The sequence below is a fragment of the Pangasianodon hypophthalmus genome, chromosome 14 (genome assembly GCF_027358585.1).
Source record: "Pangasianodon hypophthalmus isolate fPanHyp1 chromosome 14, fPanHyp1.pri, whole genome shotgun sequence".
In the NCBI taxonomy this organism is placed as follows: domain Eukaryota; kingdom Metazoa; phylum Chordata; class Actinopteri; order Siluriformes; family Pangasiidae; genus Pangasianodon; species Pangasianodon hypophthalmus.
Window position 1 is genome coordinate 19,640,856 of NC_069723.1, and position 71,282 is coordinate 19,712,137.

Genomic DNA, 71,282 nt, shown 5'->3' on the forward strand with positions numbered 1-71,282 from the left:
GTCTTCAACCCTAGGGAGGGGGTAGCTGTCAAATTATGATACCTGGTTCAGCTTCTGGAACTCGTTAGACATCCGGATGCTCCCGTCGGGCTTGGGTACCGGGCTGGTAGACGCCTCAATGACTCCGTTAAGGAGCATCCGGCTGACTTCCTCCTCGATTGCCCAGTGGGAGTGTCAGACCGCTGTCAGACTACGACTCCCGGTGGAGTCTTGATGTCGTGGTGGACCAGATGCGTGAGGCTGGGGTTGGAGAAGAAGATGGCAGTAAACTGTCCACCAGCTCAGACAGTTCCTGGCTCTGGGCGAGCGTGTGCTCCTCTCCTCGGTGGACCAAGGTATGCTCTGACAGATCTGTGGACAGGCTCGCAAATGCAGACACAACAGGGGCAGGATCAGTCCACTTTTTCAGCAAGTTCACATGATAAACTAGGGAGTCTGCATGCTTATCTGGCTGTTGCAGGCGGTAGCTGACAGGGCTCACGTTCTCAAGGACTGTGAATGGGCCCTGCCATCGAGCCAGGAATTTGCAGGAGGCATCGGGAAAGAGGAAGAGGACCTGGTCACCAGGCTGAAACTCCCATGATTGAGCAGGACAGTTGTAGGCCCTCCTTTGCTCTTGCTGGGCAGCCTCCATATGTTCCTTTACGATGGGCATCACCTTGTCAATCCTCTCCTGCATCACTTGATGAGGGAGCTGTAGGGGGAGGGCTGCTCTTCCCATGCCTCCTGGGCCACGTCCAGCAGCCTCTGAGGTTTCCGTCCGAAGAGCAGCTTGAAGGGTGTGAAGCCAGTTGATGCCTCAGGTGTCTCCCGTACAGCAAAGAGGATGTAGGGGAAGAACAGGTCCCAGGAGCATCGTCTTCGGCATCTGGTTGAAGCAGTCTAACAGCCCATCGGTCAGAGGGTGGTAGACGGACATCCTCAGGTGTTTCACCTGCAACAACTGACACAGATCCGCCATTAGTTTTGACATGAAGGGCGTACCTTGGTTGGGTATGATGTCCTTGGGAACCACCAGCAACTGACAAGGTTGGCCCCGCCTTTCCGTCTTGTAGTACAGTAGGCTACCTCACACCAGGAAGTAGGCAGCAGGTAGACGCTGCTTGGGGTGTTGGTGGATCCCCTCAATGACCTGCACCTTGCCCCAGCAGTTCTTTAGCCTGTCATCTTCTTCCCAACCTAAGGATCATTCTGGTCCTGAGTCTCTGTGTGCATCATGGAGCCCTGGCCATCAGGGAGCCGCTGTTCTTGAAGGCCATGAGGAGGGAAGGACGGGCCAGGCTAATGGTGCTCCCGGAATCCAGTAGGGCTGAGACAGGCCTGCTGTTGACCTTAATGGGGATGATGGGTAGGCTGGGAGGGGTCATCTTATGTAGGGCACATCCCGCGAGCCAGAGCTTGTCCAAGCGTCAAGGGGCAGGAGGGTCAGGCTCGGTAGGCATGGACTCGTCCCTTGATGTCCCATAAGCGGAACGGCTATGACTTTGTCTCCCATCCCCTGGGGAGGTCACTAGAATTCACGCCGGTCTCCCCTGCTGAACTCCAGGGTAGCCACCGCTCACTCCAGAGCCTCCGGCATCTCTCGGGGGTTGCGGACCCTCCCCCCATGCCCACACCCTTTTTCTCCTCAAATAGCAGAGCCCTCAAGAATCGGTCCATGGCCACCCTCTTAACGACCTTGGTGGCAGTGAGACATTCTATCTGAAACCAACTCTTGGCGAGTCACAGTAGCCTGTCCATCTGGCCTCGAGGGATGGCTTTTGGGTCGTAGCTCCAGCGATGGAGCTCTGCCGCCGCACTGGTAGGGGAGAGGCCACAGCACAGGAGGATCTCGCTCTTCACGGTGTTGTACTAGGCCACTTCCTCTGGTGTGAGGGCATGGTAGGCCAGCTGGGCCTCTCCTGTGAGGAATGGAGTAAGGACATGTGCCCAGTCCTCCTTAGGCCAGCTCTCCCACTGGGCAATATGCTCAAAGGTGTGCAAGATGGCCTCCACGTCATCGTCGGCCGTCAGCTTGGTGGGGAAGTGCTGGGCCTCTCGGCAGGGGTTGGGGAGGGGGACTCCAGCGGCGTTGGGCCATTTCTGTGTTTCAGTAGCTCCTGGGTGGCGCCCTGAAGGCCACAGGCCAGCTCCTGAGTCACTGCCTGCTGCTGCAGACTTTCCTGAAAGAGCTTCTACAGTGCTGTGTCCATTATGGTGTTCATGCTGTTTATGCTTTGTTCATGCCTGTATCCTTCACCACTGTGATGAGTGAGATCACAAAGAGGGCTGAAAACAACCACCCAGAGGCAGCAGTGCAGGGAACATGCTCTTTATTTATAAAGTTGGTGCAGGGAATAGGTGGGAGTGAAGTTGTGGGTGGCTTTTGCAGTGGTGTGAGGTAGGTGTTGTCCCGGGGAACAGAGCAGCAAGCAGCAGTGCAACGGCGAGATGGAGGGAGCACAGCAGATGCTATCAGGCAGTGTGGAGGTTGGGGTGCAGAGGGTGGGGCTTGTCTTCCTCACTGACATCTCTGTCTAGCAAACACACAGAGAGAAAAATTCGTATGGTCATAAACCTCACCTACTTTGCCAGGAGAGCAGCTGCTGGCTCCTTTTATAGCCTTCCGTCTTCTCCAGGAGGGTAGATCGGCGCCGTGGTCCTCATTAGCTCGCAGACGTGCTGCATTAACTCGCTCCGCCTCACAGCCACGCGCACTCCGGCTGTCCAAAACAATGGGGGTGCTGAATCAAACCACAGCGTCCGCTGTCCGTTCAGTACCATGCCAGCAGTCATGTGAGGAGCGCTGAATTTCTTCCATGCGTGGGCTGCCAGCCCGCCATCACTGTGTATAGATACATAGATAGATAGATAGATAAGCGTGTTCTGGCTACCAAACCTTTATCAAAAACCAGTGCCTTAGCCAAGGCGCAAACCAGGGAGCTACACTAACTGGACCAACTGAGGGGATAGCAAGTGGGAGTGCAATGGTGCCTATGTGACTCAACGGGCACACTAAAGCTGCCAACTCAAACACACCAGGTCAGCGGTGAGGCGGGGAACAACCTTGAAATGCTTCTTTCTTGAAAGTCTCAAGGGGTGCCTCTACACTTCTGGCTCAGTAGTATTCCTTCTCTAATACATGAACCTCAATAAATCTTTTCTAATTTCTAAACCTCAATAAATCTTCTCTAAGACCTAAACCTCAATAAATCTTTTGTAATTCCTGAAGCTCAATGAATCTTCTATAATTATGGCTGCTCTGTACCTGAATTATGTCCTTACGTGGAGTGAAGCAACCGGAGGCCTTATGAAAGGGCGTGGCCAGGTGTGGCATGTTTCCGCTGCTTGCCTGCTCGGGAGCCTCTTGCTCTAAAAGCCTGTGCAGGTAGCCACGGATTTGGCTGAGAAGGCCTCTGTAACGTTACACTTTGTTTTACATGTTTCAAGAAATGAACCAAGTATTTTCTTTCTCTCCTGGAAATTTGATTTGTGGTCTTCTATTGATGCATGATGAAATGAATATCCTCTGTTTAAGGATATAGAATACTACAACTGTTGAGGCAATAAACACAAGTCCTGTACCCAAATTACTATGTCTTTAGCAAGCATATAACTAAACTTAACTAACCACCCTTTACACAAACTTTGTTACAGTAGCTAAAAGTCCAATGCTCATAAAGGTACTAAATGATTAATAGTAAACATTTATAAACATTTGCATATGATGAGTATCAATTTTAGATTGGGTACTGCAAAAACATGAACAAATAATTAATAAATCATTTGTAAAAATGTGTAAATAGTAGAAGTCTGCATACACACCACAACAAACAAAGAGCAAATGTGTGACCTGTACAGACCGTGGTTATGAGCTGATGAATAATTTGTCAACATGAATAGTGTGTGAAAAGTTCATTCTAGTACACAATATTTCCCAGAATAATGGAGGTTATTATAGTACGAAAGGGGGGACTATATCTGGAATGAGATTCAAAGACCTTTGTCTGTATGTTGTCAATGTATGTTTTCAAACAGAGGAACCAATAAATCACCAATCTTCAGTCTTATCCAAAAATGGTTGGTGTAAGTGCAGGGTGTCATTCCATTCCAATCTTACATACACATACCCCTGAATTCATTTGTGTTCAAGACATAAATGATGGGATATTCCACATAGGTGGAATGATTAATGATCATGAAGTATTTATTAACCTAGCATTAGGATGAAGAGAAAAAGTTACAGCAGCAAGGTACATACTCAATACAGGAAGGAAAAATACTCCTACTATCAACAGATGAGAGAAGTTTTGAGTGGTTTAAGACGACCCTCCCATGTTATCTTAGTCTTAGAAAAGGCCAACAAAATACCCAAGTATGATAAGACTATGGCAGTCAATGGTACATACAGGTATATTACAATAGAAAATTTTGCCATGAAGGAATTTATGCTGTTGTCATTACAAGCAATTGTATAAATTGGCCCATGTGACAAAAAAGCTTTTTATCTCATTGGTTTTACAGAATGAAAGTCGTGTAATCAAAATCACCAATGTGAAATGTCTTAGCAATGTTAGCAGTCATTCATGAATGGTTCATTCATGAAGATTACTGAAGACTGAAATCTGTTGTTGAGAATACTACACACTACACTGGTTTACATTTTGTATGTTTTGTGGGCCTATGAGCCTTTACTCACTCTTTATGTAAATGTGAAAAGAAGTCAAAACAGCATATTTATCCCCACATTATTCTTTGGTTGGTGCAACTTTAGACACAATTCGCAAGATTTTCTTTCTGATCTCTTTGGTTCTAAAAGAATATATGAAAGGATTTACTAAGGATGGACCAAGAATTGTGCCAATTCTGAACCCATGTCGCTCCTCTGTTGTCAGAACTATACCTGTCCTAGTTAAAATGGTTATAAGAAAAGTAGGGCCATAATAGCACACTACAACTATCAAATGACTAAAGCATGTGTTGAACACTTTTTTCTTGCTACCCTTTGAGGTCATTTTGACAACGACAGTAACTATCATTATGTAAGAGCCACAGATGAAACTGAATGTTCCAAACAGCAGAAAGAAAGTTAAAATTGCCATCAAATCAAAGTATGGGTTAGGATCTACACAAGTAGCTCTGACAACAGATCCATAGTCACAAAATATGAATTTAAGTGTAGTGTAACAAAATGGTAGCGGAAGAACAGTTCCAGGCACGACAGCTATTGTAGCAGAACCAAGAATCCACAGCGAGAAAGTGAGAATAACAGAACGTACATTTGTCAGAATAGAATGGTAGTGCAGAGGTTTGATTATGGCAAGTAATCTGTCAAAAGCCATGACAGAAATTGTAAACACCTCCATCACAAAACCTAAACCAAAAACGAACATCTGAATAATGCATGGTACATAAGAAATGGTTTTAAAACCAATTAAAAGGTTCCCTATCATAGTTGGACATGAACATGTACAGTACAGCATGTCTACGATTGCTAAATTGCAGATGAAGAGATACATTGGCTGGTGCAGACGTTTATCCATAACAATGAAGCATATATTTGCAAGGTTACCAAGCATTATTAGAATATATACAGTAAGTATGGCAATTCCAAGAATCATTGGTTTTTCAAAATGGTCAAATCCTGTAATAACAAATTCACTGATTGTTTTTCTGGAAACATTTTGAGCCATTTTCCTCTCTGCTTAGTAGTTTAAAGTTATTGTAAAATGTTATCTTCAATAAAGAATTATCACTCTGTTGTCCAGTAGTCTTTCAAGTTGTTATTTAAAGTGTCCAAAATCATTAAAGTGACATTATAATAGTACTTAAAGTGAGACTAGAACTGTACTTCCAGTGTTCCAATACTGTAGAGTTCTTCTGCAATAATGTTGTAATGCTGTATAAGGGATCCAGTACACTTCTTCTGCCAAAGGGGTAAAAACTGGTCTTGGGAAAAGTTTCATGGTGTTTATATAATTCAGTATGCTTGAGCTCATTGGTCCCTGGCAGGAGTGGTAGAGGGAGGCGGATGCAAGTGCTAATAATTATTGTATAAAGTACAAACAAAACAAAACAAGCAAAACTGTGAAAAGAAGAACCATAAAAATGAACTGTGGATAGGAATATAATAATAATAATAAACTTTATTTTATGTAGCGCTTTTAAATTAGCATCTCAAAGCGCTTTACATAAATTAAAATACACTGAAATACAAATTAAAATGATACAATAAAATAAAATACAAACAGAGATAAAATACAAAGATAGAAATAAGAATCATTCTTAACAGAGCCAGTATAAATAACAGCAAATTAATCACATGGAAAAGCTACCCCAAAAAAGTATGTTTTAAGAGAAGAGACACTAAGAGATGCTGCACTTCTAATCTCAGAGGGCAGGGAATTCCACAGTTTTGGAGCCAATGAAGAGAAAGCCCCATCACCCATAGTTCTAAGACGAGTTGATGGTACAGTTAAAAGACCAGCTTCGGAAGAGCGGAGAACACATGCTGGTATGTAGGGGGTTAACAGCTTAGACAAATATTGAGGAGCCAAACCATTCAGGGCCTTATAAGTAAGCATCCGAATTTTAAAATCAATACGAAACCTAACAGGAAGCCAGTGCCAGGCTTCCAGAATAGGTGTGATGTGATCCCTTGCACTGGTCCTAGTCAGGATTCTAGCAGCAGAGTTTTGTACCAACTGTAACTTACTTACAGTAGCTTTTGACACTCCAGCCAGCAAAGCATTACAATAGTCAATGCGGGTAAAAACAAAAGTATTGATTAACTTTTCAGCCACCGAGAATGTCAGCATAGGGCGTAATCTAGCAATGTTTCTGAGATGAAAAAAAGATGTTTTGACAGTGTTTCGAACATGAGGATCAAATGTTAAATTAGGATCAAATATCACCCCCAAGTTTTTTAATTTAGTTTGAAATTGTAAAACAGAGCCGTCCACACTTAAGGTTAGAGGCTCAGCTTTGCGTAAGTGGTGAGGTGAACCAATAAGCATCACTTCAGTCTTGTCACTGTTTAGACGAAGGAAATTTTCCGACATCCATTATTTAATCTCAGAGATACATTGAGAGAGAAAAGGCACAGCTGCATTAACATCAGGTTTTGAATGTATATAAATCTGATTGTCGTCTGCATAAAAGTGAAAGTTAAGACCAAGTGTTCTTAGAAGTTGACCAAATGGAAAAATGTATATGCTAAAAAGTAAAGGGCCCAAAACTGATCCCTGGGGGACACCAGACCGGACCACACCAACCTCAGACCTGCAACTACCCATAAAAACAAACTGCTTGCGATTTAAAAGATAGGACTTAAACCAGTTTAATGCACAATCAGAGACACCAAAAACAGTCTCTAAACGATTGATTAAAATAGAGTGATCTACAGTGTCAAAAGCAGCACTGAGATCAAGAAGAATTAGTATTGATAGACAACCAGAGTCAGAGGCAATTAACAAGTCATTAGTGACCTTAACTAAAGCAGTTTCAGTGCTGTGGAGTTTACGGAAACCAGATTGGAGAGGCTCAAAAAGGTCATTGTCAGTAAGATAGAAGTTGAGAAGCAGTTGACAGCAGTTGAGAAGCAACAATTTGTTCTAAAATTTTGGCAAAGAAGGGAAGATTGGAAATGGGACGGAAATTATTTAGGTTATCAAAATCTGCGTTGTTTGTTTTTGGTACAGGTGTGACAGCAGCAATTTTAAGTGCTGCTGGCACAACACCAGTGCACAGGGAGTCATTTATGATACTCAGAACAACAGAACATAAGGAATCAAAACATGATTGGAAAAGACAAGTTGGTAGAGGATCAACAATGGAAGTGGTAGCCTTCATTTTTGAAACCACATTACAGAGAGACTGGGAGTCCAGAGTTGAAAAATGTGAGAAAGCGGTACCAGAAAATTCAGAAAGGTTTAAGGGAGAAGCAGACGAAGTATGAGTAGTGATAATTGAGTTAAACAATTGTTTAGGGTTACCCTGATTGCTGACAATTAACTGTGAAAATAGACAGACCTAGCTGACACAATTTCAGCCTTATATTCAAGTAAGCTGTCTTTCCAGGCCTGGTGATGAACAGTTAAACCTGACATACGCCATCTACGTTCCATTTTACGACACACTGCCTTCATCACACGCAGATCCTCATTATACCAAGGAGCTGAGCGTACAAAAGACACAGATCGTGATTTACAGGGAGCGAGCATGTCCAGGCCAGATATGAGGATAGAATTCAGCATAGAAATTCTATCATCCAGTGCGTCAGATGGAGACACACAGCTTAAGGAAGAGGCAATAAAATCAGATAAATCTGTGGGTACAATAGATCTCCATTTACGATATGTAATAATGCGAGAAGAAGAAGAGATTTTGTCTGGAAGTTCCATATTAAAAAAAATAGCCCGGTGATAAGACAGCCCTAAATCAGTGGTTGACAGCTGAGACACAAATGAACCATTGAGAATCACAAGGTCTAAAGTGTGGCCTTTGTCATGTGTAGGACAGTCCACGAGTTGGTTTAACTCAAAGCACTCCAGTAAAGACAGAAAGTCTCTTGTTGTTGTTGAGTCTTTTATGTCCATGTGGATGTTAAAATCCCCCAAAATAAGGATTCTGTCAAATTTAAAGCACAGCAAAGACAACATATCTGCAAATTCTGATAGGAAATCTTTATTTGTCTTAGGAGGCCTGTAAACTGTCGCTATGGCAGTAGAGAGGGGCGCAGACACACTCAAAACCAGGCATTCAAATGAATTAAACTGAGGAACAGCCACGGGACTCATGTTGTATTGTTGATTATGCAACACACCTCTACCCGAGGATCTCGGGTAATCAAATAATCCATAGCCGTCGGGAGTCAGTTCATTAAAAAGAAGAGCATCAGAGTCTTTGTGCCATGTTTCTGTCAAGCACACAATATCCAGTTTTTGTTCTGTAATGATGTCCGATAAAATCACAGCTTTGTTGTTGACAGAGCGTGCATTAAACAGTGCCGATTTCAGCAGACGCGAGGGAGCAGGTGAATCTGGAACAACCTCCGCGCGCTTGAATGCTGACAAATTGTTAAAATTGATCCCCGCAGGTCTACACAGCAGTCTCTGAGGTTTTCGCAGAAATGTCGGATAAGCGACAGGAAGAAAAGAACATACAGGCTATAAGCAATACTGTGGCATACACGATAACAGACAACAACTACAACCATTACAGAAGCCACAAAAAATTGATGGTGAAACACTTAAAAACTAGAACTTAACTAGTGGTACTAACAAGGTATAACGAGACACAGGTGAGTGTGATTAGTGACATGTGATTAGCCCATTGGGGCTACCATTACAGAACCAACCCCTTCCCCTTAATGTGTGGCTCCCAAAGTGCAAAATATAGTCAAGAGGGGGTCCTGGATAGCCAGGCGAGGTGATAAGGGCCCTTAGGCCAACAAGGTTCACTGGGAGCGCTACCCTTAGCGTAGCCAGCAGGAAACGCAACATGCTTTACCAGGCAGTGAGATCTCTTCTGCATAGCTAAGGGTGACATCCAAGGCAGAGCACGGGGACAAAGTGACAGCAACTGCGCAGCCAGTGGCGGGAGCGAAGTCCAAGGTGTAGCCAGAGGGGGGAGCAACGATCCATGAGCCCAGAAGGGGAAGCAAATTCCTCCACAGAACCAGAGGAGGAGCAACGTTCTCCGCGAGGCCAGGGAGAGAGTGACGTTCTCTGCAAAGTAAGGGGGGGCAATGTCCTCTGCATAACAGTGGTGGGGGGGGGGCAACGTACACCATGAAGCAGAGGCGAGGAACGACGTCCTCAGCAGAGCAATGTCCTCGGTGGAGTAGGTAGACGGAGCGACATCCAAAGTGGAGCTGGCTGGTGTAGTGATATCCTGGCCCTGGTAATATTCTCTCTGTTGGTACTGACACCTAGTGGTCACTTTAAGAACTCTGTCAATTTTAGTAATTCATCAGCCATTCTGGATGTCAGACCTTATTGTGCAGAGTGCAGATGTGCATCCACACCCATCTTTCTTGTTTTGCTCTTGGAAAAGCACAATCTGAAAGTTTAAAAGGTTAATCTATGCAGTAACATATTATTATGTATATTTGGATAAGTTTTGTGTATGTTTGAGAACTATTTACATGTGACATGCTAAATGTAACTCGAGGCACATAATTGTGATGCTAGATTGTTTATTCATCTTAACACCGCTATGTTCTAAGTTATGTAAAGGTGATTTATAAGAATTTTACATATTGTTTTGAGCTATGTGACTGTAACTTTGTAAGAGATAGTATTTGTTTTCCATTGTTCATTTGTGTTACAGTTTCACAAATTGGTCTACAGTAAATAGAGTTTGACCCTGACTTCCGTCTACGACATTTACTGGGCCTTTGTTTAGCTTGCTGCCAAAGCAGAAATAAGAAAAACGCAAGCTGAGGTCAGAAGAAGTGATGTCTGAGGTGGAGCAAGAAGGCAGAGTATTTGTCTTTTATTTATTTATTTTTATTTTTTAGAACATTTGGCCCACCATGAACCTGACCCTGATAAAGAAGTTATTGAAGATGAATGAAAGAATGAGCTTTTGGCAATGTTGATATTTTTCTGCATTTCTCCTTTTCTACCACTCAATACATCAGCTCTTAATGTTATTCTTCAGTAGTTTGACATACAAGTTCATTAGTCAAGTCATGTCACTTTATTATCATATGTACCAAAGGACCATGAAAGTCTTACTTGCAAATTGTTTCTCAAGACTATACATAATAATACAAACATACTGATGTACCTATGTCATACTAGAGAAAGTATGAAATACTATTGCCACCTAATTGATTAGATCGCTCATGTAAGTAGTTTCAAAATGATTTATCATTTTTATGTTGACAGAAATAAAAAACTCTGTTCAGGTTCATGGGAATGTTCTTTGAAAATGGAGGAGTAAAAATCAGGACCACATGTGCACAGCTCATGACCATAAGTAATATACTTTCAATTTGGTGTATATTTTCTTGTTCTATATGGAGTTACAAACAAACCTTAAGCAAAACATGTGTTGCAAAGCTAATAAAAAGTGATCTTAGACACTATACACAAAAAAGTCCAAAACAAAAAGTTTTATTCAGTTGGTTCAACTTTTGACACAATTCTTAATATTTTATTTCTAATCTCTTTAGTTCTAAAACAATATATAAAGGGATTTACTAACGAAGGACCAAGAATCGTCCCAACTCTCAGACCATTTCTTTCCTCAAGTGATAAAACGTCTCCAGGTTACGTATGTAACCATGGTTCCCCGAAGGGAACGAGATGCTGCGTCGAAACGCTATGGGAACGCCTTCAACGTGACTGCACTCTGAATTACATGTCTAATCAGTCTAATTAATGGCGAGACGTCACGGGAGGGGTGACGGAACGACCCGGAAGTATAAAAGCCCGAGCGGCATGCGCCGCGCTAGCTTTCAAGAAATGAGGCAAGCGCGGCAGGGATGCTGGAAGTGTGGCACCGAGACGCAGTGTCTCGTTCCCTTCGGGGAACCATGGTTACATACGTAACCTGGAGACGTTCCCCTTCAGGAGCTTGAGCTGCGTCGAAACGCTATGGGAACGAGTATGCCCACGCCGCCAGACTTACAAATCCCTGCCTAGTGTGGGAAAGGCACAGCTAAGGCAAAAGGACAGAAGAGCCAGGAGTGGCTCGCATATCCAGGCCATAGAACCTGGTAAAAGTGAGGTGCGTGGACCAACCCGCCGCGTTGCAGATGTCCTGCATGGACACACCTGCATGGACACACCTAACCCTAGGCCGCCACACCTCGGGTCGAATGAGCCTTGACCCCCAGGGGCGAGGGGAGACCAGAGGACTCGTAGGCCAGGGACGTGGCTTCCATGATCCACCGGCTGAGGGTCTGCTAAGTAGCAGGACAACCCCTCTTAGGGGGACCAAAGCATACAAACAATTGGTCCGCCTTGCTCCACAGGGCAGTTCTGTGGACGTACGCGTCCAGTGCTCGCACTGGACACGTACAGTTGAGCTTCCGTTGGTCGGGCTCCCGAAAGGGAGGAGGGCAGAAGGCCTGCAGCACGACTGGCCGTGGCGCCGAGGAGGTGACTTTCGGTACGTACCCCGCTCGGGGGTACAAGAACGCTTTGGCCAAACCGGGCGCAAAGTCTAAATAGGAAGGGGCCACTGAGAGGGCCTGAAGATCCCCCACTCTCCTCAGAGAGGAAATAGCCAAAAGAAAGGCAGTTTTTAACGTCAAGAGACAGTCCGAAATCTCCTCTATGGGCTCGAAGGGGGGTATGCAAAGAGCCTCTAAAACCACGGCCAGGTCCCAAGGAGGGACCCAAGATCGCACTGGAGGCCTCAGCCTCAGCACACCGCGGAGGAAACATGTAACCAGGGGGTGCCTGCCCACTGACTGGCCACCAAGAGGGGCGTGGTAGGCCGCAATGGCCGCCACGTACACCTTCAGGGTGGAGTGGGTCAGCCCCACGGAGAGGCGGGCCTGCAAGAACTCCAGCAATGTACCAACCGGGCAGTGAACAGGATCGAGCCGGCGGTCTCTGCACCAGGAAGTGAAAAGTTTCCACTTCAAGGCATACAGTTTCCTCGTTGAGGGAGCTCTGGACTGGAGGATGGTCTCAACAACCTCGGCTGAGAGACTGGAAGCTCTGAGTTGTGCGCCCTCAGAGGCCACACCCAAAGCTTCCACAACTTCGGCAGAGGAGCTTTCCCTGGGACCACACAAGGATCTGGAGCGCCAGCCTGTAAAGGAGGCGCGAACGCAGACCTCCCTGGTGGTTGATGTAATAGGCCACTGCCGTGTTGTCGGTGCGCACCAACACGCGACGACCTCTTAGGTCCGGGAGAAAATGTTTTAGTGCTAGAAGCATGGCCAGCATCTCCAGGCAGTTGATGTGCCAAGTGAGACGGCGGCCACTCCACAGACCACAGGCCACTCATGACCGCTCCCCAACCGGTGAGGGACGCATCCGTCGCTAGCATTACGCGGCGACCTGGAGCTCCCTGCACCGGGCCCTGAGACAAGAAGCCAGGCTTCCTCCACATGTCTAGAGCCTGCAGGCACCGCCTCGTGACTCTGATCATCCGGAGTGGATTTCCCCTCAGGGAGAACCCCCTGGTCTTGAGCCACCACTGTAAGGGCCTGATATATAACAGGCCAAAGGGTATTACGATGGACGCTGCTGCCATCAACACCAGCAGTTTCTGGAACTGCTTGACAGTGAGTGACCGGCCTTCCCTCACTCTCGCGACTGCCGTGCGGATCGACTCTATCTAAGCGGGAGACAAACGCGCCTGCATCGTGGTCGAATCCCACACCACGCCCAGGTAAGTGGTTCTCTGAACCGGAGAAAGCACACTTTTCCCGGCATTTAGCCTTAACCCCAGTTTCTTCATGTGGGTGAGAACGACATCTCGATGCCGAACCGCCAACTGCTCTGATCGAGCTAATATCAAACAATCGTCGATATAGTTCAGTATGCGGATGCCCTGGAGTCGCATAGGAGCCAGAGCAGCATCCACACACTTCGTGAAGGTGCGGGGTGAGAGTGCTAGGCCGAAAGGAAGAACCCGATACTGGTAAGCTTTGCCCCCGAAAGCGAACCTCAGGAACTTCCTGTGTTGGGGAAGGATGGAGAAATATGCATCTTTTAGGTCGATCGTGACAAACCATCCTCGCACCTGATCTGAGGCACGACCTGAGTGACCGTGAGCATCCTGAACTTCAGTCGAGCGACTGAGAGGTTCAACTGCCGCAAGTTCAAGATAGGACGCAGCCCTCCATCCTTCTTGGGAACAATGAAGTAGCGGCTGTAAAAGCCGGACTCTCTGTCGTGAGGAGGGACCACCTCGATGGCCTCCTTCCTCAGGAGAGTGCACACTTCCTGTTCCATCACCAGAGCCTGCACGGGGCCCACTAAGGTGGGAAGAACCCCGGAGAAACGAGGCGGAGGAAAGCCGAACTGGATTTGGTAGCCTCTCTCTATGGTACGCAGGACCCACTGAGACACATTCGGCAGAAGTTTCCACGCTGCCAAAAAGCTCACTAAGGGGATCAGCCTCTCGAGACTGACCTCTGGCATGACAGAAGCGGCTAGCTTGGCACCCTGGAGCGGCGAACCGACAGGGAACGCCAGGGCTAGCTGCTCAGCAGGTCTCCAAGGAGGCAGCGAGCCTCCCAGACCCGCTACGTTGCCGGACGGGAGCTGGGAGAAGCGCTCGCCGGAGACCGCTGCGCCCTGGCAGGGTTGGCAGACCGGCCTCCCGAGGGCACCGAGGCATGACGGGCACCGTATGGTGAGGTGAACGCCGCCACGCCCCAGAGGGGCGCGCCCTCAGCAGCCCTGTTCCCAAACTGTCAGGACTTCTTCGCCGTGGCCCTCCTCGACAGAAGAATGGTCCTCAGATCCGTTTTAGTGTCGGAGGGACCGGGCCTGGTGCGCCGTTGAGACTCCCGGTCCCGCCTAGGGGGAGCACGGGAGGCGACGCTCTGTTTCTGCGCCTCCCTATGGGAGGCGACCGTACACGGAGGGGGCTGCACCCGCCCGGCAGCCCCACAAGAGCGACGAAGGAGAAACCGCTGAAAGGCTGCAGCCTGAGCGCGAGCCTGTTGGTACCTGTCGACGACAGAGTCTACGGCGTCGCCGAACAGGCCAGAAGGAGCCACTGGGGCGTCCATAAGAACGACCCTGTCCTTCTCCTTCATGTCGGACAGGGTCAGCCAAAGGTGCCTCTCCGCTGCCACCAGAACTGCTCCTCCAGGTGCTCAGACGGCATCTCCCCCTTATCCAGCTCTTTGAGCAGGTCGGCCTGGTACGCCTGTAAGACGCCCATAGTGTGCAGACACGCACCGGCCTGACCCGCTGCCGCGTACGCTTTGCCCACGAGTGCCGAGGTGGTACGCAACGGCTTAGTGGGCAGCACCGGAGCCTTCAGGGACGATGCCGACGTACTATAACCAGCCACGTCAAGCCCCGCCACGTTAGCATAATGAGAGGAGGCAGGAGTAAATAGATGGGTGGAAAAGGGCCTGTTCCACGACCTCGACACCTCGGTGTGGAGGTCAGGAAAGAACGGCAGGCTCCGGGGTGGAGGTGGCGGTCTGCTGCGCAAAAAGCGCTCATCGAGCTTCGACCTCACCGGCGAAACCCGAGAAACCACCTCCAGCAGCTCCTCATATTGGGGAGACTGCGGCTCAGGATCGGCGCCCTCCACGTCAAACCACTCGTGCTTTTATGCTTCCGGGTCGTTCCGTCACCCCGCCCGTGACGTCTCGCCATTAATTAGACTGATTAGACATGTAATTCAGAGCGCGGTCACGCTGAAGCCGTTCCCATAGCGTTTCGACGCAACTCGAGTTCCTGAAGGGGAACTACCCCAAGCCTGGTCAGGACTGCTAGAATGAATGTAGGTCCATAATAGCAGATTATCACTACTAAATGACTTAAACAAGTATCAAACACTTTTTTCTTGCTACCTATTGAGGTCATTTTGACAACAACAATAACTATTTTAAGATAAGATAAACAAATGAAACTGAATGTTCCAAACATCAGGAAAGAGGTGAAACTTGATATCAAATCAAAATATGGGTTTGGATCTACACAAGTGGCTCTGACAACAGCTGCATAATCACAAAAAACATACTTTATAGTTGAGGAGCATAATGGTAAAGGAACCACAGTACCAGGAACAATTGCTATTGCAGCAGAAACCAGGATCCACAGCAAGAAAGTGAGAATAACAGAATGTACATTTGTCAGAATTGAATGGTAGCGCAGTGGCTTGATTATGGCAATTAATCGGTCAAAAGCCATGACAGAAATTGTAAACACCTCCATCACAAAACCTAAACCAAAACCATACATCTGTAAGATGCATGGTACATAAGATATGGTTTTATAGCCAACTATAAGGATGCCTATCATAGTTGGACATGAACATGTACAGTACAGCATGTCTGCAATTGCTAAATTGCAGATGAAGACATACATTGGCTGATGTAGACGTTTATCAATGACTATAAAGCATATGTTTGCCAAGTTAGCAAGCATTGCAAGAATGTATACAGTAAGTATGACAATACCAACAGCCACTGGTTTTTCTATAGTGTCAAATCCTGTAAAAACAAATTCATTGATGTTTTTTCTGGAAACATTTTGAACCATGACCTACTGTGCTCTTTAGTAGTGAACACAATATAAAAGCTACTTTTAATATAGAAATATTTACCAAAAGTCTACAATTGTAATTGTTATTTCAAGCCACCCATCTTCTGGTTTTCCCTGCTTTCTCTTCAAGTCCTTGAAAGTATGAGTGTCAAGCAGTTCCTCAGTATCCAAGCAACAGAAACAGGCAAAGGACCACAGTACACATCAATCCAAAACAGACTGTGTAAGGCTCTTTATATAATTCAGTTGGAATTGACTCATTGGTTTATCAAAGATTACGTTTCTTTTTCCAATGCTGTGGGCCACTCTAAAATTAGTCACCAGGATTCCTCCAGGGCCACCTTAGCTGTAATTCATCATAATAATAATCAGTTATAATTCAGAGCCATAATGCCATCCAGGGGATTTTTTTGTGCATATTTATAAGTGGAAAGTCAAAAGACATTATGCTTGTAAATTTGAAGTAGCCATATGCAAGTATATTAAATGGTTTAAACAAGTGTCTGAATACTTATTCCCCTCACTATATCTAATCAACAGATTATGATACAGTGCATGCCTATAAATATCCAGACACCAGCCTGTCTAGTGTTTTTTCAGGTGTATTAATTATTGTTTTAGTGAATTAATAGGAAGATTGTACCTCCTGTGTTGCACTAACAGCCTCTACTCTTCTGGGAAGGATTTACACATGTGCCTTGCCACAATGTTGGAACAATAGATGTGAGGATTTAATTGCACTACAGTCAGGCAGAAGAGCATTATTTCTTTACACATGTGATTGTATGTAACTGTAAATGTAAAAGTTAATTTCCTGTATATACACAGGAAAATTAGATTCTTATTTATTGATAGATACAAATTTTTAGAAATATTAACTACATATGTACAGCTTTCAGTTTATGTGCTGTAAGTTTATATATGGTTTATAGCCATTGAGTTCACGACTTGCAGACATTTTAACAAGATTTATAACTCCTACATGATGCTATCCCAGTTAGAAGACACATTCGTAAATGTCTTATGTCCTTACCAATAACAACATCCTTTACTTGCAGGGATACCAGGGATATTTTGCCATTAATTCCTCTCCATTTGATAGTTTTTGCCAAGTCATTTGAAATTGTCTGCCTCATTGTTTGCCACACAGTGTCCTTTATATCACACCCTGAAACAAGGCCTAGGTAGTTAATCTAAGGGGGGAAACACATACACCTTGTATAAGTGACATAAGATTTCAATCAATCACATCTACTGATTACATACCAAAACATATCACCTGATCTTTATAAGTGATAAGTTCTTGTGTGGTAGGAAGACATTTGAAGTGCTAAAATACACACATCTGTTTTACCACTTTGTTAAAACAGTCTGATTGTGCATTTTCCTATCCTATTTTTATCTTGCTTGTCAAATATTATTTGAATCCTACCAACTCTTGCTTTTTGGAAAACACACTACAGCTCACCCATTTTTTTATATCACTTGCTTGCAATTTCTGCCCCATTCTCTGGAGGCCCTGTAGGTCTTTGATTGCCAAAAGACCTTCAAGTGACCTTGCTGGTCAAGTATCATCACCTGTTTTGTCAGCATCTCACAGATTAGTGCTAGAAGATATTTCAAGGACCATTTCAGCATAACATAGAGTGAATATCTGTAAAACCAAATTAGGAGGTCTACAGCATGGGCTGAACTTGTTGCCCTGTGAATGACTTTAAATAAGCTATAATAAGCTGCTCACATGCATAATGTTGACATATTAAAACAAACTTACAGACAATAGCTTCAGGTAGAGGGGGACCGATGAGTCCTTTGGTGTCCATGTAATGGCATCTGCTGTGGAGGGTTTTTATCTTAAGAACAGCAACATATTTTGTTAGCTATATTTTCTTTGAGATTACTACTTCAAAGGGTTAATATAAATCATTCACACATATATACAACACATAATCTTGGCCTACACCTGCTTACTTACAGGCACTGACTTTAGGTGGCTGCTGAGCTCTGTTTCCACAGGGTGGTGTCTCTTGGAGCCAAGGTCTTGCTTTCGTGAAGGTGAGAAGAGAAACAGATGCTTATTTCTAAAACAACTGTGAATCCTTTTGAAAAAGAAAAAAAAAGTTATGGGCATTTCTAACTATCATTTTCATTTATTTACAATTTGATGTTGGTCTGGCTACAGTTTCAACTTTTCTGGCTTTTATTAGTGAAAATTATTGTTTCAGGAACAAAATATGTCAAAAATTGTTTTAAAGTTACAGTTCCCGGCAGTGGAATATATTCCCCTTATTTCATGTACAACCATGTACACACTCACGTTCATATGTAAAATTCTCAGGTTGCCACACGCTGTGGTTACTGTTCAGCATGTCTGTATAAGTCTGCATACTCATCAAAGTCATTCCCTGTGTGGGTCGGTCATGAAGTCTGGGCTGTGCAGCTGTCATTGGTGGGCTGATTAATGTACCAAGGTTTAAAGTTCAAGGTTCTTTATTTGTCACATTCATATTACATGTGATATAATGTAGTCAAATGTTTTTCCTTAGTGCTTTGTCCCACAGTGCAACAATGATATAAAAGAAAAACATAATAAAATAAAATAGACTATATGTAAAAAAGTTTAGCAGCCTTTAGAGGAATGAAATGTAGAATATGAATATGCATAAATAGAACATGTTTTTAAAAAAAACAGATATACAGAGCTGTAGTGTACAAAAAAATTGTCTCATAGTGCAACTGTTTCTGTATAGAAATATACAGAGCTGTACAGTGTACGAGTTTTTTTTATGTAGTGTGCAAAAAAAAATTGTTTTTCCATAGTGCAAACTGTTTGTGTATGTGTGTCTGTGTGTGAGGTAGAAATATGCAGACTTCTCAAGTGTCCTCATTCAGTAGCCGGATTGCCTGAGAGTAGAAACTCCTCTTGAGTCTCTCTGTGTTGGTCCTCAGGATCTGGTAGCGCTTCCTTGATGGGAGCACTAAGAAGATACTGTGTCTGGGGTGGTGAAAGTCTTTTACAATTCTCCTGGCCTTGGTCTTGCATCGCTGGTTGTAGATGTATGTGATGCAGGCGGGAGAGGTCCTGATGGTCTTCTCTGCTGCCCTTTCCACTCTGGACATTCCAGTCCTTGGCCATGGTGCCTACGAACCAGGTAGTGATGCTTCTGGTGAAAAGACTCTCCACAGCCCCAGTGTAGAAAGCCTTCAGCACCCTGTGAGAGACCTTGAACCTGGCCAGACATTGTAGATGGTAGAAACACGGGTGCACCCTTGTCAACAAGCTGTTTGTGTGTGTAATCCATGAGAGGTCTTCTGTGAGATGGACCCCAAGGTATTTGAAGCTGCTCACCCTTTTGACTGTGGCCCCATTGATCAACAGGGGGCTGTAGTTCCACACCTGATTCTTCCTGTAGTCAGTAATCATCTCCTTAGTCTTGGTAACGTTCAGGAAGAGATTGTTATTCTGACACCCTGTGGAGAGGATATTCACTTCCTCTAAGTAGGCCTTCTCGTCGTTGTTGGTGATGAGACCTACCACCACTGTGTCGTCGGCGAATTTCACCAGCTTGTTGGAGCTGTGTGTGGCCGTGCAGTCACTGGTGTAGTAGGAGTACAGCAGGGGGCTGAGGACGCAGATCTGAGAGTGCTGAGGGTGAGCATGGAGGAGGTGGTTGATGGCATCATCTGTGGACCTGTTGGACTTGTATGCAAACTGTAATGGGTCTAGGCAGTTGGGGAGGAGGGAGCAGACATAGTTTCTAACCAGCTTTTCACTATAGAAGTGAGTGCTACAGGACCATAGTCATTCAGGGAGGCAGGACAGATGGTTTTCGTAACAAGAATAATGGTGGAGGACTTGAAACATGTGGGGACAACACTCTGGTTGAGGGAGAGGTTAAAAATGGTGGTAAGGACTGGTGCTAGTTGGTTAGCACAGACATTTAGCACACGCCCAGGGATGTTGTCTGGACTGCATGCTTTTCTGGAACTTTGTGTAGCACCGTCCTCACATCCATTTCTGAAATGACCAGTCTTTCCTCTTCCCCAGGTAGACCTGATGGTTCATACTCACAGTTTTCCTGGTGTGTGCTGGTAACCTCAAACCATGAATAGAACATGTTCAATTCATTGGCTAGGGAGACACTGCCATTATTAATGGTGGGGGGCTTGGGTTTGTAGTCTGTAACAGTTTGTATGCTCTGCCACAGATGCCTGGAATCTGCCTGCTCAAGCTGGGTCTCGATCTTGTCTCTGTATTTCCTTTTGGCTTTTCTCACCATTGTCCTCAGGTTGTAGTCAGCCGCTTTGTACTCACTCTGGAGTAGCTACCTGAAGTAAATATTTGAAAGCTAAGATCTTTGTGGGTGAAAAGGAAAATTAATCGTGGCCTAATGGATAGAGAGTCGGACTTGCAACCCGAAGGTGAACCTGAAGGTTGTGGGTTCGAGTCTCGGGTCCGGCAGGGATTGTAGGTGGGGGGGAGTGAATGACCAGCGCTCTCTCCCACCCTCAATACCACAACTGAGGTGAGAACCTTGAGCAAGGCACCGAACCCCAAACTGCTCCCCGGGCGCCGCAGCAAAAAAGGCTGCCCACTGCTCCGGGTGTGTGTTCACGGTGTGTGTGTTCACTACTGTGTGTGTGCACTTGGATGGGTTAAATGCAGAGCACAAATTCCGAATATGGGTCACCGTACTTGGCCACAAGTCACTTCACCTTATTTATTTATTTATTTATTTATTTAGAGTGAAATTTCAGAATGTCTTTGTTAAAATTCATACTACATATTTTAACAAAATAGTTTGATATATTTCATAATTTCATAAATGGGAATGGACTTCTGCAAAACTGTAAAGAATCTATCATTCAGACAATAAACAGGCAATTAAATGTTAAAAAATAGATGGGTGAAGGGATTATTTGATGAAAAGATGTTTCAACAGTGTTAACCCATTTTCATTCATTCGTTCATTGTCAGTACCTGCTTTATCCTGGTTAAGGTTGTGATAGAGACTATCCTGCACTTGTCTGTGCCCCATGCACACACATTCATACAGTCACACCTAGTAGACATTAAGAATAGCCAATTTTTTATTTTTCTTTTGACAAAAAAATATCTTGCATTTGATGTCAAGTAACTTCAACAATGTTCCATTGTCTACCCACCCTACATCAACTTTAAACTGTTTGTAGCCCTTGTGTTTCATACCTCTAATATTAATCAGGGTTGGGATTTTTGAAGAACAAAATACTCTGTGGAAAAAAAATTAAAGAACTATGAAAATCTCTGTAAACTATTTCTCCCCAAAAGCTAAGATACACTATAAACACAGTTTAACAATATAACATTGTAGTCTGATTTCCCAGAGCTAAATAAGGTATTGCCAATATTTCCCTCCCCCCCAATCCTGTGTACATCTGCAGATGGAGGAATCATTTCTTATTTCTTATTGTACTATTCAAAGGTTGGCGCAAATGGGCTGTTTATTTGTAAATGTATACAAAAGTAAAAATGGACTTGTGGCATACAGTTCATGTCAGATATAGCTGATATATCTGATGCAGATGAAAAAGCAAACTCAATCTGTAATTCCAAGGTGTTTAAATTTATTTTCTTCTTTCAGTTGTATCAAATTTTGAAAATATTTTAAATAATTTCTTTCGAATCTCCTCAGTTCTAAAGCAGTAGACAAAAGGATTTACTAAAGATGGGCCAATAATTGATCCCACCATCAGCCCGTTTCGTTCCTCCAGTGATAAAACTACACCAATCCTGGTCAGGACTACTCGTATGAAAGTGGGTGCATAGAAGCAGACTATGACTATAACATGACTAAGGCAAGTATGTATTGCCTTTTTCTTGTCACTTTTTATGGACATTTTCACAACAACAATAACTATCTTTATGTATGACAAACAGATAAAACCAAATGTTCCAATTATTATGCAAGTTGTTATAACAGATATATTATTAAAATATGGCTCTGGATCTACACAAGTTGTCCTTATAATAGCTGCATAATCACAAAACATGTACTTCAGAGTAGAGTAACAAACTGGTAGAGGTACAAGAGAAGCAGGCAAAATGGACAAAACTGAGGCTCCCACCAACCAGAGTAAAACAGTGATCAAAAAACATCGGAAATTTGTCATAACAGAAGGATACCATAAAGGACTGCCTATAGCAAAAAAACGGTCAAATGCCATAACAGCAATAGCAAACATCTCCATTGCAGCACCTAAATGGAAGACAAACATCTGAAGAATGCATGGTTTGTAGGATATGGTTTTAGAGCCAAAGAGAAGAATACCTATCATAGTTGGACATGAACTTGTACAGTAAACCATGTCTACAATTGCTAAGTGGCAGATAAAAATGTACATTGGTTGGTGCAGACGTTTATCCATGACAATAAAGCATATGTTTGCAGTGTTAGCAGTTATAGCAAGTGTGTACAATATCAGCATGACCACACCAACAGCCAGAGGTCTTTCCACAGTGTCAAATCCAACAAAAGCTAATTCAGTAATGGCTTTTCCAGAATCGTTTTGAACCAACATGATGACTTTAAATCAAAAGCACTGTAATCCATCAAAGGCACTTTAATCCATCAAAAATGAAGTGTGATTTCCACTTGCTATTCTTAAATTCTTCAGAAGTCAAAGCATGACAATAATATAGAAACATTTTTTTTTGGAAAATGGGAATTGACTGTAAACTATGTCCTCTGTAATTTGTTTGTCAGATGAGAGGCATTAACAACTGCTTTTATGATATTTAAAGAAATACCTTGCCTGGAAAAAAGGTGTACCTTTATTTATATGCATCACTATGTTTTCATGATGATGCTCATTGGGTAATCCAGTGTAAAACCCTATTCCCTGCCCCTCTTTGGCCTGGAAACATACAGGAATGATCCATGCCTAATTTTCTTACACTTTGGATTATACTCTTCTTGTTTGATGCCTGATCATGTTTTGACCCTTGCCTGTTTTATTACATAAACATTACATAAATCATTTATGAAGCAGTGTTAGACAATTTATGGACAGCTTATGTCAAATCTCATCAGGTGACATTATAGGTTTTATGCAGTGTTTATGCAAATATTTATGAATGTGTTATGAAGACTGTATGTAGGTACCCTTCAAATAAAGTATCACCAAATTTTCTCATATTCAGTAATTTTGGTCGAAGCTAAAATTACTATTACTTGCATCTGTACTTGTATATAACCATTCATTAACATTTTTTGGTTAAATTTCAAGAAATGAGTTAAAGATAAATACCCTAGAATTAGAAAAACAGAGATACAGATGTATGACTAGAGAAGAGATTAAAATCTCATTTAAAAATACATGTATTTTGCAAAATTCTTGCTTTTAAATGTATTTAAAAACATGTTAATATGAGGGACACCTGTTAACTTAAATGATGTAATTAAAATAACTAATATTTTTTTTATAAACACCTTCTAAAAGTTTTAAAATTATCGTAAAATAAAATGTGAAAATTATATCATATCATATTAGCCTGAGCTTGACCAGTATGTTTTCCTTTTAGATTTTTTTTTCTCTCCCTCTCTGCTAAAATGCTAATATAATTGTTACACTTGAAATTAAATAATCATAGTAATAAATTTTGGATAATTGAAACATCATGACACTTTGCTCATCCATGTTTACACTACATAAACATATGAGTGGTACATGAAATGACTTATTCAAATATATAAGCTTTGAGCCTTTAGTAAAAGTTTTCAGTATAAATGCAATTTCAGGAATCAGTGAAGCTGTACAGTATGAATAGTACACTATATATTAAGTATATTTTAATATGGAGTATGTTACTGCTACTGTTCATAGGCATGTTCATGACCTTAATATTCATAATGTTCTATATCTCATATCTCTGTTTTGAGATATGGGACATTAATGTATTGACATTCCAGCGAGCAAAACTCTAAAGTACTGAAATGTATATTTACCTCAACAACGCCTCACTTTAAGCTTAATTCTTAAGCTTACTTAAGTTGTGTGATCGAAATTCTGAAACATTTAGAAGGGTTTTTTTTTTTTTAACAGTGACCAAATGCAGAGAGAACCGTATGGATAGAACCTAGAACTTTATCCTGTAAAATCAAGGCAAATCTCATTATATAGCTAATAAATGGTATAACTAAATAAAGAAACATATTTTGATCCTATTAAGACCACATTGTGATGCAGAATAAATTTCAATGAGTTTTATTTTTCCAAAAGTATTCTCTAAGATCTACAATACAAGATATTTCAATTTTTAAAAAAATTTGAAGTTGTTCCCAAACAAGATATTTAACTTTGAAAAGCCATTGGAAAAGATTTAACAGTATTAAAATACACTCACCGTCCACTTTAATAGAAACACCTGTGCACCTGCACATTCATGCAGTTGTCTAATCAGTCTCTAAAGTTTACACAGAAAGGTGCAAATAACAAAAAAACATTCTGTATGTGGAGGGTGTACAGGCTGAAACACCTTGTTAATTAGAGAGATAAGAGAAGAATGACCAGACTGGTCTGAGCTGACAGGAAATCTATAGTAACTCAAATAAGCACTCTTTATAACCATGGTGAGCAGAAAAGTATCTCAGTATGCACCTTGAGGTGGATGGGCTAAGACGGCAGAAGACCACATCAGGTTCCACTGCTGTCAGCCAAGAACAAAAAGTTGACGTCTTTCATTTAAAGTTGACTCTTTTTATTTAAAGTGGTAACACTTTATAATAACTTTCATTAATAAATCATTAATAAATATTATATAATGCTTAATGGATGATTAGTTAATATATATTCAAATAGCTAGAAATATGAGATAATGTGCTTGTTAATGTTTACTAATGAATTTATTGAACATGACATAATGATTAATTGACCGTTAGTTAATGTAAATTAAAATGCTTACGAATGTTATTAAATTTTCAATTCATATACGGTCATGCACTTCTACAAATCTACAGATGTTTTTAACAGATGTTATACAGTGATTAACAGCTTATTTGTTAATGTACATTAGAATGCTTACAAATGTCTTTAAACTTTGATTCATATATTATCCAATGCACATTTTTTACATTTACATATGTTGAAAAAAATATTAGTAATTTTAAGCACTTTACAGACAATTCATGTTGACAAATTATTAACTCATAACCACAGTCTATATAGGTCACATATTTTTTCTATGTTTATTGTGCTGTGTATGCAGACTTCTACTATTTACACATCTTTACAAATCATTTATTAATTATTTGTTCATGTTTTTGCTGTACTCAATCTAAAATCTAAAACTATTCATCATTTGTAAATGTTTATTAAGGTTGACAATTAATCATTTAGTTCCTTTATGGGCACTGGACTTTCAGCTACTGTAACAATGTTTGTGTAAAGGGTGGTTAATTAAGTTTAGTTACATGCTTGCTACAGACATTAACAACAACACATTAAAACAACAAGAACAGCATATCTTAAGACAAAACCTTTGCATTTATTGCCTCAATTACAGATTTATGATATAGCACAATGGAATCATATTTTATCACAATTGCATATTGACAAACCAATCAATAAAGACTTTTTTTTTATCATATAGTGCTAGGTACAGTAAATCTAACCAAACTTCCTTACTGTATGCAACAATATTATTGTTGAAACAAAACAAAAATAGAACCATTTAAATGGTGCTCTCTATATTTACTTGTATTGTCTTGCGATATCATGAAGTAATCTTCCCAATGCTCAATTGTCATGCTTTTTAGCCAGCCATTCATTCCATTCAGTGACTGTGAGATGGTCTTTCAATAAACCTTCTGATCTGTTTGTAATCAGACTCCACATTTGCTCCTTATATGTGCGCCCTCTCAATGTGCTGAGTGTGCACTCCAGTGTGTGGGTCAATATAGCTTACACTGTGGTTTACAGTGAAATGTCTGTAGCCAAAATGGGACAAACACCTTTTATAGACACGCCACTTATCGCTTATTATAGCTGATCCAGTCCTCAAATGATCAACAATTGGTGGGACAAGGTCTCTTCTCCCTCTTCTTTCAACTAGTCTTAAAACTGATTTTCCTGCTTTTTCCTGATTCCTGGTACCTGACTCCCAATGTGCCAAATACCCACTTTCTTCTTTTCCATCCACCTGCAATCCTTCCTCTACCATACTGTAAGACATACAAACAAATTATGTAATTATAACTAAATCACATAGTACTATACATTTTATTTTAATTCTGTGATTATTACACAATACCTTATAATACCGTAGTTACCGTTTGTTAAAAATGGACATTTTCTATTTCCAAACAGCATCAATAAAAAGGATTGGGACTTAAGTTGAGCAAAATATAATGTATCTGAAAAGGTGAACTATAATGTATTTGAAGTTGATTCAGTGACAAATATTAGTCTTAATATTGTTTTGAAAGCCTTTCTTTTTTTCTTTTCTTTTTTCCTTCTCTTTTGAAATACCTTTCTTTTGTGTCTGAAATGACTTTGAGATATATATATATATATATATATATAGGATCATATTTTTATAGACTAGAATGAATAATTGTTCATCATTACATTAATATATATATATATATATATATATATATATATATATATATATATATATATATATATATATATATATATATATAGTGATAAGTGAGACCACAAAGAGGGCTGAACACAAGCACCCAGAGGCAGCAGTGTGGGGAACATGCTCTTTATTTATAAGTTGGTGCAGGGAATAGGTAGGAGTGAAGTTGTGGGTGGCTGGTGCAGTGGGGTGAGGTAGGTGTTGTCCCGGGAAGCAGTGCGGCGAGCAGGCAGTATCAACGCAACGGCGAGATGGAGGGAGCATGACGGATGCGCTCAGACAGTGTGGAGGTCAGTGTGCAGAGGATGAGGCTTATCTTCCTCGCTGACGTCTCTGTCTGGCAAACACACAGAGAGAACAGTTAGCGTGGTCAAAAACCTCGCTTACCTTGCCGTCAGAGAGGCCACTGGCTCCGTCTTCTCCAGGAGGGTAGATTGGCACTGCGGTCCTCATTGGCTGGCAGACGTGCTGCATTAACTCCTCCGCCTCGCAGCCAAGGGCACACCGGCTGTCCAAAACAATGAGGGTGCTGATGCATGCAATGGGCCCACAGAGAGTAGCACTGGGAGAGCCCATCTGCATTACTGTGCTGAGCCCCCGCTCTGTGTTGCATGGTGAAGTCGGACCCCCAGCCGATGTGGTACCCCAGGTACTGTGCCTCTCTGAGTCCCAGGTAGCATTTCTTGGGGTTGGCTGTCAGCCCAGACTTCCGGAGCTCCCCCAGGACCTCCCTAAGATGGTGCACATAGTCGGACCAGGTGGACAAATGAATGACGACGACGACGACGACGATGTAGGCCGCGGTGTACTGGAGATGGGGCCGCAGGATGATGTCCATGTCTTCCATATGCCGCATGTAAGCCAAGTGGGAGGACCCAGTACTACCATTGGCCTCTGGAGGTGGAGAAGGCTGTCTTGGTTTTGACCTCCAGGCTCAAGGTCACCTGCCAGTAGCCCTTGGTCAGGTCGAAAGTGGAAATAAACCAGGCCCTCCCCAGCCACTCTACCAGGTCTTCAACCCTAGGGAGGGGGTAGCTGTCAAATTATGATACCTGGTTCAGCTTCTGGAACTCGTTAGACATCCGGATGCTCCCGTCGGGCTTGGGTACCGGGCTGGTAGACGCCTCAATGACTCCGTTAAGGAGCATCCGGCTGACTTCCTCCTCGATTGCCCAGTGGGAGTGTCAGACCGCTGTCAGACTACGACTCCCGGTGGAGTCTTGATGTCGTGGTGGACCAGATGCGTGAGGCTGGGGTTGGAGAAGAAGATGGCAGTAAACTGTCCACCAGCTCAGACAGTTCCTGGCTCTGGGCGAGCGTGTGCTCCTCTCCTCGGTGGACCAAGGTATGCTCTGACAGATCTGTGGACAGGCTCGCAAATGCAGACACAACAGGGGCAGGATCAGTCCACTTTTTCAGCAAGTTCACATGATAAACTAGGGAGTCTGCATGCTTATCTGGCTGTTGCAGGCGGTAGCTGACAGGGCTCACGTTCTCAAGGACTGTGAATGGGCCCTGCCATCGAGCCAGGAATTTGCAGGAGGCATCGGGAAAGAGGAAGAGGACCTGGTCACCAGGCTGAAACTCCCATGATTGAGCAGGACAGTTGTAGGCCCTCCTTTGCTCTTGCTGGGCAGCCTCCATATGTTCCTTTACGATGGGCATCACCTTGTCAATCCTCTCCTGCATCACTTGATGAGGGAGCTGTAGGGGGAGGGCTGCTCTTCCCATGCCTCCTGGGCCACGTCCAGCAGCCTCTGAGGTTTCCGTCCGAAGAGCAGCTTGAAGGGTGTGAAGCCAGTTGATGCCTCAGGTGTCTCCCGTACAGCAAAGAGGATGTAGGGGAAGAACAGGTCCCAGGAGCATCGTCTTCGGCATCTGGTTGAAGCAGTCTAACAGCCCATCGGTCAGAGGGTGGTAGACGGACATCCTCAGGTGTTTCACCTGCAACAACTGACACAGATCCGCCATTAGTTTTGACATGAAGGGCGTACCTTGGTTGGGTATGATGTCCTTGGGAACCACCAGCAACTGACAAGGTTGGCCCCGCCTTTCCGTCTTGTAGTACAGTAGGCTACCTCACACCAGGAAGTAGGCAGCAGGTAGACGCTGCTTGGGGTGTTGGTGGATCCCCTCAATGACCTGCACCTTGCCCCAGCAGTTCTTTAGCCTGTCATCTTCTTCCCAACCTAAGGATCATTCTGGTCCTGAGTCTCTGTGTGCATCATGGAGCCCTGGCCATCAGGGAGCCGCTGTTCTTGAAGGCCATGAGGAGGGAAGGACGGGCCAGGCTAATGGTGCTCCCGGAATCCAGTAGGGCTGAGACAGGCCTGCTGTTGACCTTAATGGGGATGATGGGTAGGCTGGGAGGGGTCATCTTATGTAGGGCACATCCCGCGAGCCAGAGCTTGTCCAAGCGTCAAGGGGCAGGAGGGTCAGGCTCGGTAGGCATGGACTCGTCTCTTGATGTCCCATAAGCGGAACGGCTATGACTTTGTCTCCCATCCCCTGGGGAGGTCACTAGAATTCACGCCGGTCTCCCCTGCTGAACTCCAGGGTAGCCACCGCTCACTCCAGAGCCTCCGGCATCTCTCGGGGGTTGCGGACCCTCCCCCCATGCCCACACCCTTTTTCTCCTCAAATAGCAGAGCCCTCAAGAATCGGTCCATGGCCACCCTCTTAACGACCTTGGTGGCAGTGAGACATTCTATCTGAAACCAACTCTTGGCGAGTCACAGTAGCCTGTCCATCTGGCCTCGAGGGATGGCTTTTGGGTCGTAGCTCCAGCGATGGAGCTCTGCCGCCGCACTGGTAGGGGAGAGGCCACAGCACAGGAGGATCTCGCTCTTCACGGTGTTGTACTAGGCCACTTCCTCTGGTGTGAGGGCATGGTAGGCCAGCTGGGCCTCTCCTGTGAGGAATGGAGTAAGGACATGTGCCCAGTCCTCCTTAGGCCAGCTCTCCCACTGGGCAATATGCTCAAAGGTGTGCAAGATGGCCTCCACGTCATCGTCGGCCGTCAGCTTGGTGGGGAAGTGCTGGGCCTCTCGGCAGGGGTTGGGGAGGGGGACTCCAGCGGCGTTGGGCCATTTCTGTGTTTCAGTAGCTCCTGGGTGGCGCCCTGAAGGCCACAGGCCAGCTCCTGAGTCACTGCCTGCTGCTGCAGACTTTCCTGAAAGAGCTTCTACAGTGCTGTGTCCATTATGGTGTTCATGCTGTTTATGCTTTGTTCATGCCTGTATCCTTCACCACTGTGATGAGTGAGATCACAAAGAGGGCTGAAAACAACCACCCAGAGGCAGCAGTGCAGGGAACATGCTCTTTATTTATAAAGTTGGTGCAGGGAATAGGTGGGAGTGAAGTTGTGGGTGGCTTTTGCAGTGGTGTGAGGTAGGTGTTGTCCCGGGGAACAGAGCAGCAAGCAGCAGTGCAACGGCGAGATGGAGGGAGCACAGCAGATGCTATCAGGCAGTGTGGAGGTTGGGGTGCAGAGGGTGGGGCTTGTCTTCCTCACTGACATCTCCGTCTAGCAAACACACAGAGAGAAAAATTCGTATGGTCATAAACCTCACCTACTTTGCCAGGAGAGCAGCTGCTGGCTCCTTTTATAGCCTTCCGTCTTCTCCAGGAGGGTAGATCGGCGCCGTGGTCCTCATTAGCTCACAGACGTGCTGCATTAACTCGCTCCGCCTCACAGCCACGCGCACTCCGGCTGTCCAAAACAATGGGGGTGCTGAATCAAACCACAGCGTCCGCTGTCCGTTCAGTACCATGCCAGCAGTCATGTGAGGAGCGCTGAATTTCTTCCATGCGTGGGCTGCCAGCCCGCCATCACTGTGTATAGATACATAGATAGATAGATAGATAAGCGTGTTCTGGCTACCAAACCTTTATCAAAAACCAGTGCCTTAGCCAAGGCGCAAACGAGGGAGCTACACTAACTGGACCAACTGAGGGGATAGCAAGTGGGAGTGCAATGGTGCCTATGTGACTCAACGGGCACACTAAAGCTGCCAACTCAAACACACCAGGTCAGCGGTGAGGCGGGGAACAACCTTGAAATGCTTCTTTCTTGAAAGTCTCGAGGGGTGCCTCTACACTTCTGGCTCAGTAGTATTCCTTCTCTAATACATGAACCTCAATAAATCTTTTCTAATTTCTAAACCTCAATAAATCTTCTCTAAGACCTAAACCTCAATAAATCTTTTGTAATTCCTGAATCTCAATGAATCTTCTATAATTATGGCTGCTCTGTACCTGAATTATGTCCTTACGTGGAGTGAAGCAACCGGAGGCCTTATGAAAGGGCGTTGCCAGGTGTGGCATGTTTCCGCTGCTTGCCTGCTCGGGAGCCTCTTGCTCTAAAAGCCTGTGCAGGTAGCCACGGATTTGGCTGAGAAGGCCTCTGTAACGTTACACTTTGTTTTACATGTTTCAAGAAATGAACCAAGTATTTTCTTTCTCTCCTGGAAATTTGATTTGTGGTCTTCTATTGATGCATGATGAAATGAATATCCTCTGTTTAAGGATATAGAATACTACAACTGTTGAGGCAATAAACACAAGTCCTGCACCCAAATCACTATGTCTTTAGCAAGCATATAACTAAACTTAACTAACCACCCTTTACACAAACTTTGTTACAGTAGCTAAAAGTCCAATGCTCATAAAGGTACTAAATGATTAATAGTAAACATTTATAAACATTTACATATGATGAGTATCAATTTTAGATTGGGTACTGCAAAAACATGAACAAATAATTAATAAATCATTTGCAAAAATGTGTAAATAGTAGAAGTCTGCATACACACCACAACAAACAAAGAGCAAATGTGTGACCTATACAGACCGTGGTTATGAGCTGATGAATAATTTGTCAACATGAATAGTGTGTGAAAAGTTCATTCTAGTACACAATATTTCCCAGAATAATGGAGGTTATTATAGTACGAAAGGGGGGACTATATCTGGAATGAGATTCAAAGACCTTTGTCTGTATGTTGTCAATGTATGTTTTCAAACAGAGGAACCAATAAATCACCAATCTTCAGTCTTATCCAAAAATGGTTGGTGTAAGTGCAGGGTGTCATTCCATTCCAATCTTACATACACATACCCCTGAATTCATTTGTGTTCAAGACATAAATGATGGGATTTAACATAGGTGGAATGATTAATGATCATGAAGTATTTATTAACCTAGCATTAGGATGAAGAGAAAAAGTTACAGCAGCAAGGTACATACTCAATACAGGAAGGAAAAATACTCCTACTATCAACAGATGAGTTTTGAGTGGTTTAAGTTTTGAGTGGTTTAAGACGACCCTCCCATGTTATCTTAGTCTTAGAAAAGGCCAACAAAATACCCAAGTATGATAAGACTATGGCAGTCAATGGTACATACAGGTATATTACAATAGAAAATTTTGCCATGAAGGAATTTATGCTGTTGTCATTACAAGCAATTGTATAAATTGGCCCATGGTGACAAAAAAGCTTTTTATCTCATTGGTTTTACAGAATGAAAGTCATGTAATCAAAATCACCAATGTGAAATGTCTTAGCAATGTTAGCAGTCATTCATGAATGGTTCATTCATGAAGATTACTGAAGACTGAAATCTGTTGTTGAGAATACTACACACTACACTGGTTTACATTTTGTATGTTTTGTGGGCCTATGAGCCTTTACTCAGTTTTTACGTAAATGTGAAAAGAAAGTCAAAACAGCATATTTATCCCCACATTATTCTTTGCTTGGTCCAACTTTAGACACAATTCTCAAGATTTTGTTTCTGATCTCTTTGGTTCTAAAAGAATATATGAAAGGATTTACCAAGGATGGACCAAGAATTGTGCCAATTCTGAACCCATGTCGCTCCTCTATTGTGAGAACTATACCTGTCCTAGTTAAAATGGTTATAAGAAAAGTAGGGCCATAATAGCACACTACAACTATCAAATGACTAAAGCATGTGTTGAACACTTTTTTCTTGCTACCCTTTGAGGGCATTTTGACAATGACTATAACTATCATTATGTAAGAGCCACAGATGAAACTGAATGTTCCAAACAGCAGAAAGAAAGTTAAAATTGCCATCAAATCAAAATATGGGTTAGGATCTACACAAGTGGCTCTGACAACAGATCCATAGTCACAAAATATGAATTTAAGTGTAGTGTAACAGAAAGGTTGCGGAAGAACAGTTCCAGGCATGACAGCTACTGTAGCAGAACCAAGAATCCACAGCGAGAAAGTGAGAATAACAGAACGTACATTTGTCAGAATAGTATGGTAGTGCAGAGGTTTGATTATGGCAAGTAATCTGTCAAAAGCCATGACAGAAATTGTAAACACCTCCATCACAAAACCTAAACCAAACACAAACATCTGAATAATGCATGGTACATAAGAGATGGTTTTAACACCAATTAAAAGGTTCCCTATCATAGTTGGACATGAACATGTACAGTACAGCATGTCTACGATTGCTAAATTGCAGATGAAGAGATACATTGGCTGGTGCAGACATTTGTCCATAACAATGAGGCATATATTTGCAAGGTTACCAAGCATTATTAGAATATATACAGTAAGTACGACAATTCCAAGAATCATTGGTTTTTCAAAATGGTCAAATCCTGTAATAACAAATTCACTGATTGTTTTTCTGGAAACATTTTGAGCCATTTTCCTCTCTGCTTAGTAGTTTAAAGTTGTTTTAAAATGTTATCTTCAATAAAGAATTATCACTCTGTTGTCCAGTAGTCTTTCAAGTTGTTATTTAAAGTGTCCAAAATCATTAAAGTGACATTATAATCGTACTTAAAGTGAGACTAGAACTGTACTTCCAGTGTTCCAATACTGTAGAGTTCTTCTGCAATAATGCTGTAATGCTGTATAAGGGATCCAGTACACTTCTTCTGCCAAAAGGGTAAAAACGGGTCTGGGGAAAAGTTTCATGGTATTTATATAATTCAGTATGCTTGAGCTCATTGGTCCCTGGCAGGAGTGGTAGAGGGAGGTAGATGCAAGTGTGAATAATTATTGTATAAAGTACAAACAAAACAAAACAAGCAAAACTGTGAAAAGATGAACCATAAACATGAACTGTGGACAGGAAGAAAAGAATATACAGGCTATAAGCAATACTGTGGCATACACGACAACAGACAACAACTACAACCATTAAAACAGCCACAAAAAAATTGATGGTGAAACACTTAAAAACTAGAACTTAACTGGTGGTACTAACAAGGTATAAAGAGACACAGGTGCCTGTGATTAGTGACATGTGATTAGCCCATTGGAGCTACCATTACAGAACCAACCCCTCCCCCTTAATGTGTGTCCCGAAGTGCAAAATATAGTAAAGAAGGGGTCCTGGATAGCCAGGCGAGATGTTTCTTAGTTGATAAGGGCCCTTAGGCCAACAAGGTTCACTGGGAGCGCTACCCTTAGCGTAGCCAGCAGGAAACGCAACATGTTCTACCAGGCAGTAAGATGGAGTCATCTCTTCTGCATAGCTAAGGGTGACATCCAAGGCAGAGCACGGGAACAAAGCGACAGCGACTGCGCAGCCAGTGGGGGGAGCGAAGTCCAAGGTGTAGCCAGAAGGGGGAGCAACGATCCATGAGCCCAGAAGGGGAAGCAAATTCCTCCACAGAACCAGAGGAGAAGCAATGTTCTCCACGAGGCCAGAGAGGAAGTGACGTTCTCTGCAAAGTAAGGGGGGCAATATCCTCTGCATAACAGTGGTGGGGGGGGGGCAACGTACACCATGAAGCAGATGCGAGGACCGACGTCCTCAGCCGAGCAAGGAGGCAGTCAATGTCATCGGTGGAGTCGGTAGGCGGAGCGACACCCAAAGTGGAGCTGGCTGGTGTAGTGATATCCTGGCCCTGGTAATATTCTAGTTAACTCTGTTGGTACTGACACCTAGTGGTCACTTTAAGAACTCTGTCAATTTTAGTAATTCATCAGCCATTCTGGATGTCAGACCTTATCGTGCAGAGTGCAAATGTGCATCCACACCTATCTTTCTTGTTTCGCTCTTGGAAAAGCACAATCTGTAAGTTTAAAAGGTTAATCTATGCAGTAACATATTATTATGTATATTTGGATAAGTTTTGTGTATGTTTGAGAACTATTTACATGTGACATGCTAAATGTAACTCGAGGCACATAATTGTGATGCTAGATTGTTTGTTTATCTTAACACTGCTATGTTCTAAGTTATGTAAAGGTGATTTATAAGCATTTTACATATTGTTTTGAGCTATGTGACTGTAGCTTTGTAAGAGATAGTATTTTTTTCCATTGTTCATTTGTGTTACAGTTTCACAAATTGGTCTACAGTAAATAGAGTTTGACCCTGACTTCCGTCTACGACATTTACTGGGCCTTTGTTTAGCTTGCTGCCAAAGCAGAAATAAGAAAAACGCAAGCTGAGGTCAGAAGAAGTGATGTCTGAGGTGGAGCAAAAAGATGGAGTATTTGTCTGTTATCTATTTATTTTTTTTTTTTTTTTAGAACATTTGGCCCACCATGAACCTGACCCTGATAAAGAAGTTATTGAAGATGAATGAAAGAATGAGCTTTTGGCAATGTTGATATTTTTCTGCATTTCTCCTTTTCTACCACTCAATATATCAGCTCTTAATGTTATTCTTCAGTAGTTTGACATACAAGTTCATTAGTCAAGTCATGTCACTTTATTATCGTATGTACCAAAGGACCTTGAAAGTCTTACTTGCATATTGTTTCTCAAAACTACACATAATAAAACAAACATACTGATGTACCTATGTCATACTAGAGAAAGTATGAAATACTATTGCCACCTAATTGACTAGATCGCTCATGTAAGTAGTTTCAAAATGATTTATCATTTTTATGTTGACAGAAATAAAAAACTCTGTTCAGGTTCATGGGAATGTTCTTTGAAAATGGAGGGGTAAATACTATGTTTTCTAAAATATGTGCACGACCAGCTCAGGACCCTTGTTGTATATAGAGTTACAAACAAACCTTAAGCAAAACATGTGTTGCAAAGCTAATAAAAAGTGATCTCACAGACACTATACACAAAAAAGTCCAAAAAAAAGTTTTATTCAGTTGGTTCAACTTTTGACACAATTCTTAATATTTTATTTTTAATCTCTTTAGTTCTAAAACAATATATAAAGGGATTTACTAATGAAGGACCAAGAATTGTCCCAGCTCTCAGACCATTTCTTTCCTCAAGTGATAAAACTACCCCAAGTCTGGTCAGGACTGCTAGAATGAATGTAGGTCCATAATAGCAGATTATCACTACTAAATGACTTAAACAAGTATGAAACACTTTTTTCTTGCTACCTTTTGAGGTCATTTTGACAACAACAATAACTATTTTAAGATAAGATAAACAAATGAAACTGAATGTTCCAAACATCAGGAAAGAGGTGAAACTTGATATCAAATCAAAATATGGGTTTGGATCTACACAAGTGGCTCTGACAACAGCTGCATAATCACAAAAAACATACTTTATAGTTGAGGAGCATAATGGTAAAGGAACCACAGTACCAGGAACAATTGCTATTGCAGCAGAACCCAGGATCCACAGCAAGAAAGTGAGAATAACAGAATGTACATTTGTCAGAATTGAATGGTAGCGCAGTGGCTTGATTATGGCAATTAATCGGTCAAAAGCCATGACAGAAATTGTAAACACCTCCATCACAAAACCTAAACCAAAACCATACATCTGTAAGATGCATGGTACATAAGATATGGTTTTATAGCCAACTATAAGGATGCCTATCATAGTTGGACATGAACATGTACAGTACAGCATGTCTACAATTGCTAAATTGCAGATGAAGACATACATTGGCTGATGTAGACGTTTATCAATGACTATAAAGCATATGTTTGCCAAGTTAGCAAGCATTACAAGAATGTATACAGTAAGTATGACAATACCAACAGCCACTGGTTTTTCTATAGTGTCAAATCCTGTAAAAACAAATTCATTGATGTTTTTTCTGGAAACATTTTGAACCATGACCTACTGTGCTCTTTAGTAGTGAACACAATATAAAAGCTACTTTTAATATAGAAATATTTACCAAAAGTCTACAATTGTAAGTTATTTCAAGCCACCCATCTTCTGGTTTTCCCTGCTTTCTCTTCAAGTCCTTGAAAGTATGAGTGTCAAGCAGTTCCTCAGTATCCGAGCAACAGAAACAGGCAAAGGACCACAGTACACATCAATCCAAAACAGACTGTGTAAGGCTCTTTATATAATTCAGTTGGAATTGACTCATTGGTTTATCAAAGATTACGTTTCTTTTTCCAATGCTGTGGGCCACTCTAAAATTAGTCACCAGGATTCCTTCAGGGCCACCTTAGCTGTAATTCATCATAATAATAATCAGTTATAATTCAGAGCCATAATGCCATCCAGGGGATTTTTTTGTGCATATTTATAAGTGGAAAGTCAAAAGACATTATGCTTGTAAATTTGAAGTAGCCATATGCAAGTATATTAAATGGTTTAAACAAGTGTCTGAATACTTATTCCCCTCACTATATCTAATCAACAGATTATGATACAGTGCGTTCCTATAAATATCCAGACACCAGCCTGTCTAGTGTTTTTTCAGGTGTATTAATTATTGTTGTAGTGAATTAATAGGAAGATTGTACCTCCTGTGTTGCACTAACAGCCTCTACTCTTCTGGGAAGGATTTACACATTGCTTTGCCACAATGTTGGAACAATAGATGTGAGGATTTAATTGCACTACAGTCAGGCAGAAGAGCATTATTTTTTTACACATGTGATTGTATGTAACTGTAAATGTAAAAGCTCATTTCCTGTACGTACACAGGAAAATTAGATTCTTATTTATTGATAGATACAAACCTTTAGAAATATTAACTACATATGTACAGCTTTCAGTTTATGTGCTGTAAGTTTATATATGGTTTATAGCTATTGAGTTCATGACATACAGACATTTTAACAAGATTTATAACTCCTACATGATGCTATCCCAGTTAGAAGACACATTCGTAAATGTCTTATGTCCTTACCAATAACAACATCCTTTACTTGCAGGAATACCAGGGATATTTTGCCATTAATTCCTCGCCAATTGATAGTTTTTGCCAAGTCATTTGAAATTGTCTTGAAAACACATACACCTTGTATAAGTGACATAAGATTTCAATCAATCACATCTACTGACTATATACCAAAACATATCACATGATCTTTATAAGTGATAAGTTCTTGTGTGGTAGGAAGTCACTTGAAGTGCTAAAATACACACATCTGTTTTACCACTTTGTTAAAACAGTCTGATTGTGCATTTTCCTATCCTATTTTTATCTTGCTTGTCAAATATTATTTGAATCCTACCAACTCTTGCTTTTTGGAAAACATACTACAGCTCACCCATTTTTTTATACCACTTGCTTGCAATTTCTGCCCCATTCTCTGGAGGCCCTGTAGGTCTTTGATTGCCAAAAGACCTTCAAGTGACCTTGCTGGTCAAGTATCATCTCCTGTTTTGTCGGCATCTCACAGATTAGTGCTAGAAGATATTTCAAGGACCATTTCAGCATAACATAGAGTGAATATCTGTAAAACCAAATTAGGAGGTCTACAGCATGGGCTGAACTTGTTGCCCTGTGAATGACTTTAAATAAGCTATAATAAGCTGCTCACATGCATAATGTTGACATATTAAAACAAATTTACAGACAATAGCTTCAGGTAGAGGGGGACCGATGAGTCCTTTGGTGTCCATGTAATGGCATCTGCTGTGGAGGGTTTTTATCTTAAGAACAGCAACATATTTTGTTAGCTATAGTTTCTTTCTGGGATAACTACTTCAAAGGGTTAATATAAATCATTCACACATATATACAGCACATAATCTTGGCCTACACCTGCTTACTTACAGGCACTGACTTTAGGTGGCTGCTGAGCTCTGTTTCCACAGGGTGGTGTCTCTTGGAGCCAAGGTCTTGCTTGCTTTCGTGAAGGTGGGAAGAGAAACAGATGCTTATTTCTAAAACAACTGTGAATCCTTTTGAAAAAGAAAAAAAGGGCATTTCTAACATTATGGGCATTTCTAACTATCATTTTCATTTATTTACAATTTGATGTTGGTCTGGCTACAGTTTCAACTTTTCTGGCTTTTATTAGTGAAAATTATTGTTTCAGGAACAAAATATGTCAAAAATTGTTTTAAAGTTACAGTTCCCGGCAGTGGAATCTATTCCCCTTATTTCATGTACAACCATGTACACACTCACGTTCATATGTAAAATTCTCAGGTTGCCACATGCTGTGGTTACTGTTCAGCATTTCTGTATAAGTCTGCATACTCATCAAAGTCATTCCCTGTGAAGTCTGGGCTGTGCAGCTGTCATTGGTGGGCTGATTAATGTACCAAGGTTTAAAGTTCAAGGTTCTTTATTTGTCACATTCATATTACATGTGATATAATGTAGTCAAATGTTTTTCCTTAGTGCTTTGTCCTACAGTGCAACAATGATATAAAAGAAAAACAGAATAAAATAAAATAGACTATATGTAAAAAAGTTTAGCAGTCTTTAGAGGAATGAAATGTAGAATATGAATATGCATAAATAGAACATGTTTTTTTAAAAAAACAGATATACAGAGCTGTAGTGTACAAAAAAATTGTCTCATAGTGCAACTGTTTCTGTATAGAAATATACAGAGCTGTACAGTGTAAGAGTTTTTTTATGTAGTGTGCAAAAAAAAATTTTTTCCATAGTGCAAACTGCTTGTGTATGTGTGTCTGTGTGTGAGGTAGAAATATGCAGACTTCTCAAGTGTCCTCATTCAGTAGCCGAATTGCCTGAGAGTAGAAACTCCTCTTGAGTCTCTCTGTGTTGGTCCTCAGGATCTGGTAGCGCTTCCCTGATGGGAGCACTAAGAAGATACTGTGTATGGGGTGGTGAAAGTCTTTTACAATTCTCCTGGCCTTGGTCTTGCATCGCTGGTTGTAGATGTATGTGATGCAGGCGGGAGAAGTCCTGATGGTCTTCTCTGCTGCCCTTTCCACTCTGGACATTCCAGTCCTTGGCCATGGTGCCTACGAACCAGGTGGTGATGCTTCCGGTGAGAAGACTCTCCACAGCCCCAGCGTAGAAAGCCTTCAGCACCCTGTGAGAGACCTTGAACCTGGCCAGACATTGTAGATGGTAGAAACACAGGTGCACCCTTGTCAACTAGCTGTTTGTGTGTGTAGTCCATGAGAGGTCTTCTGTGAGATGGACCCCAAGGTATTTGAAGCTGCTTACCCTTTTGACTGTGGCCCCGTTGATCAACAGGGGGCTGTAGTTCCACACCTGATTCTTCCCGTAGTTAATAATCATCTCCTTAGTCTTGGTAATGTTCAGGAAGAGATTGTTATTCTGACACCCAGTGGAGAGGATATTCACTTCCTCTAAGTAGGCCTTCTCGTCATTGTTGGTGATGAGGCCTACCACCACTGTGTCGTCGGCGAACTTCACCAGCTTTTTGGAGCTGTGTGTGGCCGTGCAGTCACTGGTGTAGTAGGAGTACAGCAGGGGGCTGAGGACGCAGATCTGAGAGTGCTGAGGGTGAGCATGGAGGAGGTGGTTGATGGCATCATCTGTGGACCTGTTGGACTTGTATGCAAACTATAATGGGTCTAGGCAGTTGGGGAGGAGGAAGCAGACATAGTTTCTAACCAGCTTTTCAAAGCACTTCATCACTATAGAAGTGAGTACTAAAGCACCATAGTCATTCAGGGAGGCAGGATAGGCGGCTTTGGGAACAAGAATAATGGTGGAGGACTTGAAACATGTGGGGACAACACTCTGGTTGAGGGAGAGGTTATAAATGGTGGTAAGTACTGGTGCTAGTTGGTTAGCACAGACATTTAGCACACGTCCAGGGATGTTGTCTGGACTGCATGCTTTTCTGGAACTTTGTGTAGCACCGTCCTCACATCCATTTCTGAAATGACCAGTCTTTCCTCTTCCCCAGGTAGACCTGATGGTTCATACTCACAGTTTTCCTGGTGTGTGCTGGTAACCTCAAACCATGAATAGAACATGTTCAATTCATTGGCTAGGGAGACACTGCCATTATTAATGGTGGGGGGCTTGGGTTTGTAGTCTGTAACAGTTTGTATGCTCTGCCACAGACGCCTGGAATCTGCCTGCTCAAGCTGGGTCTCGATCTTGTCTCTGTATTTCCTTTTGGCTTTTCTCACCATTGTCCTCAGGTTGTAGTCAGCCGCTTTGTACTCACTCTGGAGTAGCTACCTGAAATAAATATTTGAAAGCTAAGATCTTTGTGGGTGAAAAGGAAAATTAGTCCCAAGAGATGATGGTTACACATCTGTTAGTGAAGGGAAATATTTATTTATTTATTTATTTATTTATTTATTTATTTATTTAGAGTGAAATTTCAGAATGTCTGTTAAAATTCATACTACATATTTTAACAAAATAGTTTGATATATTTCATAATTTCATAAATGGGAACGGACTTCTGCAAAACTGTAAGGAATATACAAGGAAATCATTCAGACAATAAACAGGCAATTAAATGTTAAAAAATAGATAGGTGAAGGGATTATTTGATGAAAAGATGTTTCAACAGTGTTAACCCATTTTCATTCATTCATTCATTATCAGTACCTGCTTTATCCTGGTTAAGGTTGTGATAGAGACTATCCTGCACCTATCTGTGCCCCATGCACACACATTCATACAGTCACACCTAGTAGACATTAAGAATAGCCAATTTTTTATTTTTTCTGACAAAAAAAATGTTACATTTGATGTCAATTAACTTCAACAATGTTCCATTGTCTACCCACCCTACATCAACTTTAAACTGTTCGTAGCCCTCGTGTTTCATACCACTAATATTAATCAGGGTTGGGATTTTTGAAGAACAAAATACTCTGTGGAAAAAAAATAAAGAACTATGAAAAACTCTGCAAACTATTTCTCCCCAAAAGCTAAGATACACTATAAACACAGTTTAACAATATACGATTGTAGTCTGATTTCCCAGAACTAAATAATAATATTTTTTTTTCCACCAATCCTGTGTACATCTGCAGATGGAAGAATTGTTTTCTTATTTCTTATTGTACTATTCAAAGGTTGGCCCAAATGGGCTGTTTATTTGTAAATGTATACAAAAGTAAAAATGGACTTGTGGCATTGTGGAATTCATGTCAGATATAGCTGATATATCTGATGCAGAAGAAAAAGCAAACACTCAAAATTTGTGTTTCCAAGGTGTTTAAATTTATTTTTTCTTCCTTCAGCTGGTTAAATTTTTAAAAAATATTTTAAATAATTTCTTTCTAATCTCCTCAGTTCTAAAACAGTAGACAAAAGGATTTACTAAAGATGGGACAATTATTGCTCAATCCTGGTCAGGACTACTCGTATGAAAGTGGGGGCATAGAAGCAGACTATGACTATAACATGACTAAGGCAAGTATGTATTGCCTTTTTCTTGTCACTTTTTATGGACATTTTCACAACAACAATAACTATCTTTATGTATGACAAACAGATGAAACCAAATGTTCCACACATTATGCAAGTTAATATAATAGATATATTATTAAAATATGGCTCTGGATCTACACATGTTGTCCTTATAATAGCTGCATAGTCACAAAACATGTACTTCAGAATAGAGTAACAAACTGGTAGAGGTACAAGAGAAGCAGGCAAAATGGACAAAACTGAGGCTCCCACCAACCAGAGTAAAATAGTCATCAAAGCACATCGGAAATTTGTCATAACAGAAGGATACCGTAAAGGACTGCCTATAGCAAAAAAACGATCAAAGGCTATGACAGCAATAGCAAACATCTCCATGACTGAACCTAAATGGAAGACAAACATCTGTACTATGCATGGTTTATAGAATATGGTTTTAGAGCCAACAAGAAGAATACCTATCATAGTTGGACAAGAACTTGTACAGAAGACCATGTCTACAATTGCTAAGTGGCAGATAAAAATGTACATTGGTTGGTGCAGACGTTTATCCACGATAATAAAGCATATGTTTGCAGTGTTAGCAATCATAGCAAGTGTGTACAATACCAGCATGACCACTCCAACAGTCAGTGGTCTTTCTACATTGTCAAATCCAGCAACAACAAATTCAGTAATCACTTTCCTAGAATCATTTGTTGAAGACATGATGACTCAAACTTGCAAGCAGTTTAATCCTTCAGTCAAAAATGACAATAATTCTGATTGCTCCTTAATAACCTAAATTCCTCAAAAGCCAATAGAACAAAATAAGACAAAAGAAAAAAGTTATCCAAAATTCTGTAGAGCTTTTGTAATTGTCAAAGCATCAGTGTAAAATAGGTCCTTCGTAACTGGATTGTCAGAGGAGAGGCACTAATGTTTGTCTTTATGTTATATTAAATGTAAGAACTGATCTGTAAAAAGGATTGCTAAAAGGGATGGGCCTTTGTTTATTTAAGTTATTGTAAATACGCTCACTGACCTATCAGATATTCAACACTATTCCCTTCCCATTTGAAGGAGCACTATGTGTGCAAATCATGTCAAGGTCCATAGGGCAAGTTTCTATTGGGATCAAATCACAGATTTAAGAAGTGATGGATATAATTTGATCTATCTTACCAAAGTGTATACTTGTAAGTTCAAGTAGAAGCGTGTCTGTTATCAGGATTTTGGGAGAATTGTGGTTTGAATAATAAACAGCCCATTAATTATTTAAAATATTATTAGGAAGATATGGGTACAAGATGCACAAAATATACATCACCAAACTGCTGCTGCTGGGTCTTAACTGTCAGCACTTTACTTGCTAAAAATGAGTCCTTTTTTCCCATTTCTCTGATGATGAGGGATCATCAGCTGAGTCAAACAAGAAAGGAAATCAACCCTTCACACCAACCCACACATGAGAAGTTGACCTGTTTTGCTGGGTTAAAGAATTCTATGTCATTAAATGCATTTATGTCTGTCGTCAAATGCCAGAGGCCGACATATTCAGTGGATCGTGTTTATCATTGCATTTGGTGCAATGCAGGCTTTATTAGTTACATTACCCATGTTTAATTCTAATGTTGAAAAAGAGATAGCTCACTAAATTAGATGTTATTTTCCCATTTTTATTTACCCAGAATGACTTCCTTACATGTTTCTTTTTTTTTTGCAATGAAGAATACCTGTAACAAGTGTCATACAATAGATACAATAAGGCCCTATACTGCAACAAATTGGTTTCAATGAAGAGGGCTTTTGAGCATCTGGGAGTGGGCAGGAACACACTATCTCACACCATACCCATTGCTGAGCTCCATATGGTCTCCCCAGAGGTGTTTTCCTGTCTTCCTCCATGGGATGAAAAAACTGAAGTTAGCAGAATAAACAGATGAAGTAGGTACCACACATCCCAGACACACAAACACCCTTAGAACAATTGTTTGAACAATTGTCTAGGTTGAATTTAATATACCAACTCTGGTTGTATTTTTTCATACTTATATATAAGATTTGTTTTTCCTTCTATTTGACTGAAACAGAACAAACAAATGATGTATAATTGAACTGTTCCAAATAAAGAATGCATTAGCAAAATTTATTACTTTATTTTAAGGGCATATAAATTCAAATCATTCAAAATGTTGGAACATATTACTTAAGAATCATATTGTATGGGAGTAATGCTTTGTGGCAGCAGGGACGTGGTCGAGCGCCAGCTGCAGACAGAGATTAGGCACGTTGAACCATCACACATTACCGCCTCATCTCGGTCTGTAACTGTCACTAGACCATGCCCCCACCGCCACATACTTGTTGTCAATGGAAATTTTCCTATCGCTTAAGTTTAGGGGCATGACAATCATTCATAGTATTGGCATATACAGTTTGCTTCTTAAATGGAGAGTTAAAAATATACATTGCATTGAAGAAGTGTTTCATGACAGCATTATGCCAGAAACATAAGCTTTTCATAAATTGTCTAACACTTCTTTATAAAGGTTTTATGTATTGTTTATGAATATGTTGTTGACTAGTGACCATTTGTCTCCACTCCTATGTGACATATTGCATAAAACCTATAATATCACCTGACCATTTCTGAGATAAGCTTTTCATAAATTGTCTAACATTGCTTTGTAAAAGATCTATGTAATGTTTATTAATGTGTTATGAAAAGCATATACAGGTACCATTTAAATAAGGAATTACCACATTTTGTCATATTCAAACATTTATGTTCTAATCAATCTCTTAATTTCATTAAATAACTAATACATTTATAGAACCCGGTGGTGAGGGTGTGGAGGAAGACTCAGGAGACAGGAAGAATTTTAGCTGAGCTCTTGGCTCGTGTTTAATCGGTCCGCACTAATCAGCGCACTTTCAAAAAATACTCAGCAAAACAGCATAACAACTGGAAACGGGTCCATCCTGGACTTGCGGCTTTTGCTCAGTCAGGTTCAAGTTCACACTCCTTGGAATGGGTGTGTGTGCCAAACGGTATCTCACTCTCTCTCTCTTGCCTCTTATGGGAGTCACTGAAAGCACAAAGAAACATATATGAGTAAACTGGCAGTAATAAGACACAGGTGAGAATCATCATGGCTTACCGGACAGTTCAGGAGAATGCAACAGCGGGCCCCCACACAAAACCGCTTTTACCTGGCAGAAAGCTAGCTCACATGGTTCCATCCACTGGACCAGATCTGGCCCTCCCTTTTTTAGTGAGCTCAGTCAACGGGCTGGTGATGTTTGAAAAATTAGGTACAAACCTCTGATAATAGCCATTCAACCCTTCTTTGGTCTTTGGTCTTCAGCAGTCCATGATCGCTGCTGTCTTATCACTTTGGGGATGTACCTGCCTATGGCCCAAGTGATACCTTACTTCCACCCGTCCAACTGCACACTTCTTTGGGTTTGCTGTTTGCTACGAGTCCCAGCCATCTCAATGATCTCAGAACAGCATTCAGATGTTGTAAACACTGCTGCCATGCATTACTATAAATGATTATGTCATCTAAATAAGCAGCATCATACGCATTGTGTGGGTGGAGGAATCTGTCCATGAGACAGTGAAACACAATGTCTGGAGGAGTCCGACACCTGAGATCTGTGCGACCGGGTAGAGGTGAAAACACATTTGAAAATTCTTCTTGCAACCAGGCAACCTGTGCTTCCTGGGATGGTGAGAAATGAGGGCCTTTCGCACCGCTTTATTTCCAGAACTAAATTTACAATACTAAAGTACTGGGTGATTTTGCGGAAACTATTTCCCAGTACCGTTTAAAGGGTTGCATTTGCACCGACAGTGGGCACTAGGAAGTAACATAAGCCAGTCGACAGCGACATCATTTGTGCGCGGCGTTCAACAACAGAAACAAAGACGAACAACGTAAACAACCGGAGGAGGGAGGACGCTGTGATCGGAGCGGTTCGGAGTGGTTTTGTTGTGTCTTGCGTCCATCTATCGCTGTTCTCCATACTTGCGAAATGAGTTGACACTACAGTATGTTTACATGGCGTTTTAAATCATGCGAAAACGCCAAAAAGTGGGTAGTTCCACAATTAGTTAAGATACTATGAAAAGGTTCCCGTGGTGCAAAAGGCCTTATGGTCTCCACAGGGAACCGGGGTGAATTTGTCTACACTTTTTAGACTTACCTCCAGTCCCACCTCCTCCCTCTCAGGAATCACCATCGCCAGATCCACAGGAGCCACCTCTCTCCTTGGATTCAGGAGATTGAGGTGATATATTTGGAGTACATTGCCTCTATCCAATCTCTCGTTCTCACAGTCAACCTTATCTCCTGGTGCAAATTTCCTTAGTTGAGTACCCCATCTTACAGTCAGGACTGTCGTTCTTGGGCCTGACGCAAATTCTCCTTTGTTAGGTGACCTAAGATGTGGCGTTTTGCTCTCAGGTCCAGAACATACTGAATTTTGTTTTCACTGTTAGAAGGTCCCTCCCCTGAATTTTCTCTAATGACGTCTACCATGCCGCAGGGCATGGGTCCATACAATAATTCAAATGGGGATACTATAGTGGAGACTTGCAGGACCCCTCATACTGCAAATAACAGGGGCTCAAGCCACTTATCCCAATTTTGTGCTTCCTCATCAACAAACTTAAGAATCATGTTTTTTAGTGTCTGATTAAACCACTCCACCAGGCAATCTGTTCACGGATGGTAAACACTGGTGTGAATTGATTTAATCCCTAATAATTCATAGAGTTTGTGTAGTGGCTGTGACATAAACGTAGTGCCCTGGTCAGTCAGGATCTCTTTCTGGATACCGACTCAAGAGGTATCATGGAAGAGTGTCTCCGCAATATCGCGTGCTGAAATGTTGCGCAGAGGCACTGCTTCCGGAGATCATGTTGTATAATCCATCAGGACTAACACAAAGTGATATCCTTGTGTGCACCCTTCTAATGGCCCACGAGGTCCATGCCAATTCTTTCGAAGGGGACCACGATTAAGGCTAATGGGCGCAATGGCGCTTTTGGGGTGGCTGGCAGATTCACCAGCTGACATTCACGAGATACTGCACACCACCTGCGAACATTGCCGTGAATGCCCGGCCAATGGAAACGGGCCATGAGAAGGTTTAGTGTTTTATCCTGGCCCAAGTGCCCAGCCATGGAATTATAATGAGCTGAATGGATCAGAAGTTCCCAAAGGCTCTTTGGCACCAACAACTGGGTCGTCTCTTCCTTAGTTTGAGTGTCCTGTGTCACTAAGTATAACCTATCCTTAATAATCAAAAAATATGGGTGGGATAGCGCAACATTAGCCTGGATTTGCTGACCATCAAATTACTCTCACTTGGTCAAACGTCATTAGTGTCAGGGACAGAATTCTGAATCAGTGTTCCTGCTTCCATGAGAGAACGCTGATCCGGGAAATGCCCGGTTTTCCCAAAGCGCCTGCAAACCTTCCTGGGCTTTGCTGTTCACAAGTTCACACTCCTTGGCATGGGTATGTGCGTAACTCTGTGTCTGTGTGTGTGCATGTCTTGCATGTCTCTCTCTCTCTCTCTCTCTCTCACCGGTTATGGGAGTCACTGAAAGCACAAAGAGATACAAATAAGTAGACTAGTGGTAATAAGACACAGGATAGAATCATCATGCTTTATCTGCCAGTTCCACCCGCCTCCTCTCCGTCCACAGCTGATGCTTGACCGCTTCCCTGCTGCCACATACATTTTATAATTCAGAAGATAATATGTCGTTGCATTCCCATCAAATTTATCAGTAGTAATTAATCAGAACAGCTTATTAAAATTTATAAAGAACACTCAAAAAGAACATTTGCACTTTTGTAGCAGTTTTAGAAATAGGAGCAGACGTCTGGAAAAATCAGGGATAGACATATGCAAAACATAATCATACAGACAGCAATGTTAATCCATTTTTTTCTGTTTGACCAAAAAATACTAAAATTAATTTGGCCCAGCATCTTTTAAATTTAATGCCAGGCCATTATGTCCCAATTCAGTTTTGTGCAACAACTTTAAAGCCATTCCCAGCAAGACTTCAATAATTGGGATAAATAACCCACTGAATAATGTCTTTCCAAAAGCTGACATGCAGTTTACCCAGTTGTTTTTATTTGCTCATTAAAAAAATCTACCACCATCCATTTAAGAGACATTGTCTTATTGTTCTTGTTAGGCTTTGTTTCAAAATGTTTGCTTATTTATAAATTAAACATGATTAAATGAAATCAGTAAAGGAAAATTTAGTAGGCCTGTTTTTTTCAAACAATAAAAATGTACAAAAAGGAAATTTGGAAGTCGAATAGCAATTGTTCTCAAGAAAATTTCATTGTGAATGGGTTACAGAACTTCATACAATAATTCAAACTGACTTGTAGCTTACAAATTAATAAAGTGTACTTAAAGTATAATAGCAAACTAAAAGGTATTCCCTATGTGTCTAAACTTATTGCTTTCTTTTTACAACTGGTTCAACTTTTGAAAATATTTTAAACAATTTATTTCTGATCTCCTTGGTTCTAAAGCAGTATATGAAAGGATTAACTAAAGATGGGACAATAATTGACCCCACCATCAGCCCATTTCGTTCCTCCAATGTTAAAACTACACCAACCCTGGTGAGGACTATTCGTGTGAAAGTGGGTACATAGTAGCAGGTAATGACTATAATGTGACTTAAACAAGTATGTATGGCTTTTTTCTTGTCAGTGTTTGAGGTCATTCTTGAAATAACAATAACAATCTTTACATAAGATAAGCAGATGAAACTGAATGTTCCAAAAATTAGACAAGTTGTAAGGATAGATGCATCATTAAAATATGGCTCTGGGTCTGCACAACTTGCCCTTGTAATAGATGCATAGTCACAAAACATGTACTTTATAGTAGAGTAACAAACTGGTAGAGATTCAATAGAAGCAGGTAGCATGGACAAAACTGAAGCAACCACCAACCAGAGTAAAATAGTTATTAAAACACATCGCAAATTTGTCAGAAGAGAACTGTACCGTAATGGAATGCTTATAGCAACAAAACGATCAAAGGCCATGACAGCAATAGCAAACATCTCCATTGATCCACCATAATGGAAGGCAAACATCTGAACTATGCATGGTTTGTAGGATATAGTTTTATAGCCAATGAGAAGAATACCTATCATAGTTGGACATGAACTTGTACAGTAGAGCATGTCTACAATTGCTAAGTGGCAGATAAAAATGTACATTGGCTGGTGCAGACGTTTATCCATGACAATAAAGCATATGTTTACAGTGTTAGCAACCATAGTAAGTATGTACAATATCAGCATTACCACACCAACAGCCAGTGGTCTTTCTACATTGTCAAATCCAGCAACAACAAATTCAGTGATCAATTTCCTTGAATTATTGTTAACCATGTTGACTTAAATTTGCAAGCAGTTTAATCCTCCAGTTAAAAAATGACAATAATTCTGATTGCTCCTTAATAACCTAAATTCCTCAAAAGTCAATGCTACACAGTAATATAAAACAAAAAAGAGTTTATCTGTAGAGCTTTTGTAATTCTAGAAGCATGACTGTAAAATAGGTCCTTCATAATTGGATTGTCAGGAGAGGTGCTAATGTTTGTCTTTATGTTATATTAAATGTAAGAACTGATCTGTAAAAAGGATGCACCTTTATTTATATGCATCTCTAAGCATGTATGATGAAGCTCATTGGCTAATCCAATTTGCAACTCTATTTCCTGCCCCTCTTTTGCCTGAGAACATACAGGAAAGATTATGCTCCATTCAAAAAATGCAGGGTACAGTATACAGAAAATGTTCCATGTAAATGTTATAATGAACATTGATTTATTTATTAATTCTATTAAAACGTTTATTTGTTTAATAAGACTGATTGCTAAAAGGGATGGGCCTTTATTTATTTAAGTTATTGTAAATAAGCTCACTGACCTATCAGATATTCAACACTATTCCCTTCCCATTTGAAGGAGCACTATGTGTGCAAATCATGTCAAGGTCCATAGGGCAAGTTTCTATTGGGATCAAATCACAGATTTAAGAAGTGATGGATATAATTTGATCTATCTTACCAAAGTGTACACTTGTAAGTTCAAGTAGAAGCGTGTCTGTTATCAGGATTTTGGGAGAATTGTGGTTTGAATAATAAACAGCCCATTAATTATTTAAAATATTATTAGGAAGATATGGGTACAAGATGCACAAAATATACATCACCAAACTGCTGCTGCTGGGTCTTAACTGTCAGCACTGTACTTGCTAAAAATGAGTCCTTTTTTTCCATTTCTCTGATGATGAGGGATCATCAGCTGAGTCAAACAAGAAAGAAAATCAACCCTTCACACCAACCCACACATGAGAAGTTGACCTGTTTTGCTGGGTTAAAGAACTCTATGTCATTAAATGCATTTATGTCTGTCATCAAATGCCAGAGGCCGACATATTCAGTGGATCGTGTTTATCATTGTATTTGGTGCAATGCAGGCTTTATTAGTCACATTACCCATGTTTAATTCTAATGTTGAAAAAGAGATAGCTCACTAAATTAGATGTTATTTTCCCATTTTTATTTACCCAGAATGACTTGCTTACATGTTTCTTTTTTTTTTGCAATGAAGAATACCTGTAACACGTGTCATACAATAGATACAATAAGGCCCTATACTGCAACAAATTGGTTTCAATGAAGAGGGCTTTTGAGCATCTGGGAGTGGGGAGGAACACACTATCTCACACCATACCCATTGCTGAGCTCCGCATGGTCTCCGCAAAGGTGTTCCCCTTCAGGAACTTGAGCTGCGTCGAAACGCTATGGGAATGCCTTCAGCATGACTGCGCTCTGAATAACATGTGTAATCAGTCCAATGGATGGGCGAGACGTCACGGGCGGGGTGACATAGCGACCCGGAAGCATAAAAGCCCGAGCAGCAAACGCCGCGCTAGCTTTCTGTCATTCAGCAAGCGCTCTGTGTGATATTGTCTGTCTATTGTTTGTCTTTCTGTGTTGTCTGCGGCAGGCCTAAGGCCAAGGACAAAATGAAACTGAAAAGGGGCGAGAGTGGACAGCATTTTAGGCTGTGTGTTCCTCCCTGCCCTCGTTATATTACCGGCGGGGATACACACTGCTTGCATTGCTAGCGTTTGCCGCTGCGCGTGCTTCGCTCCCGGAAGGCTCTTTTCGAGGAGGGAGACTTCACTCGCGTGACTCGCGGTGCCGGCCCTGCTTCTGCCGAGGCAGAGCGGCGGTTGCGCTCGTGGGGCTCGCAGATGGATCTGGCAGAGGGAATGGAGACTGGCGAGTCCTTTTCTCCTTCCTCACCCTCCAGATCCACTGTCCGCTCTCTGGGTTCGGAAGCCCGCTCTGCAGTTTCTTCCCCCCGGGGAGCGGGCCCGGCGCTCCGCCTGTCTTCCTCCGAGGAGGTTGACATGGAGGGCGCCGACTCTGATCTGCCGCAGTCTCCTCAATATGAGGAGCTGCTGGAGATGGTTTCGCGGGCCGTTGCTAAACTTAGCATTGACTGGCCCCCTGAAACACGAGTTGAACCGCAGGGGTCTAAGCTAGGTGAGCGCTTCCTGCGCAGTAAACCGCCACCTCCACGCCGGAGCCTGCCTTTTTTCCCCGACCTCCACGCTGAGGTGTCGAGGTCATGGAGGAGGCCTGTTTCGGCCCGTTTATTCAGTCCCGCCTTCTCTTACTATGCTAACGTGGCGGGGCTGGACCAGACTGGCTACAGGGCGATGCCCAGGGTTGAACAGACGCTAGCTAGCTATCTGTCCCCTGGTGCGGCATCGTCCCTGAAGGCTCCGGCGCTGCCCACCAAGCCGCTGCGGACCACCTCAGTGCTGGTGGGCAAGGCATACACGGCAGCGGGACAGGCTGGTGCGTGTCTGCACACCATGGCGGTGTTACAGGCGTACCAGGCCGACCTGCTGAAAGAGCTGGATGAGCACGGGGAGATGCCGTCTGAGCACGTGACGGAGCTCAGGCGGGCCGCTGATCTTTTTCTCCGCGCCACCAAGGAGACCGCCCGTGCTATCGGCCGGTCTATGGCAGTCCTGGTGGCGGCGGAGAGACACCTCTGGCTGACCCTGTCCGACATGAAAGAGAGGGACAGGGTCGTTCTTATGGACACCCCGCTGGCGCCCTCGCCGCTCTCTGGCTCGTGGGGCTGCTGTGCGGGGGCAGCCCCCTCCGTGTACTGCCTCCTCTCACAGGGAGGCACAGAAATGCGGTGGGACCGGGAGTCTCGGCGGCGCTCTGGGCCCGGGCCCTCTGACACGAAGACGGATCTGAGGACCGTTCTTTTGTCGAGGAGGGCAGCGGCTAAGAAACCCTGACGCCTTGGGCCCAGGGCTTCCGAGGGCGGGCCCCTCTGGGGCGGGACGGTGTACACCTCATTATACGGTGCCCGTCTCGCCTCAGTGCCCTCGGGAGGTCGATCTGCCAACCCTGCCACCTATGGTGCTTCAGGGCGCAGCGGTCTCCGGCGAGCATTTCTCCCAGTTCTCACCCGGGAACGTAGCGGGTCTGGGAGGCTCGCGGCCTCTTTGAAGAATTTTTGTGAATCCATTTATTTCTGTAAAGCTGCTTTGTGACAATGTCCATTGTTAAAAGCGCTATACAAATAAAATTGAATTGAATTGAATAGTTCGGTCGTTCCCTGTCGGTTCGCGCTCCAGGGCGCCACGCTAGCTGCTCTCGCCGTACCAGAGGTCAGTCTCGAGAGGCTGATCCCCTTAGTGAGCTATTTGGCAGCGTGAAAACTTCTGCCGAATGTGTCTCAATGGGTCCTGTGTACTGTAGAGAGAGGCTGTCAAATTCAGTTTTCCCCCGCCTTGCTTTTCCGGGGTTCTTCCCACTCTGGTGGGTCCCGAGCAGGCTCTGGTAATGGAACAGGAAGTACACACTCTCCTGAGGAAGGAGGCCATCGAGGTGGTCCCTCCTCGCGACAGAGAGTCCGGGCTCTACAGCCGGTACTTCATTGTTCCCAAGAAGGGTGGAGGGGTGCGTCCCATTTTGGACTTGCGGCAGTTGAACCTCTCAGTCGCACGACTGAAGTTCAGGATGCTCCCAGTAACACAGGTCGTGTCTCAGATCAGCTCCGAGGACTGGTTTGTCACGATCGACCTAAGAGATGCTTACTTCCATATCTCCATCCTTCCTCAACACAGGAAGTTCCTGAGGTTCGCTTTTGGGGGTGAAGCTTACCAATATCGGGTTCTTCCATTCGGCCTAGCACTCTCACCCCGCACCTTCACGAAGTGTGTGGATGGTGCTCTGGCTCCTATGTGGCTCCGGGGCATCCGCATATTGAATTATATCGACGACTGGTTGATATTAGCTCGATCGGAGCAGATGGTGGTTCGGCATCAAGATGTCGTTCTCGCCCATATGAAAGAGCTGGGGTTAAGACTAAACGCTGAGAAAAGTGTGCTTTCTCCAGTACAGAGAATCACTTATCTGGGCGTGGTGTGGGATTCGACCATGATGCAGGCACGCCTGTCTCCTGCTCGGATCGAGTCGATCCTCACAGCAGTCGTGAGAGTGAGAGAAGGCCGGTCACTCACTGTGAAGCAGTTTCAGAGACTGCTGGGTCTGATGGCAGCTGCGTCCAACGTAATACCTTTTGGCCTGCTGTACATGAGACCCCTACAGTGGTGGCTCAAGACCAGGGGGTTCTCCCTGAGGGGAAACCCGGTCCGCATGATCAAGGTCACACGGCGGTGCCTACATGGCTTAGACATGTGGAGGGAACCTGGGTTCTTGTCTCAGGGCCCGGTGCTGGGAGCTCATTGTCACCACGTAACGCTAGCGACAGATGCATCTCTCGCCGGATGGGGAGCGGTCATGATTGGCCGCTCTGCCCGTGGTCTGTGGAGCGGCCACCATCTCACTTGGCACATCAACTGCCTGGAGATGCTGGCTGTGTTTCTAGCACTGAAACACTTTCTCCCGGACCTGAGAGTTCACCATGTGTTGGTGCGCACCTGGTGCGGAGACCGCCGGCTCGACCCTGTTCACTGCCCAGTTGGTATAGTGCTGGAGTTCCTGCAGGCCTGTCTCTCCGCAGGGCTGACCCACTCCACCCTGAATGTCTACGTGGTGGCTATTGCGGCCTGCCATGCCCCCCTCGGTGGTCAGTCAGTGGGCAGGCACCCCCTGGTTACACGTTTCCTCCGTGGTGCGCTGAGGCTCAGACCTCCAGTGCGATCCCGGGTCCCTCCTTGGGACCTGGCCGTGGTTTTAGAGACTCTCTGTAACCCCCCTTCGAGCCCATAGAGGAGATTTTGGACCGTCTTTTGATGCTGAAAACTGCCTTTCTCTTGGCGATTTCCTCTCTTAGGAGAGTGGGGGATCTTCAGGCCCTCTCTGTGGCCCCTTCTTACTTAGACTTTGCGCCTGGTCTGGCCAAAGTGTTCTTGTACTCCCGAGCGGGGTACGTACCGAAAGTTCCCTCCTCGGCACCACGGCCGGTCGTGCTGCAGGCCTTCTGTCCTCCTCCCTTTTGGGAGCCCGACCATTGGAAGCTTAACTGTACGTGTCCAGTGCGAACACTGGATGCGTACGTCCACAGAGCTGCCCTGTGGAGGAGGGCGGACCAATTGCTCGTATGCTTTGGTCCCCCGAAGAGGGGTCTTCCTGCTACCAAGCAGACCCTCAGCCGGTGGATTGTGGAGGCCATTTCCCTGGCTTATGAGTCCTCTGGTCTCCCCTCACCCTTGGGGGTCAATGCTCACTCTAACCGAGGTGTGGCGGCCTCGAAGGCCTTTCTCGTAGGTGTGTCCATGCAGGACATCTGCAACGCGGTGGGTTGGTCCACGCCCCTGACGTTTGCCAGGTTCTACGGCCTGGATATGCGAGCCACTCCCGGCTCTTCTGTCCTTTTGCCTTGAGCTGTGCCCTTTCCACACTAGGCAGGGATTTGTAAGTCTGGCGGCGTGGGCATACTCGTTCCCATAGCGTTTCGACGCAGCTCGAGTTCCTGAAGGGGAACGTCTCCAGGTTACGCATGTAACCATGGTTCCCCGAGGGAACGAGACGCTGCGTCTCAGTGCCACACTTCCGGCATCCCTGCCGCGCTTGCCTCATTTCTCAGAGGCTAGCGCGGCATTTGCCGCTCGGGCTTTTATGCTTCCGGGTCGCTACGTCACCCCACCCGTGACGTCTCGCCCATCCATTGGACTGATTATACATGTTATTCAGAGCATGGTCACGCTGAAGGCGTTCCCATAGCGTTTCGACGCAGCGTCTCGTTCCCTCGGGGAACCATAGTTACATGCGTAACCTGGAGACGTCTTCCTGCATTCCTCCATGATATGAAAAAACTGAAGTTAGCAGAATAAACAGATGAAGTAGGTACCACACAGTCCAGACACACAAATAGTCTTAGAACAATTGTTTGAACAATTGTCTAGGTTGAATTTAATGGACCAACTCTGATTGTGTGTGTATATATATATATATATATATATATATATATATATATATATATATATATATATATATAGTCATTCTATATATAAGATTTGTTTTTCCTTCTATTTGACTGAGAAAAAAACAAACAAATGATGTAAGATTTAACTGTTCCAAATAAAGAATGCATTAACAAAATGTATTACTTTATTTTAAGGGCATATAAATCATTCAAAATGTTGGAACATTTTACTAATGTTGGGACTAGTGCTTTGTGGCAGCAGGGACGTGGTCGAGCGCCAGCTGCGGACAGAGATTAGGGAGGTTGAATCATCACACGTTACCGCCTCATCTCGGTCGGTAACTGTCACTAGACCATGCCCCCACCGCCACATACTTGCTGTGAATGGAAATTTTCCTATCGCTTTAGTTTAGGGCCATGATAATCATTCATAGTATTGGCATATACAGTATGCTTCTTAAGTGGAGAGATAAAATGTATGGGTATGTAAGTGTGTATGTGTGTGTGTGTGTGTGTGTGTGTGTGTGTGTGTGTGTGTGTGTGTGCATGTCTTGCATGTTTCTCTCTCTCTCTCTCTCTCTCTCTCTCTCTCTTGCTGGTTATGGGAGTCACTTGAAGCACAAAGAGACACAAATAAGTAGACTAGTGGTAATAAGACACAGGATAGAATCATCACGCTTTATCTGCCAGTTCCACCCGCCTCCTCTCCGTCCACAGCTGACGCTTGACCGCTTCCCTGCTGCCACATACATTTTATAATTCAGAAGAGAAAGACCTATTAAGACCACTTTATGATACAGAATGCATTTCAATAAGTTTTATTTTACAACAAAAGATAATTCAACTGAAGTTGTTCCTAAGCAAGATATTTTATCCTGAAATTGTAAAATATTTAACAATATGAAAATATATTACAACATTCAGTACAGGTTTCTGTGCAACCACATAAACATGTCTTACATCCTAGCTGACCTGTGGCCCATGTTTACACTACTAAGTTTAGTTTATCTTGATAATGACTAATATTTAATGCTTTCTGATGTTATCTGATGTTAACAACAATATTAGCTTACCGCTGCGCTGAAGGCTTTATAATATGCCAGAAGATTTATATATTGTAAAACCAGTGAGTGCAGTAGACCTATAATGTAAGTGTTGTGTACATTTATATAATACTTATATTTTATTTTTCTCATGGAGCATATGTAGAACAACTGCAGCTAAAAGTTACTTTCTCATCCAGCCCATCATACCCATGCTTCAAGGCTGTTCTTTCTGTCAGAGTGTAAACAGAATATGATGTTGTTTATGTGGGTAAATCATTTTCGAGCAAAATGATATATAGAACCTTAAAATAATGAGGTAATCTCTCGTTGCATCTCCATCAAATTTATCAGTAGTAATTAATCAGAACAGCTTATTAAAATTTATAAAGAACACTCAAAAAGAACATTTGCACTTTTGTAGCAGTTTTAGAAATAGGAGCAGACGTCTGGAAAAATCAGGGATAGACATATGCAAAACATAATCATACAGACAGCAATGTTAATCCATTTTTTTCTGTTTGACCAAAAAATACTAAAATTAATTTGGCCCAGCATCTTTTAAATTTAATGCCAGGCCATTATGTCCCAATTCAGTTTTGTGCAACAACTTTAAAGCCATTCCCAGCAAGACTTCAATAATTGGGATAAATAACCCACTGAATAATGTCTTTCCAAAAGCTGACATGCAGTTTACCCAGTTGTTTTTATTTGCTCATTAAAAAAATCTACCACCATCCATTTAAGAGACATTGTCTTATTGTTCTTGTTAGGCTTTGTTTCAAAATGTTTGCTTATTTATAAATTAAACATGATTAAATGAAATCAGTAAAGGAAAATTTAGTAGGCCTGTTTTTTTCAAACAATAAAAATGTACAAAAAGGAAATTTGGAAGTCGAATAGCAACTGTTCTCAAGAAAATTTCATTGTGAATGGGTTACAGAACTTCATACAATAATTCAAACTGACTTGTAGCTTACAAATTAATAAAGTGTACTTAAAGTATAATAGCAAACTAAAAGGTATTCCCTATGTGTCTAAACTTATTGCTTTCTTTTTACAACTGGTTCAACTTTTGAAAATATTTTAAACAATTTATTTCTGATCTCCTTGGTTCTAAAGCAGTATATGAAAGGATTAACTAAAGATGGGACAATAATTGGTCCCACCATCAACCCATTTCGTTCCTCCAATGTTAAAACTACACCAACCCTGGTGAGGACTATTCGTGTGAAAGTGGGTACATAGTAGCAGGTTATGACTATAATGTGACTTAAACAAGTATGTATGGCTTTTTTCTTGTCAGTGTTTGAGGTCATTCTTGAAATAACAATAAAAATCTTTATATAAGATAAGCAGATGAAACTGAATGTTCCAAAAATTAGACAGGTTGTTAGGATAGATGCATCATTAAAATATGGCTCTGGGTCTGCACAACTTGCCCTTATAATAGATGCATAGTCACAAAACGTGTACTTTACAGTAGAGTAACAAACTGGTAGAGATTCAATAGAAGCAAGTAGCATGGACAAAACTGAAGCAACCACCAACCAGAGTAAAATAGTTATTAAAACACATCGCAAATTTGTCAGAAGAGAACTGTACCGTAATGGAATGCTTATAGCAACAAAACGGTCAAAGGCCATGACAGCAATAGCAAACATCTCCATTGATCCACTATACTGGAAGGCAAACATCTGAACTATGCATGGTTTGTAGGATATAGTTTTATAGCCAATGAGAAGAATACCTATCATAGTTGGATATGAACTTGTACAGTAGAGCATGTCTACAATTGCTAAGTGGCAGATAAAAATGTACATTGGCTGGTGCAGACGTTTATCCATGACAATAAAGCATATGTTTACAGTGTTAGCAACCATAGTAAGTATGTACAATATCAGCATTACCACACCAACAGCCAGTGGTCTTTCTACATTATCAAATCCAGCAAAAACAAATTCAGTGATCACTTTCCTTGAATTATTGTTAACCATGTTGACTTAAATTTGCAAGCAGTTTAATCCTCCAGTTAAAAAATGACATTAATTGTGATTGCTCCTTAATAACCTAAATTCATCAAAAGTCAATGATACACAGTAATATAAAACAAAAAAGAGTTTATCTGTAGAGCTTTTGTAATTCTAGAAGCATGACTGCAAAATTTTGCAATTGGATTGTCAGGAGAGGCGCTAATGTTTGTCTTTATGTTATATTAAATGTAAGAACTGATCTGTAAAAAGGATGCACCTTTATTTATATGCATCTCTAAGCATGTATGATGAAGCTCACTGAAGCTCTATTTCCTGCCCCTCTTTTGCCTGAGAACATACAGGAAAGATTATGCTCCATTCAAAAAATACAGGATACAGTATACAGAAAATGTTCTATGTAAATGTTATAATGAACATTGATTTATTTATTAATTCTATTAAAACATTTATTTGTTTAATAAGACTGATTGCTAAAAGGGATGGGCCTTTATTTATTTAAGTTATTGTAAATACGCTCACTGACCTATCAGATATTCAACACTATTCCCTTCCCATTTGAAGGAGCACTATGTGTGTCAAGGTCCATAGGGCAAGTTTCTATTGGGATCAAATCACAGATTTAAGAAGTGATGGATATAATTTGATCTATCTTACCAATGTGTACACTTGTAAGTTCAAGCAGAAGCATGTCTGTTATCAGGATTTTGGGAGAATTGTGGTTTGAAAAATAAACAGCTCATTAATCATTTAAAATATTATTTCTCTCAGTTCATTCATCAAAATCAGAAAGGATAGTAACTTGTAAGTTAAATTTTACAAGGAATTTGTCCAGTAACACTGACTACACTGAAAACAAAATAGTAAATTGAACAAAAGTAATAAATTAAATAAGCACAAGAAAACAAAGATAAAGATGAATATGTAATACACACACACATATGAATGTATCATATAATCATATAAATGGGTATATGATTATATGATCCACAAAATATACATCACCATACTGCTGGGGTTGGGTCTTAACTGTCTCAATTGTAAATTGCTTGGATTAAAGCATCACGTGAATGTACAAGCATAATTACAGATAGTAAAACATATTGAATCTAAGAGTATTTACAATTAGCTGTGAGAATTACAATTACCTGGGAGCATTTAGATCTAAGTAGCAGCAGCCTATGGCCCTGGTTTACTAGAGCTTTGCCTGTGTAAAACCATGTACAAACTTTATAAAAAAAAATAATTAAAAAATCCAAATTGATTTACTAATAGACTCCATGGAGGAAAGTATCATTCACATGATCAAACTAGCCTGCATTGTCCAGTATTTCATAGCATTGCTTGAGTTAATGAATATGCATTTTGCAGTGTTTCTGCAAAATATAGCATGTCAATAATTAATTGGTTAATGTTATATCCACAATGTCATTTACTAATCCTGAAAGTCACTTTGCTGAATGTTCATTGCATGCAATATTCATACTCTGGTATGAATATTAATTTGGACAGCTGAAAAAAATAATTATGGCATTTTATGTCTTAAAAATAAGGAAGATTATCTGCATGATGCTTCACTGAAATAATTAGAAAGTTTCTCAAAATCATGACTTAATATTACCAGTTTGCTTAAATATTCCCTATGTGTTTACACATCTGATGCTAACACTATTCACACATAGCTTAACATTATGCACATACTTTATTCATTTATTCATATCATATTTTGACCCATCTCATTGTCTTTAATCTCAAGAGATATGAACTTACCACAGCTACAGGAAACATTTAGCACATGTTAAACCCTCTTCTACATATTTTTTCCCCTCTTCTGACATAATTCACATAGTTATTCTTGGTAATTCACCCACATCACACCCAATATTTGTGTTTGTAATTTATCCCATTGCGCATGCAAATTAGTATTCAGCATTTTGGATCTTAGTAAATCAGAGCCTTTGTGTTTGTCCAGTCTGTTACTGAATAGTGTAACAGCTTAAAGAAAGAAACTATATCTAACATTTTTTTATTTTTATTGTTTGGTATCTGCCCCCTGAATGAAGCAGCTGGACTAAAGGAGTTGAACAGGGTGTGATAGGCGGGGTGATGTAGCGGGGGTGACGTAGCGACCCGGAAACATAAAAGCCCGAGTGGCCAACGCCGCGCTAGCTTCTGAGAAATGAGGCAAGCGCGGCACGGATGCCGGAAGTGTGGCACTGAGACGCAGGGTCTCGTTCCCTCGGGGAACCATGGTTACATGCGTAACCTGGAGACATTCCCCTTCAGGAACTCGAGCTGCGTCGAAACGCTATGGGAACGAGTATGCCCACGCCGCCTTGAGCCTTGACCCTTGACCCTCAAGGGTGAGGGGAGACCAGAGGACTCATAAACCAGGGAAATGGCCTCCACAATCCACGGGCTGAGGGTCTGCTTGGTAGCAGGAAGACCCCTCTTCGGGGGACCAAAGCATACAAGCAATTGGTCCGCCCACCTCCACAGGGCAGCTCTGTGGACGTACGCATCCAGTGCTCGCACTGGACACGTACAGTTAAGCTTCCAATGGTCGGGCTCCCAAAAGGGAGGAGGACAGAAGGCCTGCAGCATGACCGGCCGTGGTGCCGAGGAGGGAACTTTCGGTACGTACCCCGCTCGGGGGTACAAGAATGCTTTGGCCAGACCGGGCGCAAAGTCTAAGTAAGAAGGGGCCACAGAGAGGGCCTGAAGATCCCCCACTCCCCTAAGAGAGGAAATCGCCAAGAGAAAGGCAGTTTTCAACGTCAAAAGACGGTCCGAAATCTCCTCTATGGGCTCGAAGGGGGGTTTACAGAGAGCCTCTAAAATCACGGCCAGGTCCCAAGGAGGGACCAGAGATCGCACTGGAGGTCTGAGCCTCAGCGCACCGCGGAGGAAACGTGTAACCAGGGGGTGCCTGCCCACTGACTGACCACCGAGGGGGGCATGGCAGGCCGCAATAGCCGCCACGTAGACCTTCAGGGTGGAGTGGGTCAGCCCTGTGGAGAGATGGGCCTGCAGGAACTCCAGCACTGTACCAACTGGGCAGTGAACAGGGTCGAGCCGGCGGTCTCCGCACCAGGAAGTGAAAAATTTCCACTTCAGGGCGTACAGTTTCCTCGTTGAGGGAGCTCTGGACTGGAGGATGGTCTCAACAACCTCGGCTGAGAGACCAGAAGCTCTGAGTTGTGCCCCCTCAGAGGCCACACCCACAGCTTCCACAACTCCAGGCGGGGGTGAAGGATGTCGCCCCCCGCCTGTGAGAGGAGGTCCCTCCTGACAGGACTCTCCCATGGAGAGCCGTCGAGAAGGGAAATCAGGTCCAGCCAGAACGGGGCTACTAGCAGCAAGCGGACCCCGTCCGGGGCACTCTCTCCAGAACTGCTGGGAGCAGAGCGACCGGGGGAAAGGCGTACAGACGTGGCCTCGGCCACGTCTGTACCATAGCATCCAGTCCTAGGGGAGCTGGATGAGTCAGAGAGAACCAGAGGGGACAGTGCGATGTCTCCTGAGTCGCAAACAGATCCACCTGAGCTCAGCCATATCTGCTCCACCACCTCGGGATGGAGCCTCCATTACCCGGGCATCGGCCCCTGCCTCGACAGGGCGTCTGCTCCCATATTGAAATGGCCAGGGATATAAACTGCTCTCAGCGAGAGGAGTTTCCCCTGGGACCACACAAGGATGGAGCGCCAGCCTGTAAAGGGAGCGCGAGCGCAGACCTCCCTGGTGGTTGATATAAGAGACCACTGCCGTGTTGTCGGTGAGCACCAACACGTGGCAACCTCTCAGGTCCGGGAGAAAGTATTTCAGTGCTAGAAACACAGCTAGCATCTCCAGGCAGTTGATGTGCCAAGTGAGATGGTGGCCGCTCCATAGACCACGGGCAGAGCAGCCACTCATGACCGCTCCCCATCCGGCGAGAGATGCATCCGTCGCTAGCATTACGCAGCGACAAGGAGCTCCCAGCACCGGGCCCTGAGAAAAGAACCCAGGTTCCCTCCACATGTCTAAGGCAGGTAGGCACCGCCGCGTGACCTTGTTTCCCCTCAGGGAGAACCCCCTGGTCTTGAGCCACCACTGTAGGGGTCTCATGTACAGCAGGCCAAAAGCTAATATGTTGGACGCAGCTGCCAACAGACCCAGCAGTCTCTGAAATTGCTTCACAGTGAGTGACCGGCCTTCTCTCACTCTCGTGACTGCTGTGAGGATCGACTCGATCCGAGCAGGAGACAGGCGTGCCTGCATCGCTGGAGAAAGCACACTTTTCTCAGCGTTCAGTCTTAACCCCAGCTCCTTCATATGAGTGAGAACGACATCTCGATGCTGAACCGCCATCCGCTCCGATCGAGCTAATATCAACCAGTCGTCGATATAATTCAGTATGCGGATGCCCCGGAGTCGCATAGGAGCCAGAGCAGCATCCACACACTTCGTGAAGGTGCAGGGTGAGAGTGCTAGGCCGAACGGAAGAACCCGATATTGGTAAGCTTCACCCCCAAAAGCGAACCTCAGGAACTTCCTGTGTTGAGGAAGGATGGAGATATGGAAATATGCATCTCTTAGGTCGATCGTGACAAACCAATCCTCGGAGCTGATCTGAGACACGACCTGTGTTACTGGGAGCATCCTGAACTTCAGTCGTGCGACTGAGAGGTTCAACTGCCGCAAGTCCAAAACGGGACGCAGCCCTCCACCCTTCTTGGGAACAATCAATTACCGGCTGTAGAGCCCGGACTCTCTGTCGCGAGGAGGGACCACCTCGATGGCCTCCTTCCTCAGGAGAGTGTGTACTTCCTGTTCCATTACCAGAGCCTGCTTGGGACCCACCAGAGTGGGAAGAAACCCGGGAAAGTGAGACGGAGGAGAGCCTGAATTCGGTAGCCTCTCTCTACAGTACGCAGGACCCATTGAGACACATTCGGCAGAAGTTTCCACGCTGCCAAATAGCTCACTAAGGGGATCAGCCTCCTGAGACTGCCCTCTGGTACAGCGAGAACGGCTAGCTTGGTGCCCTGCAGCGGCAAACCGACAGGGAACGACCGAACTAGCTACTCCGAAGGCCTCCAAAGAGGCCGCGAGCCTCCCAGACCCGCTACGTTCCCAGGCAAGAACTGGGAGAAACGCTCGCCGGAGACCGCTGCGCCCTGAAGCACCATAGGTGTCAGGGTTGGCAGACTGACCTCCCGAGGGCACTGAGGCGAGACGGGCACCGTGTAATGAGGTGTACACCGTCCCGCCCCAGAGGGGCCCGCCCTCGGAAGCCCTGGGCCCAAGGCATCAGGGCTTCTTAGCCGCGGCCCTTCTCGCCAAAAGAACGGTCCTCAGATCTGTCTTCGTGTCAGAGGGACCGGGCCCAGAGCGCCAACGAGACTCCCGGTCCCGCTGCGGGGGAGCACGGGAGGTGACGCTCTGTTTCTGTGCCTCCCTGTGAGAGGAGGCAGTACACGGAGGGGGCTGCCACCGCCCAGCAGCCCCACGAGCCAGAGAGCAGCGAGGGAGAAACCGCTGGAATGCCGCCGCCTGCGTACGAGCCTGCTGGTACCTGTCGACGATGGAGCTAACATCGCCGCCGAACAGACCAGAGGGCGCCAGCAGGGCGTCCACGGCCCGCCTGAGCTCTGTCATGAGCTCAGATGGCATCTCCCCGTGCTCATCCAGCTCCTTGAGCAGGTCGGCCTGGTACGCCTGTAACACCGCCATGGTGTGAAGACACGCACCAGCCTGACCCGCTGCTGTGTACGCCTTGCCCACCAGCGCTGAGGTGGTCCGCAGCGGCTTGGTGGGCAGAGCCGGAGCCTTCAGGGACGACGCCGCACCAGGGGACAGATAGCTAGCTAGCGTCTGTTCAACCCTGGGCATCGCCCTGTAGCCAGTATGGTCCAGCCCTGCCACGTTAGCAAAGTAAGAGGAGGCGGGACTGAATAAACGGGCCGAAAAAAGGCCTCCTCCATGACCTCGACACCTCGGTGTGGAGGTCGGGGAAAAAAGGCAGGCTCTGGCGTGGAGGTGGCGGTTTACTGCGCAGGAAGCGCTCATCTAGCTTAGACCCCTGCGGTTCAACCCGCGGTTCAGTTTAGCAACGGCCCGCTGAAACCGAAACCAGCCGAAACCACCTCCAGCAGCTCCTCATATTGAGGAGACTGTGGGAAATCAGAGTCGGCGCCCTCCACGTCAACCTCCTCGGAGGAAGACAGGCAGAGCGCCGGGCCCACTCCCCGGGGGGAAGAAACCGCAGAGCGGGCTTCCGAACCCAGAGAGCGGACAGTGGATCTGGAGGGTGAGGAAGGAGAAAGGGACTCGTTCGTCTCCATTCCCTCTGCCAGATCCATCTGCGAGCCCCACGAGCGCAACCACCGCTCTGCCTCAGCAGAAGCGTGGCCGGCACCGCGAGCCTTCCGGGAGCGAAGCGCGCGCAGCCTTTTTTTTCCGGAAAACTCTCGCAATGCGAGCAGCCAGCTCCCTCGAGAGCCGACTCTGCATGCTCCGCTCCCAAGCAGACAACGCAAAGACTGTGAACACACAGCCTAAAACGCTGTCCGCTCTCGCCCCGTTTCAGTTTCATTTTGTCCTTGGCCTTAGGCAAGCCACAGACAACACAGAAAGACAAACAATAGACAGACAATATCACACAGAGCGCTTGCTGAATGACAGAAAGCTAGCGCGGCGTTTTCCGCTCGGGCTTTTATGTTTCCGGGTCGCTGCGTCTCCCCGCCCGTGACGTCTCGCCGATCCATTGGACTGATTACACGTTATTCAGAGCGCGGTCACGCTGAAGGCGTTCCCATAGCATTTCGACGCAGCTCGAGTTCCTTAAGGGGAACTTAAATGATAACTAAATAACTCTCTCCCATTCAAAATACAGTCATGGGAAAAAGAAAGTACACGCTAATTCATTTCGATGTTTTTTTCTATCAGGGCCTAAATGTGGTCTTTGCCAACTTCTATAAAAAAGCATATAGCCTTAGGTGACAACAAAAAAAAAACAGATATGTAGCTATTTTTTCCCAGAAAGTAAAACAACATTCAGAAACCAGGTGGAAAAAAATTACATCCTTCCTACTTACACAATCATTAACAGAGTAATTAGCAGCCAGGTGTTACTAATGAAGCAGAACTTTTGGCAGTTTGGTGTTCTGGAGCACTCAGGTGTGGACATCAGCCATGGCTGTAGAGACGCAATTGTTGCTGCTCCTTAATCAGGGAATGGTTATAAGGCCATCTGCAAACAATTTACAATTCACCATTCTATAGTGAGAAGGATTGTTTACAAATGGACAGCAACAGCAGCCTTCAATATAGTTGCCAATCTTACCAGGAGTGGGCAAATTCAATGCAAGCAAATGGCTTTCATGGAACGGTGGCAAGGAAAAAGCTCCTTCTCTCCAAAAAGAATATGGCAGCACAAATTAGCTTTGCAAATATTGCACCTTAACTAACCACCATTCTGGAACAATATCTTTTGCACTGATAAGACCAAGGCGGAAATGTTTGGTTATCAAACCCAACACAGCGTATCGGACCTGGGAAACTTGCAGTCACTGAGACAACAATGAGTTCCCCTTCAGGAACTCAAACTGTGTCAAAACGCTATGGGAACACCTTCAGCGTGACCATGCTCTGAATCACATGTGTAATCAGTTCAGTGGATGGGCGAGACGTCACGGGCGGGGTGACGTAGCGACCAGGAAGCTTAAAAACATGCGCAGTGGATACAGCGGCAGCTTTCTGTCATTCAGCAAGCGCTCTGTGTGTGTCAGTCTTATTTTGTATTGTTTGTCTCTCAAAGCATTATGCCAAAAAGACAAAACGTGAGGGTGAGAGCGGGCAGCGTTTTAGGCTGTGTTCCTCTCTGCCCGCACTATATTACGGGTGGGCATACACACAGCCTGTGAGTTGCCTGCTTGGGAGCAAAGCACGCAGAGCTGGCTCTCGAGGGAGCCGGCTGCACGCATTGCGAGCGTTTGCTGCTGCGTGCTCTTCGCTCCCAGAAGGCTCTCTTTGAAGAGGGAGCCTTCATCAGCGTTCCTTGCGGTGTTGGCGGGGTTACACTCGTGGGGTTCGCAAATGGATTTGGTGGAGGGAATGGAGACGGGCGAGTCCCTTTCTTCTTCCTCATCTGCCAGATCCACTGGCCCTTTTATGTGGACAACACAGAGGTGGTCTCTTGCATGGGCCCAGGGCTTCCGAGGGCAGGCCCCTCTGGGGCGGGACGGTGTACACCTCATTACACGGTGCCCGTCTCGCCTCAGTGCCCTCGGGAGGTCGGTCTGCCAACCCTGACACCTATGGTGCTTCAGGGCGCAGCGGTCTCCGGCGAGCGTTTCTCCCAGTTCTTGCCTGGGAACGTAGCGGGTCAACCATTATCGCCCCCCTTTACAGGCTGGGGCACCAGATCCTTGTGTGGTCCCAGGGGAAACTCCTCCTGTTGGGAGCAGTTACATCCCTGGGCATCTCAATATGGGAGCAGACATCCTTTCGAGGCAGGGGCCGAGGCCCGGGGAATGGAGACTTCACCCTGAGATGGTGAAGCAGATATGGAGAGTGTTTGGCCAGGCTCAGGTGGATCTGTTTGCGACTCAGGAGATATCGCACTGTCCCCTCTGGTTCTCTCTGTCTCATCCAGCGCCTCTCGGACTGGATGCCATGTACAGACCTGGCAGAGGCTTCGTCTTTACGCCTTTCCCCTGATTTCTCTGCTCCCGGGAGCTCTGGAGAGAGTGCGCCAGGACGGGGTCCTTCTGTTGTTAGTAGCTCCGTTCTGGCTGGGCCGAGTATGGTTCTTGGACCCGATTTCCCTCCTCGACGGCATTCCATGGGAGATCCCCGTCAGGAGGGACCTCCTCTCACAGGCTGGCTTCCACCCCTGCCCGGAGTTGTTGAGGCTGTGGGTGTGACCTCTGGGGGGGCACAACTCGTAGCTTCCAGTCTCTCAACCGAGGTTGTTGAGACCATTCTCCAATCCAGAGCTCCCTCAATGAGGAAACTGTACGCCCTGAGTGGAAATTTTTCACTTCTTGGTGCGGAGACCACCAGCTCGACCCAGTTAACTGCCCAGTTGGTACAGTCCTGGAGTTCCTGCAGGTCCGATTCTCCGCAGGGTTGACCCTCTCCACCTTGAAGGTCTACGTGGCGGCCTTTGCGGCATATCACGCCTCTCACTGTGGTCAGTCTATGGGCAGGCACCCCCTAGTTACATGTTTCCTCCGCGGTGCGCTGAGGCTGAGGCTCAGGCCTCCGGTATGATCTCGTGTCCCTCCGTGGGACCTGGTTGTGGTGCTGGAGGCTTTCTGTAAACCTCCTTCTCTTGAGAGAGTTGGGGATCTACAGGCCCTCTCAGTGGCCCTCTCTTTTAGATTTTGTACCTGGTCTGGCCAAAGCGTTTCTCTACCCTCGAGCGGGGTATATTCCTAAAAGTTCCCTCCTCTACACCACGGCCTGTCATACTCCAGGCCTTCTGTCCTCCTCCCTTTCAGGAGCCCGACCAGCAGAGGCTTAACTGTATGTGTCCAGTGTGAGCACTAGATGCATACATCCTCAGAGTTTTTTCCTAACCAGATGGTATATGACATATGATATAATAACATTTTTCATACCAAATAAAATTGAGACAAAAACATCAGAATTGGTGGATTGGACAAGGGTGATTTTTTTTCCTTTCGTCTTTGTGCACAATGTAGGCATGCACACTAGTAGACTCCAGATCATTCACCTTCTCTGATCTGCAAATGTATGCTAACAATACAGCTCATGGTTCAGTATAGGAACATTAGATACATTATACTGCCTAACTAGTACCTACCTAACAACACAAGGCTGGTAACATTAGCAGCATTTGAAGACCTTTTTCCACTAATCTTCATCTGTCCAGTTTTGATGAGCCTGTGCCCATGATAGCATCAGATTCCTGTTCTTGCCTGACACCCAATGTGGACCCAATGTGGTCTTCTGCTGTTTCTCAAACCTTCTCAAGGTTTGATGTGTTGTTCATGCTGAGATATTTTTCTGCTCACCATGGCTGTAAAGAGTGATTATTTGAGTTACTATATACTTCCTGGCAGCTCGAACCAATCTGGCCATTTTCATCTGACCTCTCTTATCAACAAGGCATTTCTACCCACAGAACTGTCACTTACTCAATGTTTTTTTTTTTGCACCATTCTATGTAAACTCTAGAGACTGTTGTGTGTGAAAATCCCAGGAGATCAGCACTTTCTGAAGTCACAGAAATCACATTTTTTCTTTGATGTGAACACTACATGAAGCTCTTGACCTGTATCTGCATGTTTTTTGTTTTTTCTCGCATTGCACCGCTTCCACATAATCGGCTGATTCGATAACTGCATGAATGTGCAGATGTTCCTAATAAAGTGGACAGTGAGTGTATATTTTTTTTATTGTTAAGCTAATATAATACAAGCTGGCTAGAACTAGCATACTTGATGACACCTGCCAAAGCTACTGAAATTTACTTTTATCAGTTGTGTGGAGAAAAAGTGTTCACTTTAGTAACATTACATTAGTAAAATTAATAACATAGCTTACTTTCCCGTGGACCTGCTGCACTGTCATGGCCATATAACAAAGCACCTTGGAGAAGAAAGATGTTCTCGCCGTTAAAGCTAAAACCTGGAAAATTATTGCATTTGCATTTCAGAAACTTTAGGGGATATTGGGAAAATTGTTGAGAAATTTGTGAAAATAAATAACCACCACTGAAGTGTGCCTATTCCACAGCCTGCATTATTATTAGGGGGCCAAGCACCAAAAGTGCATAGGCACCCTTCTTCTTCTTCTTCTTCTTCTTCTGGCTAGGGTGTCTATGGCAGCCCATAGAACCATCTGGTAAAAAGTTGTGAAATTTGTCACACTGATTGGGGAGGGTCTAAGGAACATTCTTACCAAATTTGGGCCAACTGTTGCCAACGTTCTAGCGCCACCATTGGGTCAAATTTGTGCCTAATTTGGAAGTACATTTATGGTCATAACTTTTGAACCGTGTGTCCAAATTTAAAAGCCAGGCATCGCTGGATTCCCTGGGTCGAGAAGAGTTCAATGCACCCTAGGATGTCAATTTCCGCTTGATCAGATTTTTTGCCAGGTAAGATGAAACTTGGTAGGCATCTTCAGGACCATAACCTGAGGCTATGCAACAAATTTTGTGATAGCGCCACCTACTGGTCAAAAGTTCCAATAACATGTCAAAAATGCTTATATCTAACTGCCATTTTTTGCTACTTCTCCTCCAAATTTTGTCCAATCTTCACCAAATTTGGCTCATGTCATCTTGACACCTGTTTAAACAATGCTGCAGCAATGCCACCCTGCTGCCCATTTGTTGATCTAGACCCCTCCACCTACAGTCAGAGAATGCCACCACTGTCCTTGGTCAAAACACAAACATCATCAGTGAAACTACAAATCACTCTTGAATCCCTTTGCCTAAATTTATGGCTCTGCTTTCCTGTGATTGTTTAGGCAACAAGGGTGTATGTAGCGTGTCTGTAAAAGTATGGCTCACCAAGTCTGGGGGATTGGCCCCCGAAAATGCTTTACTTAGTATTATTATTATTATCATCATAATTATTATTATTATTATTATTATTATTATTATTATTATTACAGAAACTAGATAAAGTACCTATGATATATCATTTATAACATATAACATATAAGTTAATATCAGCCAATTCAAAGCCACTCAGACTCAGTGTAGTGTTTGTCTTTGATAATGAGCTCTCTGTGTATGTGCGCGCGTGTGTGTGTGTGTGTGTGTGTGTGTGTTTGTGTACAGCATTGTTATGCTTTCTCCTAAGAGAAAGCAGTAATACTGTTTGGGTACTGGTCCTCTCAAGGGCATCCAGTTATAATGACTTGTAAACACATAGCTAATGAAGACTATAGGGGAAGGGACTAATTAGTAAACTCTTTCTGTTTGTGTCATAGTGTCTCTGTGTTGATATATTTTCAAATTAAATCCCTTGTTTCACATCAGCTGGAACCATATGATCATAAAGCAAGTTTCTGAAGGGATTGCATTGCATGGTGTCAAGTTCTGTCAAACTACAAGTTTAAAAGTTCAGACTAAAACTTTTTCCCTTTAAAATAATAGTGCTGATTTTATTATTATTATTATTATCATTATTATTATTATTATTACAGATCCAACATGGTGGAGGGACCAACGGACACAGGGATTTACTTTATTATAACTAAAAATTATTTCATTGACTTGTAACATCATGCTTACTGTTTGGTCCTGTACTTTTACAATGCAAATAAATGTGAGAATGTTGAGCCAACTACAATTCTTTTTTCAGATCCCATATCAAGTGTCTCATACTATTTATTATTATTATTGTTATTATTATTATTATGATTCAGAGCATGGGGAATACATTTAATTTAATTAGACTATT

The 71,282-nt window shown here is 43.4% G+C and overlaps 8 protein-coding genes across 8 annotated transcripts; all 8 read right to left on the bottom strand.

Moving 5' to 3' along the window:
• Nucleotides 1-4,660: 4,660 nt before the first annotated feature.
• LOC128320014 (olfactory receptor 6N1-like) lies at nt 4,661-9,597 on the bottom strand. The gene has a single exon (XM_053239520.1). It carries the CDS (start codon nt 5,670-5,672, stop codon nt 4,728-4,730), a length of 945 nt encoding a protein of 314 aa, XP_053095495.1. The 5' UTR covers nt 5,673-9,597; the 3' UTR covers nt 4,661-4,727.
• Nucleotides 9,598-9,745: 148 nt separating this feature from the next.
• LOC128320174 (olfactory receptor-like protein OLF3) lies at nt 9,746-16,865 on the bottom strand. The gene is made up of 2 exons (XM_053239827.1): nt 15,359-16,865; nt 9,746-11,251 (listed from the first exon to the last, which is right to left on the bottom strand). Exons 1-2 carry the CDS (start codon nt 16,176-16,178, stop codon nt 11,103-11,105), a joined length of 969 nt encoding a protein of 322 aa, XP_053095802.1. The 5' UTR covers nt 16,179-16,865; the 3' UTR covers nt 9,746-11,102.
• Nucleotides 16,866-21,056: 4,191 nt separating this feature from the next.
• Nucleotides 21,057-26,628, bottom strand: LOC128320023 (olfactory receptor 6N1-like). Its single transcript, XM_053239533.1, has one exon. It carries the CDS (start codon nt 22,740-22,742, stop codon nt 21,789-21,791), a length of 954 nt encoding a protein of 317 aa, XP_053095508.1. The 5' UTR covers nt 22,743-26,628; the 3' UTR covers nt 21,057-21,788.
• Nucleotides 26,629-31,663: 5,035 nt separating this feature from the next.
• Nucleotides 31,664-34,439, bottom strand: LOC128320178 (olfactory receptor 6N1-like). The gene has a single exon (XM_053239833.1). The coding sequence runs from the start codon at nt 33,499-33,501 to the stop codon at nt 32,557-32,559; it is 945 nt and encodes a 314-aa protein (XP_053095808.1). The 5' UTR covers nt 33,502-34,439; the 3' UTR covers nt 31,664-32,556.
• A 1,449-nt stretch (nt 34,440-35,888) lies between these two features.
• On the bottom strand, nt 35,889-37,224 carry LOC117599059 (olfactory receptor-like protein OLF3). The gene has a single exon (XM_034310554.2). The coding sequence runs from the start codon at nt 36,860-36,862 to the stop codon at nt 35,921-35,923; it is 942 nt and encodes a 313-aa protein (XP_034166445.1). The 5' UTR covers nt 36,863-37,224; the 3' UTR covers nt 35,889-35,920.
• A 4,595-nt stretch (nt 37,225-41,819) lies between these two features.
• On the bottom strand, nt 41,820-43,112 carry LOC117599110 (putative olfactory receptor 13C6). Its single transcript, XM_034310928.2, has one exon. It carries the CDS (start codon nt 43,047-43,049, stop codon nt 42,249-42,251), a length of 801 nt encoding a protein of 266 aa, XP_034166819.1. The 5' UTR covers nt 43,050-43,112; the 3' UTR covers nt 41,820-42,248.
• Nucleotides 43,113-45,200: 2,088 nt separating this feature from the next.
• On the bottom strand, nt 45,201-50,824 carry LOC128320171 (olfactory receptor 10G4-like). The gene has a single exon (XM_053239822.1). It carries the CDS (start codon nt 49,771-49,773, stop codon nt 48,820-48,822), a length of 954 nt encoding a protein of 317 aa, XP_053095797.1. The 5' UTR covers nt 49,774-50,824; the 3' UTR covers nt 45,201-48,819.
• Nucleotides 50,825-57,196: 6,372 nt separating this feature from the next.
• LOC113539100 (olfactory receptor 5V1-like) lies at nt 57,197-59,201 on the bottom strand. Its single transcript, XM_053239898.1, has one exon. The coding sequence runs from the start codon at nt 58,855-58,857 to the stop codon at nt 57,904-57,906; it is 954 nt and encodes a 317-aa protein (XP_053095873.1). The 5' UTR covers nt 58,858-59,201; the 3' UTR covers nt 57,197-57,903.
• Nucleotides 59,202-71,282: the final 12,081 nt, after the last annotated feature.

Coding starts and splice junctions, on each gene's coding strand:
- LOC128320023 (XM_053239533.1), bottom strand. CDS start 22,742: ATGTTGGTTCAAAACGATTCTGGAAAAGCCATTACTGAATTAGCTTTT.
- LOC117599110 (XM_034310928.2), bottom strand. CDS start 43,049: ATGTCTTCAACAAATGATTCTAGGAAAGTGATTACTGAATTTGTTGTT.
- LOC128320178 (XM_053239833.1), bottom strand. CDS start 33,501: ATGGCTCAAAATGTTTCCAGAAAAACAATCAGTGAATTTGTTATTACA.
- LOC113539100 (XM_053239898.1), bottom strand. CDS start 58,857: ATGGTTAACAATAATTCAAGGAAAGTGATCACTGAATTTGTTTTTGCT.
- LOC117599059 (XM_034310554.2), bottom strand. CDS start 36,862: ATGGTTCAAAATGTTTCCAGAAAAAACATCAATGAATTTGTTTTTACA.
- LOC128320014 (XM_053239520.1), bottom strand. CDS start 5,672: ATGGCTCAAAATGTTTCCAGAAAAACAATCAGTGAATTTGTTATTACA.
- LOC128320171 (XM_053239822.1), bottom strand. CDS start 49,773: ATGGTTAACAATAATTCAAGGAAATTGATCACTGAATTTGTTGTTGCT.
- LOC128320174 (XM_053239827.1), bottom strand. CDS start 16,178: ATGGTTCAAAATGTTTCCAGAAAAAACATCAATGAATTTGTTTTTACA. Junction 11,252..15,358: donor CCTTCAGGAACTCGAGTTGC/GTCGAAACGCTA, acceptor CGTAACCTGGAG/ACGTTTTATCACTTGAGGAA.